The sequence below is a fragment of the Dipodomys merriami genome, unplaced genomic scaffold (assembly GCF_024711535.1).
Source record: "Dipodomys merriami isolate MVZ:Mamm:240054 unplaced genomic scaffold, mDipMer1.0.p SCAF_57, whole genome shotgun sequence".
Lineage (NCBI taxonomy): Eukaryota > Metazoa > Chordata > Mammalia > Rodentia > Heteromyidae > Dipodomys > Dipodomys merriami.
The window spans coordinates 774,979-827,500 of record NW_027206146.1 but is presented as its reverse complement, the minus strand read 5'-3'; the positions used below and the strand labels follow the sequence as shown (position 1 = coordinate 827,500).

Here is a 52,522-nt window from a genome sequence, read left to right as displayed (position 1 = left end):
CTCGGTGACCCTGAGGTGGGAGGCCCCTGTGGACCCCCACTCCCAGCTCTACACCTACTGGATTCACTGGGCTGGTCAAGAAAACCCTCCCAGGACACAAGAGCCCCAGGGGCCCTGGGGCAGTTCAACAGGCAGGACCAATGACACCTGGTATGTGGCAGATGCCCTGATGCCTGGCACTTGGTACAACTTCAGCGTGTGGGCAGAGAGAAATGGCATTTTCAGTTCCACGAAGAGCCTCCAGGCTCCCACAGGTGAGAGACCCCACCCCGCCCATCCCTGGTAACTGGGCCGACATCAGACCTGCAGGGACAGGAGGCAGGAGTAGACCACAGAGGGCATCAGGTCCCAGGGTTTCCTCTTCTTAGGCTGCGGTCACAGAGGCCAGGGGGCCAGGGGACTGCTCTGAGGCTTGGCAGGACAGGCGGGATGGGGTGGCTAGGGGACCTTCAAAGGCGCCTGCCGACCCCACTGCCTCCTTCACCAGCCCCCGATGCCGCCACCATCATCTCCTGCCTGAGCACCTCAGGAGGCTACGCCATGGTCGTGACCTGGTCCTGTCCCACTGGGGGCTACGAGGCCTTTGAGTTGGAGGTGGGTGGGCATTGGGCCTCCCAGGACCGGTCTTCGTGTGGGAAGGGCGTGACTGTGTCAGGTCTTGGGCCGGCTCAGTCCTATCCCACCACTGTCACCACCACCTGGAGTGGATTAAGGGCCCAATCTGCCCCTCTCGCCTGCTACACAGAGCGTGCAGGTGAGCAGAGAACCTTCCTGTGTGAGTCCATGGGGCTGTGTGTCTCTGGTTTTCTGTTTTTTCTTTTCTTTTCCCTCCCCCCTCCCTCCCTTATCCCTTCCCCTTCCCTCCCTCCCTCCCTCCCTCCCTCCCTCCCTTCCTTCCTTCCTTGCTTTTGCCTGTCCAGGGCCTGGGCACTGTCCCCCAGCCTCTTTGTGCTCAAGGCTAGTGTGCTACCACTTGAGCCACAACACTACTTCCTGCTTTTTCTGAGTAGTTTATTGGAGAAAAGCGTCTCATGGACTTTTCTGCATGGGCTGGCTTTGACCTATGATCCTCAGATCTCAGCCTCCTCAGTAGCTAGGGTTTCAGGCATGAGCCACCGATGCCCAGCACAAGACACCCACTTAAACATACGATGCAGCCAGGCGCCAGTGTCTTCTACCAATAATCCTAACTGCTCAGGAGGCTGAGATCAGAGGATTGCAATTCAAAACCAGCCTGGATAGGAAAGTCTATGAGACTTTTGTCTCCAATTAGCCAGCAAAATAATCAGAAGTGGAGCTGTGGCTCAAGTGGTAGAGTGGCAGCCTTGAATGAAAAAGCAAAGGGATTGTGCCCAGGCTGTGAGTTCAAGTCTCAGTACTGGGAAGATAAATAAAGACCTGGGTTCTTAAGGGCTTCCTATGCCTCCTCCCAGGGGTCATTGCGGGAGCCATTGTGGGTGTCCTCCTGTTTCTCATCCTGGTAGGCCTCCTGATTTTCTTCTTGAGGAAGAGGTGAGACTCATTGCAGGCCTGCCACCTGGAGGCTGCCGCCGGCAGGGAGAGGGGAGGACCTCTGGTCCCAGCCTTATGCTCTGAGCCTTATGTCCCAGAATCCTTTTCCTCTCCAGGAATCAGAAGCAGCAGCAGAAGGTGGTCCCCAAGGATCTTATGTTCAGGTGAGCAGAGGCTCTGGGAAAAACGTCCGAAACACCGTGTCAGGCCCATCAGGGGTCATCTATCAAAGGGCAGGGCCCGTGGACTTATCCATGGGGGCCTCAGAAGGGACTATGGACCTCTGTGACAGGCCCTGAGTTCAAGCCCCAGGACTAGTGTCCAGGCCCTGAGTTCAAGCACACACACAAAAGGCAAAATAATATAGTCTACAATGTGTCTTTGGAGACCATGAAAGAGGAGAAGACAGAGTGAGTAGAGGGACATTTTGGATAGGTGTTAAAAATGCATGAAGCTGGGCGCCCTGGCTCACACTTGTAATCCTAGCTACTCAGGAGGCTGAGATCTGAGGTCATAGTTGGGGGCCAACCAATGCAGAAAAGCTTGTGAGATTCTTCTCTCCAATTAACCAGCAAAAAAATCTGGACTGGAAGTATGGCAATAGAGCACTGACCAAGTGTGAGGCACAGCAAAACACACACACACACACACACTCACACACACACACACACACACACACACACACACACACACACACACATGTATAGTCAAATATAGGGAAAACCTTGAGATTTGAAAGCTCTTCTCTTGCAGGTTCAAAGCAAGCCAGTACAAGAAAGTCCATGAGGACTGGGAAGGTGGCTCAGTGGTAGAGTGCTTGTCTTGCATGCATGAGGCCCTGGGTTTGATTCCTCAGCACCACATAAGCAAAAAGAAAAAAGCCGGAAGTGGCACTGTGGCTCAAGTGGTAGAGCGCTAGCCTTGAGCTGAAGAGCTGAGAGACAGCGCCCAGGCCCAGAGTTCAGGCCCCACGACTGGACCCCCTCCCCCAAATAAAAGAAAGTCCATGAGACTTATCTCTAATTAAACAGCCAAAAGTGAAGCTCTGGTTCAAATAGTAGAGCAGCCGGTGGTTCACAGCTATAATCCTAGCTACTCAGGAGGCTGAGATTTGAGGATCTCGGTTCAAAGCCAGCCCAGGCAGGAAAGTCCATTAGACTCTTTTCTTTAATGAAACACCAGAAAAACTGTAAGTGGCACTGTGGCTCAAGTGGTAGAGCACTCACCTTGAGCCAAAGAGCTCAGGGACAATGCCCAAACCCAGAGTTCAAGCCCCACGACAAAAAAAAAAAAAAGAGTAGCTTTGAGCAAAATAGCGAAAGGACAGCACTCAAGGCCTGAATTCAAGCCCTGGTACTGACACACACAGAAAAAAAAAAGTGGAATCGTATATTAGTTGTCTTTTTTTGGGTGGGGAGGAGTCTGGCTTACTTCTCAACACAGTGTCCTCAAATTTACTTATGCTACAGCGTGTGTCAGACTCACTTGAAGGCTGTATACTATTCCATTGTGTGTGAGTCCATATTGGTTGCCATGAGTGTGGTAACCTCCCTTCAAGCCTCGGTCTTCCTTTCTTTTGGGTTTGTGCCCAGAAGTGGCATTGCTAGATGGCAGTCATCTCTTCTTTTACCCCCAAAGCACTGCATGTCTGCAGGTTGACATCTTCTCCTTTCCTTCTCCCTACCACAGCTCCCCAGGGGACATCCTGGCCAAAGACTTTGCTGACCACGTTAGGAAAAATGAGAAGGACAGCAGCTATGGATTTGCAGAGGAGTACCAGGTCCGGAGACCAGAGAAGGGGTGGAGCTCTGCACAGCCCTGCCCCTGCCCCACCCAAACCCCCTCACCCCTTGGGTTAAGCAAAAGCAGTAAACCTTCATACCTGAGCTGCGCCAGGGAACCAGGGGTCTGGCGCAGTCAAGCCCTCTATGGCTGGGCCGTATTCCAGCTCAGACTGGCTAGCTTTGTATTTGCTGTATCTATAGCTCAGGCTGGCTTCAGACTCATGATCTCCCTTGCTTTTGCCTCCGCTTGCTGCAGTAAGAGTTGTGCTAGGATCTGCTCAGTTCTAGAGAATTCCTTGGACGTGCTTATCTTTTCAACTATTGGTGTGTGTGTGTGTGTGTGTGTGTGTGTGTGTGTGTGTGTGTGTGTGTGTGTGTGTGTGTGTGTGTGTGTGTGTTGCTGAGGTTTGAACTCAGGGCCTCCTGCTAGCTAGGCAGCACTGCATCGCTGGAGTCATACCTCTCCCCCTTTTACTTGGGTGCTATTGTGGGTCTTGTTTTCTTTCTGGGGCCTTCCTGGACCACAGCCCTCCTCCTGGCAGGTACCTGCCACATAACTCACTCTGCTTTTTGGTGTTTGTTTGGTCAGTTGTGGGGCTTGAATTTGGGGCCTGGGTGATGTCCCTGAGGCTCTTTGTGCTCAAGGTTAGCACTCTACTATGAGAGCCATAATGCCATTTCTAGTTTTTGAGTGGTTTAGTTGGAGATAAGAGGCTCACGGCAGTTTTCTGCCCAAGTTGGCTTCAAACTGTGATCCTCAGATCTCAGCCTCCTGAATAGCTAGGATTAGTGGTGTGGGCACCAGTGGTCCGCTTTTCCGCTTTTTTTTTTTTTGGTCGGTCGTGGGGCCTCAACTCTGGGCCTGGGCACTGTCCCTCAGCTCTTCAGCTCAAGGCAAGTGCTCTACCACTTCGGCCACAGCGCCACTTCTGGCTTTTTCTGCTTATGTGGTGCTGAGGAATTGAACCCAGGGCCTCATGCATGCAAGGCAAGCACTCTACCACTGAGCCACCTTCCCAGCTCCCTCCCCTTTTTTTTCTGTTGAGATATGTGTGTGTGTGTGTGTGTGTGTGTGTGTGTGTGTGTTTGTGGCATCTCATGAACTTTCTGCCCTGGCCTTGAACTGGCCTTGAACTGAAATTCTCTTGATCTTAGGATAATAGGCATGATCTACTGCACTTGGCTCTTTAGTTATTTTTATTTTATTCTTTTTGTCGGTCATGGGGCTTGAACTCTAGGCCTGGGTGCTATCCCTCAGCTCAAGGTGAGCACTCTACCACTTGAGCCACAGCACTACTCCTGGTTTTCTGGTGGTTCATTGGAGATAAGAGTCTCATGGACTTCCCTACCCAGGCTGGCTTTGAATCACAATTCTCAGATCTCAACCTCCTGAGTAGCTGGGGTTACAGGCGTGAGCCACTGATGCCTAGCTCTAGGCTGTTTTTAGATAGGACCTCACATGTTTGTCCATGCCTGCCTTGGACTGAAGCCTCCTTCCCCTGCTTCCCCAGTAGCTGGGATTTCAGGCATAAATGGCCATGCCTAGCCCTCAGCTCACTGATAGCTTAGAACGAGGATAGCTGCTTCCTCCAGTGACTCACACCCACAGGGATGGTCTTTCGTTCTCCTGGCCTCTACCCTCTTGCCTTCCTGAAAAAATCCCCACGTCTCCTGTTAGCCTGATAGATTCCCTAGGTGAGAGGTGGGTAGCTGCCCAGCATCTGTTGTGTGGGTGCTACAGAATCCCAGGGTATGAAGGGCAAACAGGAGGGGAAGGAGAATTCCAGGGGCACTGCTGGGGAACTCTACAATCCCCCCTCCCCCCATCTCTGTCCTAGCTATTGGCCCTGGAGGGCCACGGCCAATCTCAGATGGTGGCTTCTGCTCCAGAGAACATGGCCAAAAACCGCTACAGGAACGTGCTGCCCTGTGAGTCCTGGATTTGTGCTGTCTTCATCCCCAGCTCCAATCCTGTCCACCGCCCCCATCCCTGTTCTCCATCCCTGTTCTATGACAGACAAACCCTTGTGTGTGCCCATGCACACCCCCCGCCACATACATGGCTTCCAGGGTCTGTCCAGCCTCCCTCCCCGGGTCTCTCTGCCCTGTCTATGTGCACGGCTAAGGCCACGACTTTTTGTGCCTTCTTGTAGACGACTGGTCACGGGTACCGCTGCAGCCCCTCCGCGATGAGCCGGGGTCAGACTACATTAACGCCAGCTTCCTGCCGGTGAGCCTGCGAGGGCACCTGGGGGTGGGGGTTGGGGGTTGGGGGTTGGGGAGGGGGGAGAGGCCTTCTGTGACAGTCACCCACCAACCCCCTGACTGCCTGCTTGCCTCGCCCAGGGTCTCTGGAGTGCCCAGGAGTTCATCGCGGCCCAGGGTCCCCTGCCCCACACTGTGGGTGACTTCTGGCGCCTGGTGTGGGAACAGCAGAGCCACACCCTGGTCATGCTGACCAACTGTGTGGAGTCTAGCCGGGTGAGGAGACCTTTGTCCCAGGGCGGACCTCTGTGTGGAGCATAACCCTCCCACACACAACCTGCCTCCACTCCCACCCCACCCTCCCAGAGAGGGGTCCTACCCCAGCATGAGCTATGTCCAAAACAGCCCCAGCTGGCCTTCCCAGGGACTCGTCCACCAGGCTGTCCACTGGTCTGAGAGTAGGAGGGTGGAGGTGAGGTGGGGGGGAGGGTGTGTGTGCATGCTCAGTCCATCAACTGTTCCTGTGAGAACCGTAGACTGGGTGATTTATATTTTTCTTTTCTTTTTTTTTTTTTTTTGGTCGGTCATGGGGGCTTGAACTCTGGGCCTGGGCTCTGTCCCTCAGCTCTTCAGCTCAAGGCAAGCGCTCTACCACTTGAGTCATAGCACCACTTCTGGTTTTCTGGTGGCTCACTGGAGATGTCTCATGGACTTTCCTGCCTGGGATGGCTTTGAACCTCAATCTTCAGATCTCAGCCTCCTGGGATTACAGGCATGAGCCATCAGCGCCCAGCTGACTGGGTGATTTATAAAGAAGAGGGGTCTGTGTGGCTCAAGGTTCTGAAGGCTTGGAAGTCTAAATATGCACCATAATGTGGCAGAGTATCCCACAGTGATGGAGCAAGCTTGCTCTTTCTCCTCATCTTCTTCCTCATCCTCTTCCTCCTCCCCCTCCTCTTCCTTCTTCCCCCTTCTCCTTCTGCTTCTATTTCCTCTTCTTTCTGTGTGTGTGTGTGTGTGTGTGTGTGTGTGTGTGTGTGTGTGTGTGTGTGTGTGTGTGTGTGTGTGTGTGTATGCCAGTCCTGGGACTTGAACTCAGAGCCTGGATGCTATCTCTAAGCATTTTGCACAAGGCTAGTCCTTTACCACCTGACCCACAACTCTACTTCTGATTTTTTTTAGAAGTTTATTTGAGACAAGAGTCTCACAAACAGCTGGGCATGCCTGAAATCCTAGCTACTCCGGAGACTAGGATCTGAGTTAAAACCAGCCTGGGCTGGGAAGTCCTTGAGACTCTCATCTTCAATTAACCCCCAGAAAACTGGAAGTAGCGCTGTGGCTTAAAGTGGTAGAGCACTAGCCTTGAGCAGTAAAGCTCAGGGACAGCACCCAGGCCCTGAGTTTAAGCACCAAGACCATTAAAAAAAAAAAAGAGTCTCATAGTCTTTCCTACCCAGGCTGTCTTTGAATTTCAATCGTTGGACCTCAGCCTCCTAAGTAGTGAGGATTACAGGTGTGAGTCACCAATGCCTGGTTCTCTTCCTTCTCCTCCTCCTGTTTCTCTTTTTCTTCTTCTCCTCCTCCTCTTCTTCCTTCTCCTTCATTTCTTTCTCCTCTTCCTTCTCCTCCTGCTTTTCTCTTCTTCCTTTGTTTCTTCTCCATCTTTTATTTTTTTTAGACAAGGTCTCACTGTGTAGCCCCAGCTGGCTTCTGCCATTCCTTTCGCCTAACTCCACTCCTCAGTCTGGTGTTGCAGATAGGTAACCCCTACCCAGTCTCTCCCTCTTTTTTTGGGGGGGGTCCGGTCGTGGGGCCTGAACTCTGGGCCTGAGTGCTGTCCCTCAGCTCTTCAGCTCAAGGCTAGCGCTCTACCACTTGAGACACAGTGGCACTTCCGGCTTTTTTCTTTTTGCTTATGTGGTGCTGAGGAATGGAACCCAGGGCCTCAGGCATGCAAGGCAAGTGCTCTACCACTGAGCCACCTTCCCAGCCCCTCCCTCTTTTTATAAAGCCACAAATACCATCCAGGAGGCTCACGACCTCATCTGATCACTTCCTCAAGGCCCTGCCTTCAAATACCATCGATAGATACCTTTGGGGATAAAGTTTCCAATACGGACATTTGTGCAAGGGTACGATTGGGCTCAGGATGGATGGGCCCACTTGGCTGGCAGACATCGTACTTAGATGCCCATGGCATGCCATTGTCACAGCATGGTGACGAGACACCCCGTTGTCAGTGCAGGGGAGCCTCCTTGCTCTGAACACAAGAGCCAGGCAGAGGGGCTCCTGGGCTTGACGCCCTGGTTCTACCCCAGGTGAAATGCGAGCATTACTGGCCTCTGGATTCTCAGCCCTGTACCCACGGGCTCCTTCGGGTGACGCTGCTGAGTGAGGAGGTGACAGAGTCCTGGACGGTGCGGGAGCTGCAGCTCCTCCATGTGAGCACTCACCCCACCCAGAATGCCCTCTGTGAAGTATCTCTACAGTGCATCCTGGGAAACTCACAATTGTCCCTGCAATGCATCCTGGGAAACCCACCATCATCCCTGCTGTGCATCCTGGGATACCAAGCATTAGGTGTAGAAGCCAAACCCCAAAACCTATATGCCCTCCCCTCTCCCTCCAGGTGGAGGAGCAGAAGACTCTATCTGTGCGCCAGTTCCATTACCTGGCCTGGCCAGACCATGGCGTCCCCCACTCCCCAGAGCCTCTGCTGGCCTTCTGGAAGTTGCTTCGTCAGTGGCTGGATGAGACCGTGGAGGGAGGCCCGCCCATTGTGCACTGCAGGTGAGAGTCGAGTTAGGTGAGTCCTCGGGGTCTTTCAAGGTAAGTGAAAGGAAGATGGTGAACACAGAAGGTGTACAGGCGTGAGAAGGGCGCAGAGAACAAGGTCTGACAGAAAGAAAGACTCCAAGGCAGCATGACTTTGGACCTAAGCAGTTCCCACTGAAACCATATCTTGTCCAATGCTGAGGCTCCTGAGTTCCGCAAGACTGCCCCCTCCCCATCAGCCAGGACTCCAGATGTGCCTCCCCTCCACGGCATGACCATGGTCCCCCTTCCTGCCTAGTGCTGGTGTGGGCCGGACAGGCACACTCATCGCCCTGGATGTCCTGCTCCGGCAGCTGGAATGTGAGGGGCTTGTGGGGCCCTTCAGCTTCGTGAGGAGGATGAGAGAGAGCCGCCCACTGATGGTGCAGACTGAGGTGATGGGGAGGGCCCCTCTTCACCCCGTGCCTCTTCCCCAGGCTGGGAGCTCCAGAAGGCCCAGGGCAGGGAGGGCAGGTGTGGGATCCTGGGCCAGCCCCCTCATGTAGTGCCTCCCTCCAGGCCCAGTATGTGTTCTTGCACCAGTGTATCCTGAAGTACCTCCAGCAGTCAGCCCCTTCCTCCCCCCAAAATGAGGCCATGCGCGAGAATGGGGCCTGCCTCATCTACCAGAACTCCAAAGCCATCCAGGCCCAGCAGCGGGAGGTCTGAGCTATGGAGGGCGGAGTCTGCCTGTGCTGCCTCAAGCCCTCATCCCACGAGGAGTCCAGAGGAGAGTCGACTGTGGGTGGGAAGAGGGACTGGGAACTGAAATGCCTGTCTCCCCAGGAGACTGGGTGTGGTGGGCTTTCATCCAGAGTGTGTTGGGGAGCCAGGGCGGGTTCCTGGTTCCTGGGAAGAGCGGGAGGGGGGGGGAGGGACCTGGGGATTTCTCTCCCGGGCTCAGGGTCCCAAGGAGACAGTCTGGAACTTGGATTCTGAGGAAGGATGGACCCTGGGTTGGAATTCTGGCGATGGGAGGAACAAGGGCAGGTTTTCCTTTCAGAATCGGAGTCAGTCTGCGGTCGCCGTCGGGGTGCATTTTCTTTCTGTACCATAATTTATTAAATAACTTGCCTCTCAGGCAGGGTTTGCTCTAGTGGATCTCTGGGACTCAAGGGGGAAATTGGGGCGGGAGTGGACTGCTGATCTTGTTTTTTGTTGTTGTTGTTGGTCATGGGGTGTGAACTCTGGGCCTGGGCGCTGTCCCTCAGCTCTTCAGCTCAAGGCTAGCACTCTACCACTTGAGCCACAGCGCCACTTCAGCTTTTTCTGCTTATGTGGTGCTGAGGAATCAAACCCAGGGCCTCATGCATGCAAGGCAAGCACTCTACCGCTGAGCCACCTTCCCAGCCCCGTGGGCTGCTGATCTTAGGGAACCATGGTTTTGTTTTTTGTTTTTTACCTGAAAGGCAGGTTTAGTCGGGCACCGGTGGCCCACGCCGGTCATCCTAGCTACTCAGGAGGCTGAGATCTGAGTTTTGAAGTTCGAAGCCAGGCTAGGGGGGCAGAAAAGTCCCCGCGAGATTCTTTATCTCCAATTCACTACTCAAAAAGGCCGGAAGTGGCGCTGTGGCCCAAGTGGTAGAGCGCCCGCCTTGACCACAGAGAGACACAGGGATGGCGCCCGGGCCCTGAGTTCAAGTCCCAAGACCGGCAAAAAAGAAATGTAGGTTGCATGGTCGCCCCTAGGGGAGAAGTCGGGGTCCCCGGACGCTGGCCTTAGGCGGCTGGGCCCTGGCCTCAGGGAGTTCTCCCGGCCAAGCTGCGCGCCCGGAGCCTGGCCGAATGTATGGGGCGCGTGGGGCCGCAGAGGAGTCTGTTGGTCCCCGGTGTGCGCCGGAGCCGGGGGGCGGGGCGAGGGCTTGGCGGGGCGGAGCGCGTTCCCGGGGCGGAGCGCACGCAGCCCAGGCCGGCCCGGAGATCAGCACCCGGGACAGCGCCGGCGTCCACGTGTCGGCGGGGACGGCGAGTCCAGGCTCCCGTGGATCCTAGCCGGCTTCCCCGCCGCCCCGCAGGTAGGAGCTGCCCAGACCCTCGGCCGAGCCCACCCCTCGGGGACGGGGGGGCGGGCGAGGGGAGGGATGCTGGGGAGGGGGGAGGTCGGGATTTAAAGGTGTGAGACAAAGAGACGGGGGTCGGAGGAGGAGGGCGGGGAGAGGGGGACCCCCTCCGACGGCGCCCGCACACTGCGGAGGGCAGCGAGACGCACTCGGGGAGGACGGGCGGGAGGGGGGTCTCCGTGAGGAGCGCTGACAGCCGCGGCTGCCGGTGCCGGAAGCAGGGAGAGGAGGGGGGAGGGGGCGTGCAGGGCCCGGCGGCGGAAGGGTAAGCGCCCCGCCCTCCGCGAGGAGAGTGTGCGGAGGGGGGGTAGCGAGGCTGCGGATGCAGAGCAGCCCCCCTCCCCCGCTCTCATCCGGGGACCCCGCTCGGGGGTGAGCAGGGGTCCCAGACACGGGCGGGGTGGGGAGCCAGCCTGCCCTGTCCGGGTCCTGGCTCCGTGCGTCAGCCCCGCCCGTCGTCTTGGCAACAGGCGGTAGCTTGGCAACCAGGGTTTCCCGCCCCGCCCAAGATGAACCGCTCTGGTTGCCCGGGGCAACCCGGCGCCCCGGTTCCCAAATTGGCCTTCCCCACTTCCGGTGCGGGCCCTGGGGGGGTCGGGGAGGAATTGGGTGGGTGGGCGGGGCGATTGAGGGGGCGGGCGGGCGGAGGAAGGTAAGGGGCGGGGTTATGGGGGCGGTGCTGTGGAGGGGCGGGGCCTCCGGGGTCCAGGGGCTCCGTCCGGGAGGGAACTGCGGCCCCGGCATGAGCGCGCGGCTGGCAGGAGCTGGGCTCCCGGTCGCTCGGAGGACTCAGTGGGTGCTTGGGGGTGGGAGTGGGGGGCCCGGGGCGCTCGGGTGCCTCTGCAGCTGGGACCACAGCGCCCCGACGCCACCATGTTCCCGGAGCCCGCGACCCAAGGGCCCCCAGCGCCCGACGCGCCACCCGACTCCAGCCGCCTCCACCGGGGCGCAGGTGAGACGCCCGAGGCTAGGCGCTCGGCCCCGCGGGGTCCCCGGGAACGACGGGCTGGAAAACCCGGTGGGATCTGGCTGGGATCTTGAGTCGGGAATCGGGATGAAAGGCGAGGAAAAGGATGGAACTGGCGTCCTAGTGAAACCAGGGCTCAAGGGCGGAGCACAGAATGAGGTCTTCCACCTGCGAAGGAGAGGCTCCCCTCCCCCTCCGTTTTACAGATAGGGAAACTGAGTCCCAGGAAGAAGAGGCAGGCTTCTCTTAACCCTAGACATCAATGGATTGAGCAGCAATTACAATGGGATGGGGAAGAAAGGAGAAGTAAAGAGGGAACCCGGATGCTGTGGGCCTGATTGGGGCGTCAGCTAGCTTCGTGGGTGAGGTGGGTTGGAAGGACAGCACGAGGAATGGCCGGAGTGGAACATGAGGCCAGGAGTCCGGCGTTTACAGGGAATCCAGCCTGCCTCTGGGGACCTAAATCTGTCTTGTCTCCCCTCTACTTCCCAGTGCCTCCGTGGGTCCTACCTACCCTCCTGCTAGGCGCTGGCCTCCTGCTCTTCAGTTGCTGTTTCTATCTCTATGTGAAACGCTGTCGGAAGCGGCTGGGCAAGAAAAGCCAGGCCCAAGCCCAAGTCTACCTCCAGGAAGTGAAGGAACTAGGCAGGAGCTACATAGACAAGGTGCGTGGCCCAGCCTAGCTCCTCCACCCTACAGCCTCTATGTCCCTTTTCAGTGCCCCACACATCATAGTCCCATGTCCCTTCCCACCACGGTAGCCACCACACCCATCTCTTCAAACTCTGACTCTGCTTAGACCAAGGAATGGATCTGTGAACTTCCCAGGGCTTATGAGCCTTGAGGATGATTCGGTTATCAGGGGAAGACATCACCTGCTATTGTCCCTGATCCCTTCAGGTGCAGCCGGAAGTGGAGGACCTGGACCCGGCGCCATCTGGGCGGGGACAGCAGGTGGCAGAGAAGCAGGAGCTAGGACGGCTGCAGTATTCACTGGATTATGACTTCCAGAGTGGCCAGGTGAGTCTGTACTGGTGGGGTGGGGGTTGGGAGACCCCAGAGGATCACAGATTCTTTCCAGAGGAGGCCCTGGAAATAGGCTAAGAAGGGTCCTCCTTCTGTGGCTTGGCACCTGCAGCTTCTGGTAGGCGTTCTGCAAGCAGAGGGCCTGGCGGCCCTGGACTTGGGGGGCTCCTCTGACCCCTATGTCAGCGTCTACTTGCTGCCAGACAAGCGCCGGAGGCATGAGACCAAGGTGCATCGGCAGACGCTCAACCCGTACTTTGGAGAGACCTTTGCCTTCAAGGTAGTGCAGCGGTGACTGCTTATGCTTCTCAGCCTGCGCCAGACCCCTCACTGGTGGGGGACAGACCCTGTACCCAGGCCCCAGAAGGCCAGGACAGACCTGAGTCTGGCCCCAGACCTGCAGCTGGACCCCGGATGGCCAGGGACACCCCCTTTAGCTTTTCCCTAGAGGCAGCCACAGCTCAGGTGGCAGCTTCCAACTGGGCTTCTAGCACAGAGTTGTCCTTTGGGGGCACTGGTGACCCCTCGGAGCTGGGTGGGCTCCCTTTTGGGTTTCATTGACCCTTGGTCCCTACCCCCCACAGATCCTTGTATTTCTTTATTGGGTTCCATTTTCATCTCCCTCAACTTTTTTTCTGTGACCCACCTACCCCCCACTTCCACCTGAATGTATTGTACCCCGCTTCCTCTCTGACTTCCTACCCCTTTCCCAAGGTCCCGTATGTGGAGCTGGGGGGCAGGGTGCTGGTCATGGCAGTGTATGACTTCGATCGCTTCTCCCGCAATGACGCCATCGGGGAGGTGCGGGTCCCCATGAGCTCCGTGGACTTGGGGCGCCCAGTGCAGTCCTGGCGGGAGCTGCAGGTGGCTCCAAGAGAGGAGGTGAGCATGCGCGGCCACACCCACAGCTCTCTCCCCCTGCACCCTGGGCCAATCAGAGCCCAGTCCTCCTGGTGCCTTGACCAATCAATCAGTCCAGGCCTCCCAGTGCTCTTCCCTGGCTTCTTTGGGCACCCAGAGTTTGATGTCGGCCTGTGGCAGACCCGACCTTGCGGGCCCGGCGAGAGTGGTGATGGCTTTCATTCCGCCTCACAGCAGGAGAAGCTAGGGGACATTTGCTTCTCTCTCCGCTACGTTCCCACGGCCGGGAAACTCACCGTCATCGTCCTGGAAGCTAAAAACTTGAAGAAGATGGACGTGGGGGGGCTGTCGGGTGAGTGAGTGGTGAGGAACCGGGGGCTCTGGCTTCGGTTCCACGGCTTTCCGGGGCTCCGAGCCTCTGGGGACAGAGGGGCCCTGGGCGGCCACGAGGAGGTGGAGATCCTGTTTGAGCACCTGAGGTACTGTACTTGGGGTGTCCCCAAACCCTAGTGTGCCCTCCCCATCAGACCCTCGCTCCCCAAACTCACAGGGTGGGACAACTCCGAGACCTCTCGGCTCTCTCCCCAGATCCCTACGTCAAGGTGCACCTGCTGCAGGGTGGCAAGAAGGTGCGGAAGAAGAAAACCACCATCAAGAAGAACACGCTGAACCCCTATTACAATGAGGCCTTCAGCTTCGAGGTATCCTGCGACCAAGTCCAGGTGAGCCCAGCCTGCCCCTCGCCTCATCCACAACCTTTCCAGAAGAGCCCCAGACCCTCAGGAATTCCGGCTGCAAGAGGAAGGGAGGCTTAGCCACCTGGGTGCTGGGGCCTGAAGTTACCCTGTCAGCTCCTCCTGCCTCTGATGAGGGTCATGAGTCCCAGCCCCTCAAGTAGGGGTGTCTGCCCTCCACTGGCCTCCTTCCTCCCTCCTCCCCCTCCTTCAAGCTCCTCCAGCAGACCCCGGGTGGCAGGGAGAGGAACTTAACCCTCCCTGGGCCTGCTTCCCTCACCCTCCACCTCCTCTTCTTCCTCACCCACCCCAGAAGGTCCAGGTGGAGTTGACTGTGCTGGACTACGACAAACTGGGCAAGAATGAGGCCATCGGGAGGGTGGCGGTGGGCGCGGCAGTTGGGGGTGCTGGCCTGCGGCACTGGGCCGATATGCTGGCCAACCCCCGGCGGCCCATTGCCCAGTGGCACTCTCTGAGGACCCCTGACCGAGTGAGGCCACCGCCTGGTCCCTGATCGAGTCATCCAAGCACCTGACCCAAGACCCTGCCCTGGCCCAGCTCAGCCCTCACCTGTAGATGTCTCCCCAGTAGCCCCTCTCTGCTCCCCTATGATGCTCTGCTCCATTCCTGCCTTTGCTGTTCCCTAGGGACAACTGTCCAATCCTCCCTTCTCCCCCCCCCCAGGAGTCCCAGGGACCCCTGGCCCATCCTCCCCTCCCAACCCTCCCTCCAGGTGTCTCTCCTTCCCCTGCACTGTGCCTGGCTGCCTGCTCCCCAATGGGGGCCACAGGGCTGGTTTCAGGGGAGCAGTATGGACGCCACTTGTCCTGGTGGCTCACCAGGACCTGGACATTCATCCTCTCCTCCACTGGGTCATTTCATGCAATCATCGAGCCTCAGTGTCTGCCTCTGAAGAAGTGTGCTACTAACAGCTGCTGCTTTGCTGTGAGGAATCCAAGAGACTCCCTCTCCCAGCCACAGATCTGCCCAACCCTCACTCACATGAATGGTGTGGGCTTTGGTGGTGGTGGTGGTTGCAGCAATGGGGTTTGAACTCTGGGCCTTGCTCTTGCCAAGGAGGTACAGTGTGCAACTTTTTTTTTTTTTTTTTTCCGGTTGGTCGTGGGGCTTGAACTCGGCTTGGGCGCTGTTCCTACGCTCTTCAGCTCAAGGCGAGCGCTCTACCACTTGAGCCATAGCTCCACTTCCGGTTTTCTAGTGGTTTATTGAAGATAAGAGTCTCACAGGCTTTTCTGCCTGGGCTGGCTTTGAACCATGATCCTCAGATCTCAGCCTCCTGAATAGCTAGGATTACAGGCCTAAGCCACCGGCATCTGGCTAGTGTGCAACTTTTTGCTTTAGTTATTTCTCAGATAGTGTCTCATGCTTTTGCTAGGAGCTAGCCTGGAACTGTGTACCATCCTGCTAATCTCCACCTCCCACATAGCTGGGATTACAGGCATGATCCACAATGCTCATACCTAGTTTTGCTTCCCTCCCTCCACTCCCTCCCTCTCTCCCTTTCTTCCTTTCCTCCTCCTTTGGTTTCTTCCTACCATCACTCATCCATTATATCCCCTGAGTCTTATATGTCCCAGCTTCTGTGAAGGCTGAGAATCTACAAAAGAGGCATGCCCAGCAACAGCCCCCCCTTCCCCCCAGTGACTTACTCTCATGGAAATGTGGCAGAAGTTGTCTCTGATTTTAGTTGCCAGAGATAGGGGGAAGGGAAGGAAAGACTTTCCTGGGAGCCCACGGTTCCCCTTTCACCTCCTGCTTTTAACAAGTATCGCTTCCCTGTTTGCTTCTGGGAAGGTTTTTGTTTTGTACCCCTCTGCTTCATCCAGGACAGGATTTTGGGTGGTGCACAATGGTCTATGCAATTCCACAAGGGAGTTTCCTGGTGAAAGGGGCAAAGGCACCTTCACGTTCTAGAAAAGGGCAGTGTTCTGACTTGCCCCTGAGCTTCCTGGTAGCCAATGGGAATAGGGTATCAGATCAGAACACAGGTCACTCTCGTGTGTGTGTGTATGTGTGTGTGTGTGTGTGTGTGTGTGTGTGTGTGTGTGCGTGGGCACGCGCACGCGTGTGCAGCTTGAGGAGGGGGTACCTTTATGAAGACAGCACTATGTTATTACTGTCAGTAATTATGTCCCATCAATAATAACCCTCACAGCAACCCCATTAAATAAATGAAGTTTTCACTTACAAGGGACAAAGCATCAGTGTGCTTGCTGAGAATCACATAGCTAAAACATGTGTCTCTGAATTCCAGGGCTGAACTTTTTCTGGCTTAGTTCAGCAGCATACACACGCTGCCTTATGTGAGGCCCTGGGCTAATCATCACTTGACTAGTGGCAGTTTTTTCTCCACTCCCTTCTGCAAGGAAGATATTATTAGCTCCCAGGATACTCTGCAGAGCCTCAGCCAGCCATGCTGCTCAGCCAGCAAGAGACTAAGATGTGAATCATATCAGCTCCACGCTCCTCCCCTCCTCTGCATCCCAAGGCACACCATGGGGGGCCCAGGGAGGGCGGGCAGCCATTCTGTGACAGGGCAGAAGGAAACTCCAGTGGGGTAGAAGGATGGGCAGAATTTGGGGATGGACAGCCTGAGAGTGGATGGGGTAGGGGGAGGGGATGATTCAGACCCAAGGCCTGAGGAGCCTGGCGCACATCTACTGCGTTTCTCAGACAGTGAGTCAGGCTGTGGACGAAGCACTGTGTGTGGAACTGAGACAGCTTCCAGGAGAGCATCATGGATCTCCTCGGGCCCAGGCCGGGGTCCCAAAACTGGAGGTGAAGCCAAGTAAAACTCACACATATGTGTCTGTGTGTACACGTGTACACACATGAGTGAGTATGGTTTTAGAGATAAGGTCTTGGCAGGCGCTGGTGGCTTACACCTGTCATCCCAGCTACTCAGGAGGCTGAGATCAGAGGGTCATGGTTCAAAGTCAGCCCAGGCAGGAACGTCCATGAGACTTTTCTCTCCATTAACCGCCAGAAAAACTAGAAAACTAGAAGTGGTATGGTGGCTCAAGTGGTAGAGTGATCTCCTTGACCTGAAAAGCTGAGGGACAGTGCCCAGGCCCAGAGCTCAAGCCCTATGACTGACAAAAAAAAAAAAAAAAAAAAAAAAAAAAAAAAAAAAGTTCTTGCTCTATAGACAAAGCCTTGAGCTCAAAACCCTGCCTCACCCTCCCCAGTGCTGGGATTGCAGCTGGCACTCGGTGCAGCATTTAAAAAATAAAAATACAAAAAAAATGTTCACAGTGGATAAAATATAAAATCCTTAAGCATAGATTCTGGGTCTTGCATTTAAATGAACTTTGGCCTGAGCTCTAATAAAACTTTATTTTCAAAAAGTTGGCCAGTGGCTATAATTTGCTGATTTGAAATGTTAAACATTATCATTGAATGCATTTGTATCTGTATATGTAAACTCATACACACAAGTGTGGTGCCGGAGGTTGAACCTTGGGCCTCTGCATGCTAGAGATTATTCTACCACTCAGCTACACCCCAGCCCCCCAAATAATATTTCTTTCTTACACTTACAATAAAGGGAAATAACTTAAAGAGTATTAATAATAGCAAATATGTAAACAATAACTAGTAATAAATAGTAAACTCTGAAGTGGTGAGTTTGACGTATTTCTTACATATTTGCAGTAGTGTGTTTGTAATGGATGCTTGTACCAGAGCTTGAACTTGGGGCTTTGCACTCTCATTTAGCTTTCTTGCTCATGGCTGGCACTCTACCACTTGAGCTATGCTTCCAGCCCGAGTACAGAGGTTTGGCCTCAGGTCCTCACACTTGCTAGGCAGATGCTGTTCCCTTTCAGCCACAATCCCCAGCCTTTTTTTTTTTTTTTTTTGGGTCCAGTTGTGGGGCCTGAACTCTGGGCTTGGGCGCTGTCACTCAGCTCTTCAGCTCAAGGCTAGCGCTCTACCACTTGAGCCACAGTGGCACTTCTGGCTTTTTTCTTTTTGCTTATGTGGTGCTGAGGAATGGAACCCAGGGCCTCAGGCATGCAAGGCAAGTGCTCTACCACTGAGCCACCTTCCCAGCACCCCCAGCCATTTTATTTTCAGTTATTTTCCAGGTAAGATTTCTCATTTTTTGCTTGGTTGGGCCTCAGGCTTCTGTTCTCCTGGGCATAGCTAGAATAAAAGGTATGTGCCACCTTGCCCAGCTTATTTATGGGAATCTGATCTTGATTTTGATTCCTGTCTTGTAAGCATTTATTTATTTATTTATTTGCCAGTCCTGAAGCTTAAACACAGGACCTGGGTGCTATCCCTAAGATTCTTTGTGATCAAGGCCAGTGCTCTACTGCAACTTCTGACCTTTTCTGACTCAGAAAAAAGAGGTAAGATTCTCTGGACTCACAGACTTTTTTTTTTTTGGTCCAGTCGTGGGGCCTGAACTTTGGGCCTGGGCACTGCCCCACTGTCCCTCAGCTCTTCAGCTCAAGGCTAGTGTTCTACCACTTGAGCCACAGCGCCACTTCCAGCTTTTTTTTCTTTTTGCTTATGTGGTGCTGAGGAATCAAACAAACCCAGGGCCTCAGGCATGCAAGGCAAGCGCTCTACCACTGAGCCACCTTCCCAGACCCTCACAGACTTTTCTGTCCTGGCTAGTTTTGAACTGTGATCCTCAGATCTCAGCCTCCTGAATAGCTGGGATTACAGGCACAAGCCAGCCTTTAAGTTTATTCAATTGTAAAATTTCGGGGCTGGGAATGTGGCTCAGTGGTAAAGTGCTTGCCTAGCATGGATGAAACCCTGGGTTTAATTCCTCAGTACCACATACACAGAAAAAGTTGGAAGTGGTGCTGTGCCTCAAGTGGTAGAGTGCTAGCCTTGAGCAAAACAAGCTCAGGGACAGTGTCCAGGCCTTGAATTCAAGCTCCATGACTGACAATAAATAAATAAAAACTATAAACTAAAACTTTAAAAATAAAAGAGGTCTCTTGTTTCTGTATATTAAGAGTTCATTTAAATATGTATATTATTTTATATAAAATGATAAGGCACTGAGGCATTGTGCCTTTCTATTTTTCTCCTAAAATATCCTCTCTTGGTCTCACTCTGTGTGCATATCTCAAATCCTATATAGTTCATCATATCCCAGTGCATTTTAGATCTAATTTCCACATATCAGAGAGAACATGTGCTTGTTTCTCTGAGCTTGGCTTACCTCATCAATATGATTTGTTCTAGTTCCACTCATTTCCCTGCAAATGATATTACTTTATTCTTTTTAATGTCTGTGTAAAATTCTATTGTATGTAGGCACCCCATTTTGTGGATCCATTCATCTACTGTGGAGCATCTGGGCTGTTTCCATATCTTGGCTATTGTGAATAGTGTGGCTGTGAACATGGGTGTGCAGGTGTCCTTGTCATATCCTGGCTGGTGATGCTTCAGGGTAGATGCCCAGGAGTGGTATGGCTGGGTGGTAGGGAAGGTCTGTGTTTAGTATTTGGAGGAACCTGCAGACTGCTGTCCTGAGCGGTTGTATTAATTTACTTTTCCACCAGCAGCGCAGTAGGGCTCCTTTTTCCCACATCCTCACCAACATTCGTTGTTGCTCCAACTTACAATGTTGGCCAATTTTACTGGGGTGAGATGGAATCTGATGGAATATGGGTTTGTTTGTGTGTTTTTTCTGCTGGTCTTGGGGCCTGAACTCTGGGCCTGGGCACTGCCCCTCAGCTCTTCAGCTCAAGGCTAGTGCTCTACCACTTGAGCCACAGCACCACTTCCGGCTTTTTCTGCTCATGTGGTGCTGAGGAATCAAACCCAGGGCCTCAGGCATGCAAGGCAAGCACTCTACCACTGAGCCACCTTCCCAGCCCCTGGAATCTGTTTTGATTTGCATTTCCTTTATGGCTAGGATGGAGAGCATTTCCTCCCGTGTTTCAGTGCCATTCTTCCCTCTTCTTCTGAGAAGTCTCTCCTTAGCTCTCTTGTCCGTTTAGTGATTGGTTTATTAAGTTTGGGAGGGGTTCGTTTCTTGAGCTCCTTGGATATACTGGCTATTAGGCCTTTGAGACAATGCTGGCAAAGAGCTTCTCCCAGCCTGTCTGCTGTCTTTCTAGTGTATTAACTATATCCTTAGATTGTGCAGACACTTTGTATTGGGATGTCTTCCCACTTGTCAAGTCTGTCTGCTGGCTCTTGGGCCTCCTGGGACTCTTCTGTAAGTTTCTGCTGTACCTGTTAAGTGCGAATGTTTTTCTTACTCCCCCTTGCAGTAGTATCAGGGTTTCAGGTCTGATGTCGAGGTCTTCGACCCGCTTTGAATTGCTTTTAGTGCCTGGTGACAGTTTTCTGTATCTGGGCGCTGGTCTTCCTTTGAAGCAGCAGACCAGGCCTTCTCCTCCCCAGGAGGTGGACAGACCCGGATGGTCCCTTCTCCGCCGCCCTGTCGTCTTGGCAACCGCGTCTCCCGAGCTGGTGGTGGGGGAGGTCAACTGGCTGGAAGCCGTTCCTCGGCGCTCCTATTGGTCGGAAGTTTGCAGTAGGCGGGCCATATCCTTATTCATTGGTCAGGCTTTGCGAGCCCACACGCTCTCATTGGCTGATTAACCAAAAGGGGCGGGGCCTTGGGTCAGCGGTTGTAGTGAGGCGCCGAAGCGCGGTGCTGCGCGGTGCCAGGACCGTCCCGGGATATTTGGAAGGTTAAAGGTGAGGGGGGGGTCACGTGGGGATTAAGGGGTGAGAAGAGAGTGGAGGGAGATGGGTGGGGGTTCTCAGGTGTCTGTTCCGCAGGGGTATGACCACCGCGGCGGGGTCCGGCACCGGCTTCGGCTCGGTGTCCTGGTGGGGCCTGTCCCCGGCGCTGGACCTGCAGGCGGAGAGTGAGGCACCCCGGGGTCCTCCCACCCGGGGTCCCCCCGCACTCGGAAGCCCTCCCCCGGGGTCCCTCCCCCCAGGAGCCTCCTCACCCGGGAACGCTCCCCTGGGGTCTCCACACCCAGGAACCCTCCCCCGGGGTCCCCCCACCCGGGAGCCTCCCCAGGGGGTCCCCCTCACCCGGAGTCTCCCCCTCCCGGGTCTGAAGCTGGAGTCCCCAACCAGGGCCGGGGTGGGGCGGGGTCGCAGGGCTGGGCACAGGGCAGGGGCTCCCCGAGTGCCGACTCCCAGCCTCAGGATGCTGGGCTGCGGATCTCTGGGAGCCCAGGCCCGACCAGGGTGAGCCTACGGGGCCGCGGTGCGGAGGCCCAGCCTGCCGTCCTCCGGCCAGGTCCTCCTGCGGAATGGGACCGTCGGGCCGACCCCGAGCCCGGGCCCCCCGAGCTGGAGGTGCTGCTGCTGGGCTCCGTGGACGGGCGGCACCTGCTGCGGACCCTGGCCCGGGCGTCGCTGTGGCCTCGAAGGGGCTTCCAAGTGAGCTGGGGGGGGGGTCTGGGGCCTGGGAGAAGAGGAAAAGAAGGGAGGAAGGAGGGAGGAGGGGAGGGAAAGTAGGAAGGGGAGGAGGAAGGGAGGGGAGGGGGAAGGGAAGGAAGGGGGAAGGAGGAAGAAGGGGAGAGGAGGGAGGGAAGGAGGAGAAAGGGGAGAAGGGAGAGGAGGGGAAGGGGAGGAGGGAGGGGAAGAGAAGGAGAAGGAGGGAAGGAGAGAGGGGAAGAGGTGGAAGGGAGGGGAGAGGGAGGAGGGAGAGGGTGGAGTAGGGTAAAGAGGAAGAACCTACAGCCCACAACCCTGGGTTGTGGAGGGAAGAGGGTGTGGATCTAGAGCTGGAATCTGCATTGTCAGAGTCACCGGTGGGAGCTGGGATCCGGGACCGTCGTTTTGGGAGGAGCAAAGGGTCAGGGGCTTTGGGTTTTGACCAGGAGAAAGGTCTCTGGCATTGGGGGGTTAGGTTTTGGGGTTCTAGGGATGAAGATTCATTTTGCCCTGTCCATCTGACCTCCAGTTTTATGTGCTGGAGAATAATCTGGAAGCAGTGGCCCGGCACATGCTGATCTTCAGCCTTGCTCTGGAGGAGCTAGACAAGATGGGCATTCAAGGTCAGTTCTGATCCCACTTTCTTGAGTTAGTCAATCACACCACTAAAACATATAAACCTTATAGAGTGCTTGCCTCAATTGCATGAGGCCCTGGTTCGATTCCTCAGCACCACATAGAAAAACAACAATAGCAATAACCAAACCATGTTTCAATCACATTATTATTATTATTATTATTATTATTATTGTCAGTTGTGGGGCTTGAACTCTGGGCCTGGACGCTGCCCCTCAGCTCTTCTGCTCAAGGCGAGCGCTCTACCACTTCTGCCACAGCACCACTTCTGGTTTCCTAGTGGTTTATTGGAGATAAAAGTCTCAAGGACGGGCTGGGAAGGTGGCTCAGTGGTAGAGCGCTTGCCTTGCATGCCTGAGGCCCTGGGTTTGATTCCTCAGCACCACATAAGCAAAAAGAAAAAAGCCGGAAGTGGCGCTGTGGCTCAAGTGGTAGAGCGCTAGCCTTGAGCTGAAGAGCTGAGGGACAGCGCCCAGGCCCACGACCGGACCAAAAAAAAAAAAAAAAAAGAGTCTCAAGGACTTTCCTGCCCAGGGCTGGCTTTGAACAGCGATCCTCAGATCTCAGCTTCCTGAGTTGCTGGGATGACAGGCGTGAGCCATCCGTGCAGGGCTCAATCACATTGTTTAATGCCAGCAATAAAGGCTGAGGTGGAAGGCCCTCCCCGCCTCTCCGCCCCAGGGGGAAGCAAGAAACCTCCCGAACACTAAATGGAAAAGGGCTGGGTTGTCACTCAAGTGGAAGAGTGCTTAGAAGGTCTCCAGTGCCACTGTAGGTAGAGACAGACGCAGACATCAGGCTGGCCCGGGATTCGGGGCCCCGGGTGAGGACTGGTGACCCCGTTATTCTCTCGATCCCCCCACCCCGTCTCTCCCCGCCCCCCTGCAGAGCGCAGCGAGACCTTCCTGGAGCTGTGGGGAAACGCGCTGCTGCGCCCCCCGGTGGCCGCCTACGTGCGCGCGCAGGCCGCGCGCCTGGCGCAGCTAGTCCCAGAGCCCGACCGCCTGGAGCGGCAGTTTCCCTGGCTCCGCCTCTGCGCTCTCAAGGTGCGGGCTCGGCCTCCCCCGCCTGCCCGGCCGGGGACGGGGTGGGGGGGGGTCGCGAGTTCGGGTCCCGGGTCCCAGCTCGGCGGCGGGGTGCGGTCTCCGTGGTGGAAGGGAGCAGCCGCTCTCCCTACCCCCACCCCGCTCTCTCCCCACGCGTGTCCGCAGTTTCGCGAGCGGGACGCCCTGGAGGCAGTGTTCCGCTTCTGGTCCGGAGCGGAGCGGGGCCCTGCGGCCTTCCCCGTGCGCCGGCTCTGGGACGCGCGGCTTCGCCATTACCTGGGCTCGCGCTACGACGCGCGCCACGGCGTTAGCGACTGGGACCTGCGCATGAAGCTGCACGACCGCGGGGTGAGGGGCCGACAGACGGGGCGGGGGACGGAAGCGAGGCGGAGGGCGGACACGGGATCGTGGCCCCTGACGGTGCCGCGGGCTCCCCTAGCCGGCCCTTCATCCACACCCAGGCCCAGGTCATCCACACCCGCGAGTTCCGGCGCTGGCGGGACACGGGCGTGGCCTTCGAGCTCAGGGACCCGGGCGCTTACCTCGAGCCCAACAGGACGCTGGCGTCCGGCCGCCTCCTGAGCCACGTCAGTGCCGCCTGCCCGTCTGACCTCTTCGTCCGGGGTCCCCGGTCTGGGTCTCGGGGAGGGCCTCGCCCGCCTGCCCCCGCCCCCCGTGCGGCTTTGCCCGCCCCCCACCTCCGTCCCCCTTCCCCACCCCCATCCGCCTCTGCGCGGCCTCGCTCGCCCACCCCCCTCCTCAACCCGCTTCCCCCCGCCTCACCCCCTCTGCAGCGTGGGGAACGCGTGGCGGCGCGCGGGTACTGGGGGGACATCGCCACGGGGCCCTTCGTGGCCTTCGGCATTGAGACGGACGACCAGAGCCTCCTGCGGACCAGCAACGGACAGCCGGTCAAGGTGTGGGCGCGGTCTTGGCCCCCCGAGTTACAGCCTCTCCCCGGACTACACCCGGTCTCCCCTAGCGCCCCAAGTTCAGCCCTGGGCACGCGAGGTCCCGGCCCGGGTCCCGTCGAGCCTCCTCTCTGCCCGTCAGACCGCCGGGGAGATCACGCGGCACAACGTGGCGGAGCTGCTCCGGGAGCTGGCCGCCTGGGGGCGCTCGCAGGGGGATCCTGGGCCCGCAGACGCCTCAGGTGCTTGGCGGGGTGCTCAGGGGAGTGTCTCCCCTTTCCCCAAGTCCTGGCACCGTGGGGGATGAGGTCTGAGTCCCAGCGCTTGGGGCAGGCATCCGACCGGGCGACCATCACTGGCCCTGCCCGGTGCCAAGCCCTCTCCGGAGATGCCCGCTCTTCCTCTCTTCGTCTTCGGTTGCCTGGTGTAAAATGGACTCTGTAGGCGCACGGGGCTTGGGGGCGGGCGACCCGCCTCAGCCGGGAGGATGGCCGGCGATGGCCGGCCTGGCCGGGGAGGGGGAGGGGAGAGGAGTTCGCAGCGCAGGCCCCGCCGCCCCGGCCCCAGGCTTCGCGAGTCTCAAGGTCTGCCTCCCCGGCCCCCCCCCCCCCCCCCGCGGCTCCTCCATCCAGGGAAGGCGCCCACCGCGGCGCCCTTCACCATCCACTTCCTGCCCCTGGGTTCCGCGCAGACTCTGCACCACAAGAGCTGCCACCGTGGCCGGTTCCAGCTCCTCTACGTGTCCTGCGGGTAAGGGGTACGGTGCAGGCACGGGGTCCCAGGCCCGGCCCCTCGAGCCCTGGACCCCGTCCCTACCCAACCCTCCCCTGCTCTCTGCAGCATGGCCCATCTTCTCAGCCCCGAGCTGGGGGCCTGCGTGGCCCGCGGCGGGAACCTCGTCGTGGAACTCGCTCGGTGAGCCCGCGGAGCGCCCGGTTGGGTGGGGATCGGGGCGGGATTGGGGCCGGCCGGAAGCGGGGCCTCACTCGCCTTCCCTGAGCAGGTACATGGTGGACCTGCGGCCCGAGCAGCTGCGGGCTTTCTCCGCCCAGGTCGGGGAGCTGGCGCGGGCTGCTGGGTTCGCTGAGCACCCTGGGGCTCATCCCTCCGAGACCTTCGCGCGCTTCTGTAAGTCGGGGGACTCGGCCGCTTACCCCAAGGACTCAGCTGTGGGATCTGAACCTCCGCTTGGCGAGGTCCAAACCCCGCCTCTAGCAGGAATGAGCCCGCCCTGGGTGGAAGTGGCCACGCCCCTAGAAGCAATGAGCCCGCCCCAGGCGGACGCGGCCACGCCCCCAGAAGCAATGAGCCTGGCTCAGGAGGACGTGGCCAAGCCCCTAGAAGCAATAAACCTGTCCCAGGAGGACGCGGCCACGCCCCCAGAAGGAATGACCACGCCCCCAGAAACAATGAACCCTCCCCAAGATGACGTGACCACGCCCCCCGAAGCAATGGACCCTCCCCAGGTGGACGTGGCACACCCCCAGAAGCAATAAGCATACCGCGGACGGACGTGGCCACGCCCCCTGACCTCTAGGCCTGGCCCCATTCTCAGAAGCTCTCTAGGTACTAGGGTCTGCATACTAGGGTCCACCGGAAGCTGCTGGCCCTGCCCAGGGAAGCTCTGGGCAGGTTGACTCCAAAACCAAGAGCCCAAACACCTCGTCCTTAATAGACTGGAACCTACTCAACGATTCTAACCCCGATAGAATTTTCTTTCTCAGCATTGGATGGATGCCGAGCATTTCGGATTCCGTTTCTGGGATTCTCCCTTCAACTCCTAGAACCCTACCTAGATTGTTTCTCAGAAGTCTGTTTCCCCTCTGCCGAGAGTTCTCACCTGAGACCTGGCCTCTGTTGTGCCTGCCTCTGTTGTACCCGCTCAACCGGGGATGCGAAGGCTCTCCAAGGCCCAGTCAGCTCCCACACGGAGCAAATAAAAATGCTGGGATCTCTTCTCTGTCGGTGTCCAGTATTTCTCCTGACCTCAGTCTGTCTCCAGGGCTGGGAGGGGAGGGCCTGGATGTCCAGAAACCAGACTTCGGGGGTTCCAGGCAGACTGAGGTGTATTTCTCAGTAACATAGGTCCCACACCCGGACCCTCAAACCAACCAACAGGTACTGTGTGGCTAGCAGATTTGGAGCTCAAACTGACTCTAGGACAATGAAAAGCATAGGGGACATTCTCAGCGGGGGCTGAAGGTGGAGGATCTTGGGTCTCGGAGGGAGGAGGGACTGAGTCTGGATCTCTGCCTTTGAGAGCAGAGGGGGCTGAAGCTGGACTCTATCCGAGGTGGAAGGACCAGGGCAGGGCCCTGTAGTCTTGGGATTGAAGGAAGGGGCTGGGGATCTGTCTTATGAGTCTGCAAGAGGAGGGGGTTAGAACTTGAAGGTCAGAGGGAGGAGGCCACTCGGGATCTGGCTGGAAGTCCGCCCGCCCCACCCCTCTTGCGTCATCCTTTCCCACCCTGGTGGGGGAGGAGACAGTATATTTAGTGTCTGTCCTCGGCCCTTATCTCAGCGTCCTCACCCAGGCTCGAGCGGACCGGAGGAGACTGCAGTTTGGGGACCGCCAAGGTCACCCCAGACACCCCTCACTGGCCTGGCAGGAGCCCCCTGCTCTGCCTCCCACCTCCCATGGCTGATGAGTGTGTGGGGACCCCCAGGAAAGAGGGATGGGGCGGTCTGTAGGGTTCTGGGAGGCTGGACCAGTGTGTGTGGGGGAACGCAGGGCGGGGTCCCGGGGAAGCAAGGTGAGAAAGCGAGAGGGGATCGGACTCCAGGCACCCCGTGGGAATGGACGGGTGGCCCCGGCCTCAACGGGGCCTCCGACATCCCTTCGGGGCGGCACCGCCATGGCCCACTAACCACCCTCTCCGTGTTCCCCTTGCAGGAGCAGCGAAGCGGTGAGTGCCACGAGCTGAAGCAGGGGTGGGGGGTGGCCTGGGGCTCCTGGGTGGGTGCCACACTGAGGGGTCTGCAGGGCGCAGGGGCTGGGGACGAGTGGGGACCTCTCGGTGGTGATGCGACTTCTGACCCTCTCCTTTACCCGCAGGCTGGGGAACCGAGCCCCGCCCCTGCCCCCGTCAGACGTCGCTCCTCTGCCAACTACCGGGCTTATGCCACGGAGCCCCACGCCAAGGTGGGCGGGGCCGGTGCATCGATGGGCGGGGCTTGCGGGGGCGGGGTCAGTGCCCAGTGGGGTTTAGGGTCTTGTGTGAGGCCTCCTGATGGGAGGGCGGGGCCAGGCCTCAGAGCCAGGGGGTGGGGTTTTGCTGTGGGCGGGGTTAAGATAGGTGGGCGGGCTTTCTGGAAAGGATAGGTTCCTATTGGTGGGAGCTGCCTGTGGGCAGAGTTCCGCTGTCCACAGGCTGGGGGGTGACTGGTCAGTGCCTAGCGGGAATGGAGTCCTAGACTGGTGAATGCATTTGAGAGGCATGCAAAAGGCACGCAAATGGGGAGCGACCCCCAGTCTGTACGCACTTGACTGGGGTCGTGGAGTCCTTCCCACTGTCTATCACGTGTCCCTCCTTGACTCCTACATGCTCCACGTCGCCATGGCAGAAAAAGTCTAAGATCTCTGCTTCAAGGAAACTGCAGCTGAAGGTGAGGCTGTCCGCCTGCGGGCGGGTGGGGGCCGGCAGGGCCCTGAGGGGCTGGGTCGTTACTTTATGGGGCGGGGCCGGCGTGCCCCCTTCCCCTCTGCAGATGCTGATGCTGCAGATTGCCAAGCAGGAGCTGGAGCGGGAGGCGGAGGAGCGGCGCGGGGAGAAGGGCCGTGCCCTCAGCACCCGATGCCAGCCTCTGGAGCTGACCGGGCTGGGCTTCGAGGAGCTCCAGGTGAGGATGGACGGATCGCCGGCCTGTGTGCCTGGGCTCAGGCGTGCAGGCAGGACGGCGCCTTCTACCCGGGGCCTAGCAGCCCAGCAGAAAAAGCCCGGGGAGAGCGCCCAGGTCCAGAATTCAAGCCCCACAACCCACCAAACGTAGCGCTGGACCACTTTAAGCCACAGCTCCACTTCCAGTTTTCCGGTGGTTCATTGGAGATAAGGGTTTCCTTCCTGGGTCGCCTTAAACTTGCAATTCTCAGATCTCAGCCTCCTGAGTAGCTAGGATGAGCCAAGGGCAGCTGCCTGGCTGTAGCCTTAATCTCGGGAAAGCAAAGAGTTGGGTAACAGCCATTTCCAAAACATGGTTCCTCTAGCCAAATTCTCTGGAGTCTAGGCTCCAGTCTCCCACTTGCAGACCAGATGGTCAGGCCCCAGCCCTCTTCCCTCAGACCCAGAGGTCCTGACTTTAGCTCTTTCACCCAGGCCCAGGGTTCAAACCCAGCCCTCATCCCGCAGACCTGGGAATCCCATCTTCCATGACCCCACAACACACCCATTTCCCTTCACCAGGAGCTATGCCGGAAGCTCCACGCCCGGGTGGACAAGGTGGATGAAGAGAGATACGATGTGGAGTCAAAAGTTACCAAGAACATCACGGAGGTGGGAGTCCTGGGCGGGGTGGCACCCTCGGGGCTGGGGTCTCAGTCTGGCTCTGGCAGCTGCTTTTGGTGACAGATCTCAGGGGAGTCAGGACCACTGTGGCAGATGAACGTAATATGGAAAAGGAAGTGTGTTTCAGCACATGGATAACAGGAGCAATGCTGGGGCTGGGACATGTAGATACTCTTGTGGAACTGTGTAGTTGGAGCACTGAACAGTGTAATGAACTCAAGAATGAGTGGGGCCTTGTGGCTTGCACCTCGCTGGCCATGATGTGTCAGAAGTGTCAGGAGACGAAGCTCGGGCACATCTGACAATCCTGAGTTCCAGAATTGTCCCCCTGAATAGCAGTAGGGGTCCAGGAAGGGAAGGTGAGCGTTGGAGGGAACTGTAAGGTGGGAGGCACATGGGTCAGACCTCCACACCCTCAGATTGCAGACCTGACCCAGAAGATCTTTGACCTCCGTGGCAAGTTTAAGCGGCCCACCCTGAGGAGGGTGCGGATCTCAGCAGATGCTATGATGCAGGCACTGCTGGGCACCCGGGCCAAGGAGACCTTGGACCTGCGGGCTCACCTGAAGCAGGTGAAAAAGGAGGACACTGAGAAGGTGAGCATGGGCAAGGCCCCTGGGCAGGGCCTGGGAGCTGCGATGGTGCTCAGATGAAGGCTGTGAGCAAGTGTGGAGGGAGTTGTGGCAGCTGGCAAAGGTTTTCAGTGAGAAGCACAGGGGACACAAGAAGTACAAGAGGAAGGCAGGAGGTGAGCTGCACAGGGGACACAGGAAGTGCATGAGGAAGGCAGTAAGACATGAAGAAGGGAAGATAGTAAGTGCATTGGGGAGAGAGGAGGCAAGAATCAGGAAGTTGATGACTCTACCAGAAGTTCATGAGAGAAACAAAGCAACTCAGGAAAGAAGGGAAAGACAGGAGCATAGAAGGAAGGGAAGAAGGAAGCTGATGCAAATTGTACAGAGAAGTATTTAAGGGACACAGGAAATAGAAAGAAGACAGAAGATTAATAGTAAAGAAGTACTCAAGAAGATAGCAAAAGCTGGGTGCCAGTGTCTCATGCCTGTCATCCTAGCTACTCAGGAGGCTGAAATCTGAGGAGTGTGGTTCAAAGCCAGCCTGGGCAGGAAAGTCCATGAAACTCTTATCTCCAATAAACCATCAGAAAACTGGAAGTGGTGTTGTGGCTCAAGTGGTAGAGTGCTCACCTTGAGCTGAAGAGCTGAGGGATAGCGCCCAGGCCCAGAGTTCAAGCCCTATGACTGACAAAAAAAAAAAAAAAAAAAAAAAAAAAAAGCAAAGTATATAAGGGGACAGGAAATGCCATGAATGAGACAGGAAGTACATGAGGAGGACAGGAAGTACCACAAAGGGAACAGGATGTGCATGGGGGAAATGAAGAGGGTTTACAATAGTGCTAGAACCAGATTCCTGGCCAGGCATCCAGAACACAGCGGTCCAGCAAGCTCCAGGGAAGGTAGGGGACACCCGGGGATGGGAGATAGGAAGAGATCCTAAGCTTTGACCTTATCCCTCACCCCCAGGAAAACCGGGAGGTGGGCGACTGGCGGAAGAACATTGATGCGCTGAGCGGAATGGAGGGCCGCAAGAAAAAGTTTGAGGGCTGAGCCCGCCTGGGCCACCTAGGCCCTGGGAATATCCCTGAGGAATAAAGTCTCTCTCAGAGCCCGAAGTGACTGCTTGTCTGCGGCTGCGCGGAGGCTGGGGAAGTCAGAAGGGGAGGGCCCATGTCCCCAAGCCATGGCCCGGCCCAGGCAGGCTGGACTTCTACCATGGGTCTTGTGGTCACAATTCAAAAGAGAGGGACAGAGACAGAGGGGTGCTGGGGAGACAGCCACGGACCCATGAGAGAAGAAGGATGACAGAAACACAAAGGAAGAAAACAGACTAGGGTACTCACTGAGCTGCAGGTAGATGGCAGAGATACAGAAAGAGGAACCCAAAGAGGGAAAAACCACATGGACTCACCAGACTCGGAGAGAACTAGAGAGACAGGCACATGCGCCCCCCCCCTTCCTCATGGAGCACAGAGAGAAAGCCAGAGGGAAACTGAGGTATGGACAGACAGTCAGGGGCCACCAGGAGCCACACACACCAAGGGGCAGAGACAAAGTCATAGACAGAAAATCCTGAGAGAAGAGACAAATAGCAGAACCCAATCAGAGAGCCAGGAAAGGTCGAGAAACAAAACAAAAGATGAAGACCAAGCGGCAGAGGACGCCTGTTTTCCAAGGCTGGTGTCCCTAGAGTTCAAGGTCATAGCTTGGCTGGAAAGGGGGTGGGGCAGAGGCTACAAAAACAGACCCGTGTCAGGTGGGGGGGAGGGGGAGGTCGCTCCAGTTTAATGACACCCCGTCCTCTCCCCTCCCCGCCACACCTGCTCCCCAGCTTTAGAGCCTGCTGTCACCAGGGTGGCATTCTGGTGACAAAGGGGTGGGGGCGGGGAGAGGGAAACAGAGGGACAGAGATGGAGAAGTTCAGAAAGACAGAGATACACCGGTGGAAGCCCTCAGGAGTCGTTGGTGAAACAAATGGAGCCCCGGAAACGGAGAGAGGGAGCAGGAAGTGGTCTTGTATCCACTTTATCATGAAGCAGCCTCCTAGCGCTGGCTGTGTGCCCATTCTAGCACTTCAAAGCTCGGGCGCTGGATCCCCGTCAGGGAGTTATTTAGTTCTCTTTGAGGGGGGTGCCTGACCCTGGCCCAGGCTCCAGGGGTCACCGATGGCGTCTTGGAGCATCTGGGAGATGCCTGGACTCACGGGAACGGGGGCAGGGTGGTTGGAGCTTTGGAGCTGTGGCACTTGTGTCTGAGCAAAGGAATTCTCTCCCCTCCCCTGACCCCGCCTCCGGGGCGGGGCTGAGCTTGCGGCTATAAACCCTGGCACTCGTGGGCCAGGGCTTTCTGCAAAGGCTCCCACTGCCATTAGAGCTTCTGTGGCCTGGCCTTAGGTAAGGGGGGGTGGGGGGCTTTGGGGTCTGGAAGGTCTAGGGGAGGCACAGAGGTAGGCACAGAAGGTTTGGGAGTGTGGGAGACAGGAATGGAGGAACAGGTGTTGGAATTTGAGGGTTGTTCTGGGGAACACTTCCCTAGGACTGCTTGGGACTGGGGTGGGGGAAATCACAGAAATCGGGGCAATCTGGCCTAGTGGGTCAAACAGCTCAGACAGTAGATGTTCTCAGTGTTGTTTAAGAGTTTGAGAGCCTAGAATCAGAGTATCCGCTTTGGGGGTGTACTGGTGCAGAGTGCTATGAAATGCACCTCCGAACTTGACCATCAAGGTATGTTTCTTGGGGGATGTCATATACCTTGAGGTCTAGAATTGAGGTTCATACCTGCAGTGTCTGAGCTGTATATATGTGCTCTTTCATGAACTGGGGACCGAGGAGCTGGAGTTTGATGGAAGTGTTGGTCTGTTTCCAGGGGTCACAGATTTGAGGGTGTCAGAATCTGTGGGTCTTAGGATTTGGGGGGTCCCTTAATCTGGGAACTTTGGGGCCTAGAGGGTCATGGAGATGGGAGAGGTAAGGCACCCAGCCCTCTGTGGATGGGGTGAAGGTGTGGGAGCCCAGCAGGGGGGAGTGGGGGGAGGGGGGACGATGGGGCTGGCAGTCTCAGAAGCTCTGAGGAAATGTCCCGTTCAGCCAACTACAACATACCCCGAAATAGCACTCAGGGTGGGGCAGCCATTGTCTTCAGGCCACCGTCCCTTCTCTGGTACCCCTAATCCCACCGGATCAAGTTCCAGAACCTGTCACAGGACAAAAGGGGACAGACAGTAGCGTGTCACAGGACAAAAGGGGACAGCTGTGCACGGGGTGGGGCCTGCAGCCCTCCAGCTGCCCTAGACACGTTCCAAGCAGACTGAAGACTAGCTTGGGCCCTAGCCTCCTCCCTCAGATCCAGGGGTGCAGACCCCAGCCTCTTCCCTCAAAGTCGGGGGTCCAGGCTCCAGCCTCCTCCCTCAGACCCAGGGGTCCAGGCTCCCAGCTCCTCCTCCTCGGTGGCCTCCCTCACCCCGCCTCTTTTCTGGCCCTCAGGTTTCTCCAGGATGTCGGACCTCGAGGATCAAGACTATGAGGAGTAAGTGGGGGGTGGGGGGACTGGTCATGCGGTTAGCCCCTCTGCCCCTCTCCCTCCGTCCCCTTCCCTCCCCAAGAGGACTAACTATGCCTCCTTCTCTCCATCCGTCCGTCCTCAGGGAGCAGGCGGAAGGTGAGTGGCAATGGGGACCCGGGTCTGGGCCTGGGGGCCGCGCAGGGGTGCAGTGGGGCGCGAGGCGCCCAGGGCCGCCTGCCCGCCCCGTCGGGGCGCTGTGACCGCCTCGTCGGGGCGCTGTGACCGCCTCGGGGCCGGGTGCACAAGGCCGGGCTCGGCTCTCGCCCCGCCCTCCGGCCTGGACCCCAGCTCCTAACGTCCCCCTTGTCCGCCCCGCCCGTCCAGCAGAGGAGGCAGCCGAGGAGGAGGAGGAAGGTGAGGCCCGGACTCCGCGGGGAGGGCCGAGCTGGATGCCGGGGTGCGGGGCAGGGCGGGGTGCGGGGCTTGGGGCGCTCGGACCATGGAGTGCGGGCCCCCGCGGCCGCGACTCACCCTCTAACCCCCGCTCCGGTCTCTTCCCTCCTGCCCGCGCACCCCGTGTGGCCGTACCCCCTCCCCGCACCCCCAAACCCCGCTTCTCCTCCCGCTCTTCCCAGCCCCCGAGGTGCCGGAGCCAGCGGCTGAGCGAGGTAACCACGACTGCTTGGCTTCCCGAGAGCGATTTCGGGGGCCTGGGGATCCCGATATCACGCGGCCGGCCCGCCAGCGTCGCCCCTTGGCTCCTGGGTAACCCGCGCGCCCCGGGCCCGCCCCCACACCGCGCCAGGCCACGCCTCCACGCAGCCACGCCCTTTAAGCCCAGGCGGCGCAGCGCCCTCTGGTGGCTAAGAAAGGAAATGGCTCTGCCGCCCTCGAGTCTTTCCCTTCTTTAAAGGGCCCGGCGCCCCCGCCTTGCCTGTCGTCTTTCTCCTCCATATACATTCAGAGGTTGGGGCCTGGATTTGAGGATCGCAATAGAAACAGGGTGTCTGTCTCCCAAAAGGGGAAAGGGGCCTGAGGCCAGATCCCCGGGGTAGCTGGATGAGCAGAAGGGCCGGGACCCCTCCGTGGCTGGGCCTTCTATTATTATTGCTATTATTATTATTATAATGGTGGTGAGGCTGGAAGCCAGGTCCTGGGCCCCGTAGGCAACTTCCCTCATTGAGCTCAGTCCCCACCTCCACCCCCCCAGGCCTTGATGGCGGCCAGCAACTCTGGGCTTATTAGGGGCGAGGCTGGGGTCCGAGGGCCCCCACACCAGGTCTGAATGTATATCTGATACGCGTACCTGGCTTCCTCCTCCTTCCTCCCTTCTCCTCTTCCCTCCTCCTCAGCCCTGATTCTAGGGTGCTACCCTGGGTTCCTGGGGGGCTGAGGCTTGGGGCTGCTCTGAATTCTTGCTAATAATCTTTATATCTTCCACCACCCCCAGAAGAGGAGCGCCCTAAACCCAGGTGAGCCGAGGAGGGAATGTGAGCCGTGGTTGTGCTTCTTATAGAGGTTCGCCCATCTCCAGGGAGAGGGGGAAAGAAAGGAGGAGAGGGCTGAAATCAAAGAGCCCGCAGGACTTTCTTGTTCTCATTTCCCATCAACCCCAGACAGCTGGAAGTGAAGCTGTGGCTCAAAGTGGTAGGGTGCTAGCCTTGGGTGAAGAGCTCAGGGACAGTGCCCAGGTCCTGAGTTCAAGTCCCAGGACTGGCAAAAATAAATCTTTAAATCTCAGCTTTTTTTTGGTCCTGGGGCTTGAACTCGGGGCCTGGGCATTATCCCTGAGCTCTTCAGCTCAAGGCGAGCAGGTTTTCTCTAGTTTATTGGAGATAAGAGTCTCAGGAGCTGGCTTTGAACCATGATCCTCAGATCTCAGTCTCCTGAGTAGCTAGGATGACAGGCGTGAACCACTGGTGCTAAGCTTAATCTCAGCTTCTGGAGTTGCTCTAGTTACAGGCCTGATAAGCAACTGTCTACATTTTTCTATTGTATCAAATCTGTGTCATCTGCTGGTTTTGTTTTTTCTGACAGCCCCATGGGATCTCTTGCTGTCACTTGGGCAGCGGGAGGGCTCTGGGGTAGCAAGGGCAGCCTGCTCACGCGGTTACCCCTCTGACTGTGCAGCCGTCCAGTTGTGCCTCCTCTGATTCCCCCCAAGATCCCCGAAGGGGAGCGCGTGGATTTCGATGTAAGCGCTGCGGTGGGCCAGGCCTGGTGGCCTTGGGGGGGCGGAGGGGGCTGAATTGAGAATTGTCCCTTGCTGTACAAACTGTGTCATTCCTTCCTGCTGGGAGGGGCTGGGTCGGTGGGGTCACGGGGTGATGGGGCCCTGGCCCGCAGGACATCCACAGGAAGCGCATGGAGAAGGACCTGCTGGAGCTGCAAACGCTCATCGACGTGCACTTCGAGCAGCGCAAGAAGGAGGAAGAGGAGCTCATCGCGCTGAAGGACCGCATTGTGCGTGCAGTGCCCGTGGGGTCAGGGGTCCCCTCTCCTCTCCACGTGGTGTCTGGGGACTTGGGGGGGACACATTAGATGGACTCCCTTCAGCCCCAGGCGGAGGCTGGACCTGCTTCTCTTTCCTCTTGATTTCCAGGGGTGAGGGCTGGTCTCCTCACCCCCTTACTCTCCTTCTCCCCTTCACCTGCCCCCACCCCCAGGAGCGGCGCCGGGCCGAGAGAGCTGAGCAACAGCGCTTCAGAACAGAGAAGGAGCGCGAGCGGCAGGCCAAGCTGGCGGTGGGTGCTGCGTCCGGGGCTGGGTGAGGCCGAGCAGGCGGTGGGCGCTGCGTCCCGGGGCTGGGTCTGGTGGGCCCCTAGGTCACCCCGAGCTCACTCGGGATGCAGCTCACTCACGGCGCACCCTAAGTCCCCTCGGGACTCGATTCCGCCCCGTGTGGCGCCCCGTGGGTGAACCCCGCCATTCCCGCAGGAGGAGAAGATGCGCAAGGAGGAGGAGGAGGCCAAGAAGCGGGCGGAGGACGACGCCAAGAAGAAGAAGGTTCTGTCCAACATGGGCGCCCACTTCGGGGGCTACCTGGTCAAGGTGAGGGCGGCCTGGGGAAAGAGGGGGTGGAGGCCGGACTCGCGGTCCGGCGGGGGCTGGGTCTGAGGGTGGAGGCCGGGGTCGGGGGAGTTGCTGCTCTGGACTGGACACGGGTTTGGTCCAGGCCTCCGCTCCCCGCCCCGCAGGCAGAGCAGAAGCGGGGAAAGCGTCAGACCGGGCGGGAGACGAAACTTCGGATCCTGTCGGAGCGGAAGAAGCCTCTGAACATCGAGTACCTGGGGGAAGACCAGCTCCGGTAGGTGGCGCGGGAGGCGGAGGGCCTGGCCCTGGAGGCGGCGGGGTCTGGCACTGTTAGTCGGGGTGCGTGTCTCCCTCTATCCGGGAGCTGCTGTGCTCTCTGGGAAACGCCTCTCCCTCTTCTCTCCTCCTCTCCCGCCCCACTTCATCTCCCTCCTCTTCCTCCCCGGTGTGCTGCGGACCCACGGTGGGTCCCTCACCATCCCGACCCGGTAACTGCGAGATCGCGGTGCGGATGGATGGAACCCCCGCGCCTCCTCCGCGCTGTGTGACTCCGGCCCGCTCCCTCGGCGTCTCCGGGCTCGGGACTTGCTGGTTCCCCTCCGTTACAGCCCGCCCTCCTCCTCGCCAGGGAGAAGGCCCAGGAGCTACTGGACTGGATCCACCAGCTGGAGTCTGAGAAGTTCGACCTGATGGAGAAGTTGAAGCAGCAGAAATACGAGGTGAGGGCTGGGAAGGTGGCTCAGTGGTAGAGCGCTTGCCTTGCAAGCCTGAGGCCCTGGGTTCGATTCCTCAGCACCATATAAGCAAAAAGAAAAAAGCCAGAAGTGGCGCTGTGGCTCAAGTGGTAGAGCGCTAGCCTTGAGCTGAAGAGCTGAGGGACAGCGCCCAGGCCCAGAGTTCAGGCCCCACGACTGGACCCCAAAAAAAAAAAAAAAAAAAAAAGAAATATGAGGTGAGGCGGGCCCTGGGCTCTGGGCAGGCAGGCCGGAGGCGGGCCCGGGGGTGGGTGGGCGGGGCCTTCCGGGTGGGTGTAGGCGAAGTGGGCGTGGCCTTCCGGTGGGACAGGGCCCGCCTGGTGGGCGAGGGCGGCGAGGCTGATGGCGTGGGTCTGGCAGGGTAAGTGGGCCCGGGCCTGTCGGGTGGGTGTGGGTGGCGTGGGTATGGCCTATAACGTGGGCGGAGTAGAGTGGATGGGCGTGGCCTGCTTGGGTGGGCGGGGCCGACAGAGTGGGCGGGGCCGGCAGTGTAGGCAGGGCCGGCGGGTGGGCATGCCCGTCCCCCTCCACCCACACACCCACCAGTCTTTCCCTCTCTCCTACAGATCAACGTGCTGTACAACCGCATCAGCCACGCCCAGAAGTTGTAAGCTGCCTTGTTCCTCCTCCACCCTCTGGCCCTGAGGCTCCCTGTCCACCCCTTAAAGCTATGCGGCAGCCCCCACTAATCCTGTACTCATGGTGTGGGAGCCAGGGATCTTAGTTCCAGAGCAATGCTGGGTGTGTGTGTGTGTGTGTGTGTGTGTGTGTGTGCATGAATGTGCTGGGAACACAAGCCAAGCCTCAGAACTCAGGACAAATGGCTCTACTTCCGTGCTTCCTCCTGACTTTCCCATGTCCCAGCTGGACCCGCCCCTGGCATCTGGTGGGCAGTGCCTGGAACTCTGCCCTGAGTCCCACACTGGACTGTTAGGCCCTCGCTTACTGCACCGAGGGCTCTGGCCCAGTGTCCTCTATGGCTCCATGTATTTTTCTTTGTTTCATTCTCAGTCTCTGTTTATTCCACATATAATATATATTATGTATATGTATATATGCTATATATACATATACTATATGTATATATGTGTATAATATATATGTATGTATATATGTATTATGTATATACATATATACATACTATATATACATATATATATAGTATATATAGATGGAATAAACAGAGCCTGAGAGATTAAAATATATACGTGTATATATATTTATATATTCTCGGGTTTGAACTCAGAACCTTATGTCGCTAAGCAGGTGCTTACCCACTTGAGCCACAGGCTTAGCTCTTTCTGTTTATTTTTTGAGTAGGTTCTCCTCCTCTCACCTGCTTGCTTGTTTGTTTTTTTCAGTCTGGGCCATGAGCTTCCCATTTGCCCTTCCCACCTTTGCTAGAATGACACACTATCACAGTCGAATTTTATTGGTTGAGATGGGAAGGGGGAGGGTGGGGAGAAATCGCAGTAACTTTTTACTTGGGCTAGCCTCAAAATGTGATTTTCTTGGCCTCTGACTCCCAACTAGCTGGGATGATAGGCCTGGCTTGTATGGTGCTTTTGAGATAGAGTCTTGCTGATTTTGCCCAGGTTCTCCTTGAACTCACCACACTCCTATCTCTGCTTCTTGAATAGCTGGGATCACACGTGCACACACACACACACACACACACACACACACACACACACACACACACACACACACACACACAGCACCATCCAGCATGCCACCCCGACATTGGGTCCCTCTTCCTCCCCCATCCCACCTATGAACCTCCTGACTCCCTGAAATCAACTCCCACATGGTCCACCTCCCACTCTCAGTGAATCTGAAGAGTAACTTGGCCTGCCTGGGCCTACCTCCTCCCTTGACTGGGGGCGGGTGCTTGGCTGATTGAATTGGAGGCCTGGGGTGCTGCAGATCCCTGCCTGACACCGCATGCATCTTTCTCCCACAGCCGCAAAGGGGCGGGAAAGGGCCGCGTGGGAGGCCGCTGGAAATGAGCAGCGCAGGACCCCAGACCCACCTTGAGGCGTCGGGAGCCAATCCAGTGGGTCCCACATGCAACTCTAAATAAATAAATGCTCTAAATAAAGGCTCCTCAGATACATCTGCTGCTGAGTTCTTTGATGTTTTTCCTGACCATTTGGGCACTCAGAGGAACTGGCATTTGACTTTTTTGTCCTGTGACCTGATTTTCTGGGATGGGAGTCCCCTGGCCTACAACCCGTTGTGCCTTCAGGGGTATGGCCGGGAAACTACATTCCCCAGCATGCCTGAGGTTGCCAAGGTTGACGTGACCTTTGCACCACAGCTTCTTGCTTCACACCTTCTTGGGGAAACTGTTTTCAAAGGCTTCTGGGATGAAGACCCACTTTCACGTGGGCTCTGGGGTTTTCCCACAACCTAGGCTGTTCATTCAAAAAGGTATTTTTTCTGGAGAGGTAACAATGTACTCATTACCTAACTCATGCAACTGTAACCCAGTGTATATCTATCTATCTACATGTGGTATTTTCTAGAATGCAAAAAGAATCCCTGCCCTCAGGGTGTTGATTTCTAACTAGAGGGGCTAGATAAGCCAGGATAAATGGAATAAATGGATTATACAGTGTATGAGAAGTGGGTAGCCTTTGAGGGCCGTAGTTCTGTATTATTATTATTATTATTATTATTTTTTTTTTTTTTTGTCAGTCGTGGGGCCCAGAACTCTGGGCCTGGGCTCTGTCCCTCAGCTCTTCAGCTCAAGATTAGCACTCTACCACTTGAGCTACAGCACCACTTCCGGTTTTCTAGTGGTTTATTGGAGATAAGAGGTTCACGGACTTTTCTGCCCGAGCTGGCTTTGAACCACGATCCTCAGATCTCAGCCTCCTGAGTAGCTAGGATTACAGGCGTGAGCCACCGGTGCCGTGCCATAGTTCTGTATCTTTCAGTATCTTTCAGTACCTTTTAGTTCCCCCCACTCCCATATCCCTTATCCTACCCGGCTCTGTTTCCTTCAGAGAACTACATCTCCCAGCATGCCGCGGACCGCGCTCCGGCCTTTTCCCAGAGTTCCCCGGGACAGGCCGTTTCCACTCGACTCCCTGGGAAGAAGTGCGCACTTCCCAGTGTGCCTGGGGGCATAGAGGGTCTAGCGACTTCCGTCCAGAGACTCCATTTCCCAGCGTGCCCCGGGATGACGTCCTGACGTCATCGCACCGGGCGGGGGCCGCGGGATTCCAAGGCGGCGCGAGGTGAACGGCAGTTCCGGCGGCGGCCCCCGAGCGGGTGGGTACGCTGTGGGGCGGCGGCGGTGGCGGCGGCGGCAGCGGCGGCGGCGGTTCGGCGCTCGCTCACTCGCTCGGTCGCTTCGTGCCCGGCCGTCCGGGCGGGCGGCGCGATGTCGGGCGAGGACGGCCCGGCGGCGGGCCCGGGGGCGGCGGCGGCGGCGGCCCGCGAGCGGCGGCGGGAGCAGCTGCGGCAGTGGGGGGCGCGGGTGAGCGCCGAGCCGGGCCCGGGAGAGCGGCGCGTCCGCACCGTCCGCTTCGAGCGCGCCGCCGAGTTCCTGGCGGCCTGCGCGGGCGGCGACCTGGACGAGGCGCGGCTGATGCTGCGCGCCGCCGACCCCGGCGCCGAGCCCGACCCCGCCGCCCCGCCGCCCGCCCGCGCCGTGCTCGACTCCACCAACGCCGACGGCATCAGCGCCCTGCACCAGGTTGGCGCCCCCACCTGTCCTCCGCTCCGCTCCGTTCGGATCGGACCCGGCCCCTTGGCCCTCGTTCCGCCCAGGCCCCTCTCCCGGGCTCTGGCCTTCCCTGGCCTTCGCTGGCCGCCCCAGCTCCCCGACCCCGAGCGCCCTCAGCCTGTGTCGCCTGTGTCCCCTCCGCGTCTCAGGCTGTCATCTTCCCCCAGCCTCCCGCGTGCCTCCCCCGCCCGCAGGCTGCCCGCCTCCGGCCGTTAACTTTTTGCCTCGCTGCCTCTGCTTGGGCATCTGCCTTGGGCGGGCTGTCGTTGCCGGGGGATGGTCTTTCCGAGAGGGCCTCCTCCCCTGTCCCCGGCGGGTGTCTCCCCTGCCGGTCCTCTCCTGCTCGCGCTTCACTCCGCCCAACCTTCCTCCCCACCGCATTCACTGGGTTTGAACGCAGGCTTTCCTGCTGGCTAGGTTGCCACTCTTATCTCCTGAGCCACGCCTCCATCCCCGGTTATTCTGGAGATGGAGTCTAGGGAACAATTTTTTTTTGGGGGGGGGGTTGGTCGTGGGGCCTGAACTCTGGGCCTGGGCGCTGTCCCCGAGCTCTTCAACTCAAGGCCAGCGCTCTACCACTTGAGCCACAGGGCCACTTCCGGTTTTCTGGTGGTTCATTAGAGGTAGGAGTCTCAAGGACTTTCCTGCCCGAGCTGGCTTTGAAACGTGGTCCTCAGATCTCAGGATTACAGGTGTGAGCCACCAGCGCCTGGCTCTAAGGAACGTTTTGTGCTGGCCTTGAACTGTGATCCTCCAGATCTCAGCCTCCTGAGTAGTTAGGGGTTACAGTGTGAACCACGTGCACCCAACTTAGTTGGTGGCATCAGGGGCTTGTCCATCACTTGGCAAAACTGGTACGCTCTTCTCTCTCCCAGAGCTCCTGGAATATTAGTGGCTAGGAGTGTGGGTTCTAGGAGTGGAAGGATCTGGAACTGCTGGGTCTGAGGGAGGAGGCTGGGGTCTGGACCCCTAGCTCTGAGGAAGGCAGGCTAATGCCTGGGAGGAGGGCCAGGCCTGGATTCCTGGGTCCCTGATGCTCAGGCCTCAGCCATCCTTCATGGATGCCTACGCAGGGCCAGGTCCTTGAAAGGGAAAGGCCCATCTCCCTGCTTGCCCCCCCTCTCTTTGCCATGGCAACGGAGTGGAAATAAACGTTCCCAGGGCAAGTGTGGCCCCCCTTGCAGCCTGAGTTTCCATGACTTCATGCTCCTGGCCTTGGAGCTCCCTCCCCCTCCTGCAGATGGGTAGCTTGGGAGCAGTGAAGGCATGGGGGGGGGGTAAACTTACCCTGAGAACCCCGGACTCCAGCACTGGTGCAACTGCTGGCTGGGTGCTGTGGGGGCCCAGTTAGCACTCAGTTCCCTGGGACAAGGGGGTTAGACAGGATGGGCCTGAAAACCCCTGCACAGAGTAGGCCTGCAACCTCAACATTGCATTGCTCAGCCTGGGTGCAGAAATAGCCTCTTCAGTCCCATGTGCATCCTACCCCAAACCATTGTTCTGTCCCTGGCAGGTACTAGTGTGTATACAAGTTCACTGTTTTTGTTTTTGTTTTTCCTGTGCTGTGGATGGGATGCAGGGACAGGCATCTGTCTTTACCACTGGCATGAGTGCTGCCCTCCTGCATGGCCTGCTTCTTTCCAGGGGTTGCATCCTGAGCAGGCTGCCCCATGCATTCTCCATTCAACCCCCTGGAAGTAATCCCCAGTCCGGGGAGTGAGTGGCCAGGGTCCTTTCTTGGTGACTGCTGGAAGTCCCATTCTAAGGTAGTCACTGTGGGTGATGCTTTGAGTCAGGGAGGTTCAAGAGTTCCACACGAGGGTTAGAGTGGTGGCTTAACATCTGTAGTGCCAGCTACTTGGGAGGTGGAAATGGGGGAATCACGGTTCAAGACCAGCCAGTCAAATATTTAAGTAAACTGCATCTTAATAAGCTAAGCTTGGTGGCATGTGCCTGTCACCTCAGGAAGATTGATGGCTGCCCTGGGCAGGAGACTCTATCAAAAAAACAAAACAAAAAAACCCCCAAAAAACCAAGCTCGTGGCTCACGCCTGTCATCCTAGCTACTCAGGAAGCTGATATCTGAGGATCGTAGTTCAAAGCCAGCCTGGGCAGGAAAGTCCGTGAGACTCTTATCTCCAATAAACCACTAGAAAACCGGAAGTGGGGCTGTGGGGCTGTGGCTCAAGGGGTAGAATGCTTGCCTTGAGCTGAAGAGTGCAGGGACAGCGCCCAAGCCCAGAGTTCAAGCCCCACGACCGACAAAAAAAAAAAAAAAGATGGCTCAAGTACAGAGCCTTGAATTTGGATCCCACTCTCCTCCACAGAAAGCCCCACCCCTAGATACAAACTCAACCCTTTCCCTCTGCCCATGCCCACTGGAGTCCACTCAACTCTTCTTGGCTCCAGGTGCCCCGCCCACCTGCCATGGGGTAGCCAGGGGTACCTTAAAGGACTGTGTGCGTGGAGGGCCCCAGGGCTATGCTGGGGAGGGCTGGCCTCTCACCGACAGCTGCTCGTACCCCCAGGCCTGCATCGACGAGAACCTGGAGGTGGTGCGCTTCCTGGTGGAGCAGGGAGCCACCGTGAACCAGGCAGACAATGAGGGCTGGACGCCCCTGCACGTGGCTGCCTCCTGCGGGTACCTGGACATCGCCAGGTGAGGCATGCTATGGGGACGGGACCTTGCTGGGAGGAGGGCTTGGGACTGGCAGGCTTGACTTCACCCTACCCCCAGGTATCTCTTGAGCCACGGGGCCAACATTGCTGCGGTCAACAGTGATGGGGACCTGCCGTTGGACCTGGCTGAGTCAGATGCCGTGGAGGGGCTTCTGAGGGCGGAGATCGCCCGCCGAGGTGGGCCATGGCATCCAGGACGAGAGCTTTGGGATGGTGCTGCCTGGGCTTAGAGGCCGTGTCATTCGCTGGGTGAAGCATTCCCCCACCACAGGGAAGTGGGCAGTCATAGGAAGCCCCCAGAAGTGGGCGGTCATAGAAGCCCCCAAAGTGCATAATTATGGAAGCTTTCCTGATGTGCTGCCCAGAGCGAGAGTGCATGCTGTGTGGTTGTCATTTTACATGACACTGATGGAGGAAACAAGCCGAACTGTGGGAGGTGGGCGTTTCCCAGGGGCATGGAGGGGCACGGGTCTTGAAATTGGGCTCCCTGAGTTCCAAAGGGCTCCCTACCCTGAAGGGCACTGTATCCCAAAGGGCACTGCACCTGGATGCTTCCAGTGGGGCAGGGCAGAAGTTGGGGCCCATCCAACCTTCCCCCTGGCCACCCAGGGAAGAACAGTGGGTTTGACCCCAGGAGGTGTGAGCCCCGCCCCTCACCTGTCTTCATTCTCCCAGGTGTGGATGTGGAGGCTGCCAAGCGGGCTGAGGAGGAATTGCTACTTCACGACACGAGGTGTTGGCTGAATGGGGGGGCCATGCCAGAGGCCCGGCACCCCCGCACTGGGGCCTCTGCCCTGCATGTGGCTGCAGCCAAGGGCTACATCGAGGTGATGAGGTGAGTGGGGCCACATGCACCCTCCCACTGCTTTGTCTGTGTTCCTGAGGCTACCTGTTTCCCTCAAAATGCAGCGTTACCTAAACCTACACGTTTTCATTGCGATTGAGGTAAAACAGGTCGGAATTTGTGACTTGTGACCGTGGGTTATTTAGAGATATCTCATCATTTATTACTGAATCCTGGTTTACCTGTGTTATAGTCAGAAAGTTTGTATGATACCATCACAGCCTTTTAAATATGTGGAGGTTTGCGCAGTATATGAGCTGGCCACTGTGGAGTCAGTCCTGTGTCCTCTATGAGGGCAGCTTTGCTTCAGATCTTCTCTACCTGGCAGGGTTCCCCTGTTTACTCCATCAGATTCTATAAGAGGTATGCCAGCATTTCTTGGCAGACTTGTGAACTTTGCCTGTGCCTCCTTGTCATTCTGATTTTTAAAAAAAATTTTTATGTATTTGAAGGCAGTGTTACTTGGTGCATATGTGTTTTTGTTTTGTTTGGGTTTTTTGTTTTGTTTGGGTTGGTCAAGGCTTGAACTCAGGGCCTCGGCACTGTCCCTGAGCTCTTTTGCTCAGGGTTAGCACTCTACCACTTTGAGCCACAGCGCCACTTGCGGTTTTTTTTTTTTAATTTAATTTTATTTTATTTGAGAACATACTGTACAGAGGGGCTACAATTACATGGGCAGGATAATGCATACATTTCTTACCAAGCATTGCAGCCTCCTCCTTTGTTTACCCTTCACCTCCCTTCCCAGCCTCCCCCCTCCCCCCACCCAATTATACCCCCCTCGCCCCCCCCCCCCCCCCCCGACATTGTAAAGCTGGTTTTGACATGACATTTTGTACTTCTCATTGTTGCAACAGGTCCACCTGAATCCTTAAACGACTTGTTTGTCCCCATCTCCTCCACATGTTATACTGACATCAAATATAGTGAAAGCGGGGGTTACACTGTGGGGGAGGGACATACAAAGCAACAAAGAAATAATCTTATAAATGCATTAGAAACACATGCATGAAAGAAACGAAAACATTAAAATACATATTTAAGGGTTCATTTTCCTAACATCACATTATCTGACCTTTTCCGCTTGACTCATACCTATACTAGATATTGCAAATAAAGGAAACCATGGGACCTATGCTTCTTTGGGCCTGGCTTACTTCACTTAATATAATTTTTTCCAAACCTTTCCATTTCCTAACAAATGGGGAAATGTCATTCTTTCTGATGGAGGCATAGAATTCCATTGTGTATATATACCACATTTTCTTGATCCATTCATCTACTGAGGGGCATCTGGGTTGGTTCCATATCTTAGCTATGGTAAATAATGAAAAATATGGAACGCTTCACGAATTTGCGTGTCATCCTTGCGCAGGGGCCATGCTAATCTTCTCTGTATCGTTCCAATTTTAGTATATGTGCTGCCGAAGCGAGCACGCCACTTCCGGTTTTTGAGTGGTTAATTGGAGTTAAAGAGTCTCATGGGGACTTTTCTGCCTGAGCTGGCTTTGAACTGTGATCCTCAGACCTCAGCTTCCTGAGTAGCTATGATGATAACCCACCGATGCTGGGTTGCATATATGTTTTGCACATTGTTGTGTATGTTCTTCCTTGTCATCTTCACCTCCATTGTGGATGTTACTTTGCAGTCCATTCACCTCATGGTAGAGGAGTTGGAGCTGGTTCCCCACTCACTTTTCAGGTCCCTTTGCTGCTTTTTTGCCATGTGACACTTTATTTTTTTAGCTTGAAATGGAATTAAGATGACTCCATCCTTCTCTCTGAACTTTTTTTTGGCTGGTTGTGGGGCTTGAACTCTGGGCCTAGGCGTTGTCCCTCAGCTCTTCTGCTCAAGTTGAGTACTCTATTACTTGAGCTACAGCACCACTTCTGGCCTTTTTCTGCTTATGTGGTGCTGAGGAATTGAACCCAGGGCCTCATGCATGCAAGGCAAGCACTCTACCACTGAGCCACCTTCCCAGTCCCCATCTCTCAGTTTGAGAAAAGGCTCTCACTAGCGCGACAGGCAGATGGAGAAGCTGCTGGGTATATGAGGGGGAGGCAGCATGATGCTGCCAGATACCCTCTCTCTAGGACAGCTAGGGTCCCAGAACCTGCTGCCCCAAGATTACCTTTGGGGGCTGGCAGAGGGTGCATTGAACCTACCTCCTCTAGGGGACACCCTTGCTCCCCACCAGGGAGTTCCCGGTCTCATGGGATTTGAGGAATGGGTTCAGGAAGCTTTGGCTGCTTGCCTGAGGGAAGAGGCAGCAGCCCGTAGGAAGAGCTTGGCGCTGTGGCTCTCTGGCCAGTGCAGGGATGTTGAATGTTCTAACTGGTACCACTGGCCACAGATGGCTATCTTGGCCCCTGACATCACCTGCCCTGGCCCTCAGGCTGCTCCTCCAAGCAGGCTACGATCCAGAGCTCCGGGACGGAGATGGTTGGACCCCCCTGCATGCAGCTGCGCACTGGGGTGTGGAGGATGCCTGCCGCCTGCTGGCCGAGCATGGAGGGGGCATGGACTCGCTGACCCACGCGGTGAGGGCCGTGCCACATGGTGGGGGCAGGGCCAGAGGCTCCCTCACCTGCTTGATTGTCTGCTTGTGCTCCTCCCCAGGGGCAGCGTCCCTGTGACCTGGCTGATGAGGAGGTGCTGAGCCTGCTGGAGGAACTGGCCCAGAAACAGGAGGATGTGAGTCCTGCGCTGCCCCAGGGACCCCTTCCCTGCCTCTCCCCCCACCCACTCTCTTCCTGCCCTGGGACCAGCAACAGCCCAGGGCTGTGGACAGGGCATTGCTGGACAGCTGGAGGTACTGGGTAGGGCAGGGCTAGTGCAATCCTGTGGACACCAAGGAGAGGAGGCAAGCCCTCTCCTTCCACATCCGGAGTGAAGGCTGCCCTGAGGTTAGGGAGGAGGGTAGCCCAGGCTGAGTCCCTGAGCCTGGCCTGGGCACCTCTTCCTGATGCTGGCTGGGAAAGCAAGCGTCAGTCCCGGTGCCCTCTGTGGCTGGAGTGCTGGCCGAGGCTGGGTGTACCGGTGCTGCTCTGCCTAGGCGCGCGCGCGTGTGGTGCCAGTGTTCTCAGCTGCCCCTCTCCCTTGCAGCTTCGGAACCAAAAAGAGGCTTCACAGAGCCGAGGCCAAGAGCCCCAGGCGCCCCTGAGTGGCAAACACCGGAGGTAGGAGGAGTCTGGGTGGGAGGCCAGAGGGGCCCCCACTTCCCCTCAACGCACGCTGCCTCCCAGGAGCTCCGTGTGCCGCCTGAGCAGCCGTGAGAAGATCTCCCTGCAGGATCTGTCAAAGGAACGCCGGCCTGCTGGGGCTGGGGCGCCCCCCATTCGAGATGATGATGAGGGAGAGGAGAGCCCCACAGGTTGGGGCCGGTCTGGATCCCTGGGTCTGAGGGAGGAGGCTAGGGTCTAGATTCCTGGGTCTGAGGGAGGAGGGGGTCTAGACCTCTGGGTCTGAGGAAAGAGGCTGGGGCCTGGACTCTTGGGTCTGAGGGAGGAGGCCAGGTCTTGGCTCTCTGTGGCACTGGCATATTCTGTAAGTTCCTGCCTGTTCTCCCCACAGAACCTCCCTGCCCAGAGCCAAGGGCCCTCAATGGCGTGTCCTCCCCACCGTCCCCAGGCCCCAAGAGCCTTGCGGTGAGCTAGGTCACACTGAGAGGCTCAGCAGGGGAGGTGGAAGGTTTGGGGGGGTAGGTGGACTACAGGTTTGAGGGGTAGTAGACTGCAGGTTTTGGGGGGCAGGTGGACTGCAGGTTTGGGTCCATTGAACATGAGCCCAGAGCTGGCGGGCAGAGGTTTGCTTGTCCTGTGGGTGACCTATGTCTCAGGAGAGGACTCTGTGACGTGACAGGTGGTGGTTCCTCTCTCCAGCTGCTGGAAGAGGCTGCCTTCCCTCGCCGCTTTGGTCTCCAGAAGACAGGCAGCTCCAGTGCCCTGGGACCCACAGAAAGGCGGGGGGTCGAGGGAGCCCCTGGGGCTGGGCTGCAGCGCTCAGCCTCCTCTTCGCAGGTGGAAGGGACCTCTGCTCAGGTGGGCGGGGTGGGCCTCCGCTCTGGTGGGCAGAGCAGGGCAGGGCACCGCCTGCCTCCATGGCAGGGAATACCTCCCAAGCTCTTTGCCATGCAGGTCCGGGAGCCACGACTTGCCAGGATTCCCCCTACTCCCTCCAGGAAAGTTCCAGATACCGCTCCTCTGTGAGTCTCTGGGCAAGTTGGGGTGGAGGGGAGGTGGGTCTGTCCTGGCTCATGATCCAGGGCAAGTCTGCTCTCTGGGCCTCCTGACTCTCCCCGAGTGCTCTCCCACTGCCTCCCCCCCCCCCACTACCCTCACTTCCCTTTGCGTGTATCAGACACAGTGAAACGCTCAAGGCCTCGGTCCTCTGCCTCCCTTCATGCCCTCCCCCACTTCTGTCTCATCCCCCTCACACCTATGGGGCTGGCTCTGTCCTCCTGGCTTCCTGCAGACCCTCCCATCTATGAGAGGCAAGGTCTCTGAGTCTCCATGTTTGCAGCTTTGCTGTTTCTTTTCCCTGATGTTCTTTACTCTCCTGTGCTCCCGGGTTTGCGTTTTTGTTGAGCTGTTGGGCTCAGCGCACGCAGCATGTTCTGCTGTGTCCAGTGCCCAGTGCAGATCTCAGGTCTGAGTGATGCTGACTTGGAATCCACACAGGTCTGACCCCGCCAGGCCCCCTCCTCCCTGTGCAGGAGGGCCTGCATCCCCAGCCAAGCCTGATGTTCCCGCTGACTCCCGGGACCGGCGGAGGTAAGGCTGCATGGGGTCCCCGTGCTGTGGCAGTTCCTGTCTGACTGTCAGTGTCTGGAGGGGGACAGAGCCCAGGGAGCACGCCTGAATGCTGGTCCTTCCTCAGGTCCTACCAGATGCCTGTGCGGGACGAGGAGTCAGAGTCCCAGCGGAAGGCTCGCTCCCGCCTCATGCGCCAGTCCCGGAGGTCCACCCAGGTGGGGGCCAGCTCCTGGTCTCCTGAAGAGGCTGTGCCTAGACCCTGGGTCTGAGGGAGGAGGCTGGGGTCTGGATCCCTAGGTCTGAGGGAGGAGGCTGGGGTCTGCATCCCTGGTCTGAGGGCAGACCTGGCTGGCTGACTGTCCCCTGTTCCCTGACTGTCCCTCTCCCACAGGGCGTGACTCTGACAGACCTGAAGGAGGCAGAGAAGGCCGCAGGGAAGACCCCAGAGCCAGAGAGGTCATCGATGCTCAGCTTGGTGAGCAGGGTTAGGTGAGCACTGTGTAGGGTACAGGCTCCTTGGTCCTGACTGCCCCCTCCACCCTGCAGGACCCGCCCCAGAGGCCCCGCGTGCCTGGTGTGGAGAACTCCGAGGGCCCTGCCCAGCGAGGTGAGATTCGCCTTCTGCAGAGTGACTGGGCAGACTGCCAGCTCCCACCAGGGCCTGGCTGGGCGCCCATACACTGAGTGATGCCCCTTCCCCAGCAGAGGTGCCCGACGGGCAGGGCCCAGGACCACTGGCTGCCAGGGAGCACAGCAAGCCCAAGGCCAGCAGAGAGCGGAGGGGGCCTGCGGAGGTGAGGGTCCGGGCCCTGGGGGGGCGGGGCTGGGGTCCAGTAGGGGATGACCCCTTCCTTCTCTGACTTTTGGCAGGGGGAGGAGGCAGAGCCGGGGGACTACAGTCCTGAAGGCAGGTATGTGGGCTGGGCCGGGCGGTCTGGTTGGTCTGTAGAATCCTCATCTTGACGCCCGCACCCCTGTGCCCCCTCCACCACTTCACAGTGCCGTGGATGGTGGCACGGCCCGCAGGCAGCGCGCCCAGCGGGACCTCCACCCAGAGCCGCAGCCAGGGCCTGAAGAGCCGGATGGAGGCTTCCGGAAGGTGCAGCCCATGCCCATGCCGCCTCTCCTGCCTCTGCATGCTGGGCCGCCCTTGCCCTGTCTCTGCCCTCCTGACTTGGCCTTCTGGCCCCACCCTCTGTCCTTGCCCTCCTGACCCAGCCTGCCCTCCCCCTGTCCTGACCCTGCCTGTCCCGCCCCCCCTTGCCCTGCCCCTGCCCTCCTGACCTGGCCTTCTGTCCCCCCGCTGCCTTGTCCCCCCATCTAGCTATATGCAGAGCTGCATCGGGAGAATGAGCGGCTCCGAGAGGCCCTAACGGAAACCTCACTGCGGCTGGCGCAGCTCAAGGTGGAGCTGGAGCGAGCCACGCAGGTGAGGATGCCCAGCTCTGTTGTCCAGCTGTGAGGGGCAGCCTGGGCCTGGGAGCTGGACCCTGAAAGTCAGAGGGCCAGGGTCTGTGCATCTGGTCTGACTGGTGGTCTGGGCTGGAACCCAGGCTGACCCGGCCTTCTCTGTCCTCTCCAGCGGCAGGAACGCTTTGCCGAGAGGCCGGCTCTCCTGGAGCTGGAGAGATTCGTGAGTGGGGGCTGCCTGGGCCGGGGAGCCTTGACCTCTGCCCCTGAGTGCCAGCCACAGGCGCCCTGACCTTGCCCCTTGTTCCAGGAGCGCCGGGCCCTGGAGCGCAAGGCTGCGGAGCTGGAGGAGGAACTGAAGGTGGGTGTGGGTGTAGGCGCTGGGCCGCTGACAAGCCCAGTGTGCTGGGTGGACCGCTGACCCCACTGACCCTGCCCTGTGCCCTAGGCCCTGTCCGACCTCCGAGCTGACAACCAGCGGCTCAAGGATGAGAATGCAGCGCTGATCCGGGTCATCAGCAAACTGTCCAAGTGACTGCAGAGCCCCGCACCCCATCTACGCAGCTGCTTCTGACACATGCACCCCGCCCCCGTGACCACGAGTGACCGGGCTCCGGGGGATGCCCCTGAGAAGCCATAACCCCCTCTGGGGACCTCAGGACCCAGAGGGAAGCACAGAGGCTAGGAGCCAAGGGGGCCCAGGCCAGGAGGGAGGCGGGGCTGAGCCAGGTAGGGGGATGTTGCCGAAAGGAGACGGGGGTGGGGGGCCAGAGAAGGGACCAGGAGGAAGCTAGGATCAAGCAGCCCGGGGATCACTTGCCAAGACCCGCGGCCACCGGGGCCCACTGCACGTGTGACGCCACCCAGCACCCCTCCCGAGCAGGGATCCAGGAATGTGCCAAGAGTTCTGCCCAGCCTCTGCCGACTGGGTGTGGACATAGGGTCCATGTGCAATAGGGAGGAATGTCTTCTATTTTTGCTGCCCCTTCCCCACCTGTTTTGGGGAGGGGGAGAAGGTATTTTCGAGACAAAGCACAGGCACAAATAAAAACGATAACATTGCCACTCCATGCCTTTAGCCAGCACAGGTGGGGCGTGGGTGGTGCTGTTTCTGGTTTTGGAGCTCAGGTGGTTTTTTTTTTTTTTTTTTTTGTCAGTCGTGGGTCTTAAACTCTGCCTGGGTGCTGTCCCTGGGCTCTTCAGCTCAAGGTGAGTGCTCTACTGCTTGAGCCACAGCGCCACTTCTGGTTTCTTATTGGTTTATTGGAGATGAGTCTCACGGACTTTCCTGCCTGGGCTGGGTTTGAACCATTATCCTCATATTTCAGCCTTCCGAGTAGCTAGGATGACAGGCGTGAGCCACCGGTGCCCGGCTGGATCAATAGGTCATATGAGTGGGTGTTGCAGGTGGGAAGGAGCTTGTTCACAAGGGTGTGAGGAATACTGTAGAAGGAGCAGCTTGTGAGAGTGAGGGCCCTAAGTGAGGCAGAAGTGGTTGGAGGTGAAGTACGAGGGTCAGCTGGGGTTGTGGACATGCTGGGCTCAAGCAGCCTTTCCAACAGATCGGAGTCAATTGTCAACATTTAGCATTTGAGATGACTCACATAGACAATCTGGAAATGTGCCAGCAGCCAGGTCTGGAGCAGAGGTTGGAGCAGCACATGTGTGACTCGTGCAGTCAGTACTGGCTGTACTCCACTGCCGGGCCCTGTGTACTGCTGCAGGGCCACGCTGCTGGAGAGGCCCTGCTGGGTGTGTGTGCGCGTGCGCGCATGCACGTTGTGGGAGAGGCCTGGCCCATGGTGAGTCGGGGGAGGGTGTGTGGGGTGTGCACATGGTACATGTGGTGCAGTGTGGAGTGTGGTGGAGTGTGAGTTGTGTACCTGAGTCCTTGATGTGGTGGGGGCTGCCTTTGCAAAGGCCCTGGGTTAGAAGCAGTTCTGACATGTTAAGATGAGATAAGCCACTGGGGGCAAACAAGTTGGAAACAAATATATTCTTTAAAAAAGTGGCGCTGTGGCTTAAGTTCAAACCACACAACCAACAACAACAACAAAAAAAGTGCCCGGCACGGTGGCTCACAACTGTCATCCTAGCTACTCAGGAGGCTAGATCTGAGGTTCACGGAACAAGACCAGCCAGGACAGGAAAGTCCATGAGACTCTTTATCTCCAATTAACACCAGAAAACTGGAAGTGGCACTGTGGCTCAAGTGGTAGAGCACTAGCCTTGAGCTGAAGAGCTGAGGGACAGTGCCCAGGCCCAGAGTTCAAGCCCCATGACAAACCAAAAAAAAACAACCAAAAACAAAAGCCATTGATAGTGCTGTGCAGTCCAGGGCTCTGAGGACTTAAGCTCAAGCCAGATCAGACCACCATGCCTCATCCACCTTGGCTTTTAGGGGGACATCCTGGCTGCTGCATTGAGAGTAGACTGGAGGTTGGGGAGTGACAGGTCAGCTACAGGTGAAATCCCATCTGGAAAGAATGGTGGCCTGGAGCAGGTGATAGAGTGAAGATGGTAAGAAATGGCCTGCTAGCTTGTTCACTGTTTCCTGCAGGCATTTTGGCCTGCAGCCTGGCTCAAGGACCCCTCATTAGGAAAGAGTGTGGAGAACAGGGTGGTTTTCTTAACTATTTGCATTTCTAGTTCCTCGACTAGAAGTGAGAAGTGGCAGCTGGGCATGGCAGCCACATGCTTGTGATCCCAGCACTTGGGAGGCTACCACAGAGCCAGGGCATTGCCGGCAGGAGGAAGCAGGCCTCGAGCCTGGTCATT

The 52,522-nt window shown here is 57.6% G+C and overlaps 6 protein-coding genes and 1 non-coding gene across 16 annotated transcripts in view; 6 read left to right on the top strand and 1 right to left on the bottom strand.

Annotated features, from left to right (window-relative positions):
* Ptprh (protein tyrosine phosphatase receptor type H) overlaps positions 1-9,397 on the top strand; it is a 23,621-nt gene extending 14,224 nt beyond the window's left edge. For all 4 annotated transcript variants that reach the window (XM_070000599.1, XM_070000596.1, XM_070000597.1 and 1 more), the window contains 12 exons: positions 1-254; positions 488-754; positions 1,434-1,512; positions 1,629-1,676; positions 3,202-3,292; positions 5,135-5,225; positions 5,450-5,526; positions 5,643-5,777; positions 7,820-7,942; positions 8,131-8,291; positions 8,575-8,710; positions 8,835-9,397. The exon at positions 1-254 is cut by the window's left edge and continues 46 nt beyond it. In XM_070000599.1, coding sequence (XP_069856700.1) covers positions 1-254; positions 488-754; positions 1,434-1,512; positions 1,629-1,676; positions 3,202-3,292; positions 5,135-5,225; positions 5,450-5,526; positions 5,643-5,777; positions 7,820-7,942; positions 8,131-8,291; positions 8,575-8,710; positions 8,835-8,984 — 1,612 coding nt within the window. In that variant the 3' untranslated portion in view covers positions 8,985-9,397. The remainder of the gene's footprint in view (positions 255-487; positions 755-1,433; positions 1,513-1,628; positions 1,677-3,201; positions 3,293-5,134; positions 5,226-5,449; positions 5,527-5,642; positions 5,778-7,819; positions 7,943-8,130; positions 8,292-8,574; positions 8,711-8,834) is intronic.
* Positions 9,398-10,255: 858 nt separating this feature from the next.
* Positions 10,256-17,603, top strand: Syt5 (synaptotagmin 5). 3 transcript variants are annotated; one of them, XM_070000592.1, is made up of 9 exons: positions 10,256-10,330; positions 11,189-11,327; positions 11,835-12,007; positions 12,243-12,362; positions 12,481-12,648; positions 13,083-13,250; positions 13,464-13,581; positions 13,818-13,951; positions 14,277-17,603. In XM_070000592.1, the coding sequence occupies exons 2-9, from the start codon at positions 11,249-11,251 to the stop codon at positions 14,475-14,477; spliced, it is 1,161 nt and encodes a 386-aa protein (XP_069856693.1). In that variant the 5' UTR covers positions 10,256-10,330; positions 11,189-11,248; the 3' UTR covers positions 14,478-17,603. The 3 variants fall into 3 exon arrangements, with proteins under 3 accessions (XP_069856693.1, XP_069856694.1, XP_069856695.1); XM_070000593.1 differs by lacking the exon at positions 10,256-10,330 and adding an exon at positions 10,882-10,951; XM_070000594.1 differs by lacking the exon at positions 10,256-10,330 and having other exon boundaries at positions 11,109-11,327.
* Positions 17,604-20,564: 2,961 nt separating this feature from the next.
* Dnaaf3 (dynein axonemal assembly factor 3) lies at positions 20,565-26,034 on the top strand. The gene is made up of 13 exons (XM_070000340.1): positions 20,565-20,662; positions 20,747-20,835; positions 21,222-21,364; positions 21,891-21,984; positions 22,886-23,043; positions 23,209-23,391; positions 23,505-23,630; positions 23,838-23,960; positions 24,097-24,196; positions 24,587-24,704; positions 24,795-24,869; positions 24,958-25,082; positions 25,679-26,034. The coding sequence occupies exons 2-13, from the start codon at positions 20,751-20,753 to the stop codon at positions 26,032-26,034; spliced, it is 1,686 nt and encodes a 561-aa protein (XP_069856441.1). The 5' UTR covers positions 20,565-20,662; positions 20,747-20,750.
* A 430-nt stretch (positions 26,035-26,464) lies between these two features.
* On the top strand, positions 26,465-30,146 carry Tnni3 (troponin I3, cardiac type). The gene is made up of 8 exons (XM_070000591.1): positions 26,465-26,602; positions 26,848-26,860; positions 27,010-27,096; positions 27,519-27,560; positions 27,663-27,794; positions 28,355-28,444; positions 28,876-29,052; positions 29,998-30,146. The coding sequence occupies exons 1-8, from the start codon at positions 26,592-26,594 to the stop codon at positions 30,079-30,081; spliced, it is 636 nt and encodes a 211-aa protein (XP_069856692.1). The 5' UTR covers positions 26,465-26,591; the 3' UTR covers positions 30,082-30,146.
* Positions 29,873-38,436, top strand: Tnnt1 (troponin T1, slow skeletal type). 2 transcript variants are annotated; one of them, XM_070000590.1, is made up of 14 exons: positions 29,873-29,930; positions 32,514-32,556; positions 32,675-32,688; positions 32,920-32,946; positions 33,168-33,200; positions 33,983-34,004; positions 34,663-34,726; positions 34,879-34,995; positions 35,199-35,276; positions 35,470-35,583; positions 35,730-35,839; positions 36,194-36,284; positions 36,887-36,927; positions 38,284-38,436. In XM_070000590.1, exons 2-14 carry the CDS (start codon positions 32,525-32,527, stop codon positions 38,327-38,329), a joined length of 789 nt encoding a protein of 262 aa, XP_069856691.1. In that variant the 5' UTR covers positions 29,873-29,930; positions 32,514-32,524; the 3' UTR covers positions 38,330-38,436. The 2 variants fall into 2 exon arrangements, with proteins under 2 accessions (XP_069856691.1, XP_069856690.1); XM_070000589.1 differs by lacking the exon at positions 29,873-29,930 and adding an exon at positions 31,370-31,424.
* Positions 38,437-39,622: 1,186 nt separating this feature from the next.
* Positions 39,623-50,871, top strand: Ppp1r12c (protein phosphatase 1 regulatory subunit 12C). 4 transcript variants are annotated; one of them, XM_070000584.1, is made up of 22 exons: positions 39,625-40,026; positions 42,585-42,715; positions 42,794-42,912; positions 43,411-43,570; positions 45,976-46,120; positions 46,200-46,274; positions 46,686-46,759; positions 46,826-46,953; positions 47,154-47,227; positions 47,462-47,620; positions 47,717-47,784; positions 48,260-48,352; positions 48,459-48,549; positions 48,726-48,809; positions 48,881-48,941; positions 49,037-49,128; positions 49,205-49,245; positions 49,334-49,433; positions 49,659-49,763; positions 49,917-49,967; positions 50,055-50,105; positions 50,193-50,871. In XM_070000584.1, exons 1-22 carry the CDS (start codon positions 39,712-39,714, stop codon positions 50,277-50,279), a joined length of 2,304 nt encoding a protein of 767 aa, XP_069856685.1. In that variant the 5' UTR covers positions 39,625-39,711; the 3' UTR covers positions 50,280-50,871. The 4 variants fall into 4 exon arrangements, 3 of the variants coding, with proteins under 3 accessions (XP_069856687.1, XP_069856685.1, XP_069856686.1); XM_070000585.1 differs by having other exon boundaries at positions 39,626-40,026; positions 49,040-49,128; XM_070000586.1 differs by lacking the exon at positions 47,462-47,620 and having other exon boundaries at positions 39,624-40,026.
* Positions 44,910-45,016, bottom strand: LOC138812934 (U6 spliceosomal RNA). The gene has a single exon (XR_011367649.1). It is a non-coding gene; the product is annotated as a U6 spliceosomal RNA (small nuclear RNA).
* Positions 50,872-52,522: the final 1,651 nt, after the last annotated feature.

What these genes read in the sequence shown, in the direction of transcription:
- Syt5 (XM_070000592.1), top strand. Translation starts at nt 11,249, where the DNA reads ATGTTCCCGGAGCCCGCGACCCAAGGGCCCCCAGCGCCCGACGCGCCA. An exon ending in GCAGGAGCTACATAGACAAG is followed by an intron (nt 12,008 to 12,242) that starts GTGCGTGGCCCA and finishes TGATCCCTTCAG; the next exon opens with GTGCAGCCGGAAGTGGAGGA. An exon ending in GAGAGACCTTTGCCTTCAAG is followed by an intron (nt 12,649 to 13,082) that starts GTAGTGCAGCGG and finishes CCCTTTCCCAAG; the next exon opens with GTCCCGTATGTGGAGCTGGG.
- Dnaaf3 (XM_070000340.1), top strand. Translation starts at nt 20,751, where the DNA reads ATGACCACCGCGGCGGGGTCCGGCACCGGCTTCGGCTCGGTGTCCTGG. An exon ending in GCTGGACCTGCAGGCGGAGA is followed by an intron (nt 20,836 to 21,221) that starts GTGAGGCACCCC and finishes TCCTCCGGCCAG; the next exon opens with GTCCTCCTGCGGAATGGGAC. An exon ending in TGGGCCCGCAGACGCCTCAG is followed by an intron (nt 24,197 to 24,586) that starts GTGCTTGGCGGG and finishes TCCTCCATCCAG; the next exon opens with GGAAGGCGCCCACCGCGGCG.
- Tnni3 (XM_070000591.1), top strand. An exon ending in CCACGGAGCCCCACGCCAAG is followed by an intron (nt 27,097 to 27,518) that starts GTGGGCGGGGCC and finishes TCGCCATGGCAG; the next exon opens with AAAAAGTCTAAGATCTCTGC. An exon ending in AAAAGGAGGACACTGAGAAG is followed by an intron (nt 29,053 to 29,997) that starts GTGAGCATGGGC and finishes CCTCACCCCCAG; the next exon opens with GAAAACCGGGAGGTGGGCGA.
- Tnnt1 (XM_070000590.1), top strand. Translation starts at nt 32,525, where the DNA reads ATGTCGGACCTCGAGGATCAAGACTATGAGGA. An exon ending in AGCCGAGGAGGAGGAGGAAG is followed by an intron (nt 32,947 to 33,167) that starts GTGAGGCCCGGA and finishes CGCTCTTCCCAG; the next exon opens with CCCCCGAGGTGCCGGAGCCA. An exon ending in TGAAGCAGCAGAAATACGAG is followed by an intron (nt 36,285 to 36,886) that starts GTGAGGGCTGGG and finishes TCTCTCCTACAG; the next exon opens with ATCAACGTGCTGTACAACCG.
- Ppp1r12c (XM_070000584.1), top strand. Translation starts at nt 39,712, where the DNA reads ATGTCGGGCGAGGACGGCCCGGCGGCGGGCCCGGGGGCGGCGGCGGCG. An exon ending in GGGTACCTGGACATCGCCAG is followed by an intron (nt 42,716 to 42,793) that starts GTGAGGCATGCT and finishes CCCTACCCCCAG; the next exon opens with GTATCTCTTGAGCCACGGGG. An exon ending in AGCTGGAGCGAGCCACGCAG is followed by an intron (nt 49,764 to 49,916) that starts GTGAGGATGCCC and finishes TGTCCTCTCCAG; the next exon opens with CGGCAGGAACGCTTTGCCGA.